At 38.6% G+C, this 71,908-nt stretch overlaps 5 protein-coding genes and 1 long non-coding RNA gene across 11 annotated transcripts in view; 2 read left to right on the top strand and 4 right to left on the bottom strand.

Moving 5' to 3' along the window:
- Positions 1–221, bottom strand: part of LOC113292615 — a 3,992-nt gene extending 3,771 nt beyond the window's left edge. For 3 of the 4 annotated variants that reach the window (XR_003331805.1, XR_003331803.1, XR_003331804.1), the window contains exon 1: positions 1–221. This exon is cut by the window's left edge and continues 518 nt beyond it. Coding sequence is in view for 1 of the 4 variants with exons in the window: in XM_026541495.1 (XP_026397280.1) it covers positions 48–88 (41 nt within the window). In the remaining 3 variants the exon portion in view is untranslated. The other variant, XM_026541495.1, reaches the window with a different exon arrangement.
- Positions 222–27,230: 27,009 nt separating this feature from the next.
- On the top strand, positions 27,231–30,305 carry LOC113296685 (GTP cyclohydrolase 1-like). The gene is made up of 2 exons (XM_026544997.1): positions 27,231–27,959; positions 28,731–30,305. The coding sequence occupies exons 1-2, from the start codon at positions 27,746–27,748 to the stop codon at positions 29,945–29,947; spliced, it is 1,431 nt and encodes a 476-aa protein (XP_026400782.1). The 5' UTR covers positions 27,231–27,745; the 3' UTR covers positions 29,948–30,305.
- Positions 30,306–30,839: 534 nt separating this feature from the next.
- LOC113296683 lies at positions 30,840–34,934 on the bottom strand. Its single transcript, XM_026544994.1, has 9 exons — positions 34,606–34,934; positions 34,444–34,516; positions 34,177–34,359; positions 33,429–33,610; positions 33,148–33,322; positions 32,837–33,042; positions 31,908–32,033; positions 31,710–31,801; positions 30,840–31,344 (listed from the first exon to the last, which is right to left on the bottom strand). The coding sequence occupies exons 1-9, from the start codon at positions 34,679–34,681 to the stop codon at positions 31,132–31,134; spliced, it is 1,326 nt and encodes a 441-aa protein (XP_026400779.1). The 5' UTR covers positions 34,682–34,934; the 3' UTR covers positions 30,840–31,131.
- Positions 34,935–35,233: 299 nt separating this feature from the next.
- LOC113296684 lies at positions 35,234–36,955 on the bottom strand. Of its 2 annotated transcripts, none has more exons than XM_026544995.1 (2): positions 36,778–36,955; positions 35,234–36,660 (listed from the first exon to the last, which is right to left on the bottom strand). In XM_026544995.1, the coding sequence occupies exon 2, from the start codon at positions 36,579–36,581 to the stop codon at positions 35,388–35,390; it is 1,194 nt and encodes a 397-aa protein (XP_026400780.1). In that variant the 5' UTR covers positions 36,582–36,660; positions 36,778–36,955; the 3' UTR covers positions 35,234–35,387. The 2 variants fall into 2 exon arrangements, with proteins under 2 accessions (XP_026400780.1, XP_026400781.1); XM_026544996.1 differs by having other exon boundaries at positions 35,234–36,220.
- Positions 36,956–38,758: 1,803 nt separating this feature from the next.
- On the top strand, positions 38,759–42,638 carry LOC113293391. The gene is made up of 4 exons (XR_003332273.1): positions 38,759–38,803; positions 38,921–39,132; positions 41,346–41,486; positions 42,099–42,638. It is a non-coding gene; the product is annotated as an uncharacterized LOC113293391 (long non-coding RNA).
- A 7,389-nt stretch (positions 42,639–50,027) lies between these two features.
- Positions 50,028–56,376, bottom strand: LOC113296682 (myb-like protein X). 2 transcript variants are annotated; one of them, XM_026544991.1, is made up of 4 exons: positions 56,099–56,374; positions 55,053–55,888; positions 51,941–52,982; positions 50,028–51,616 (listed from the first exon to the last, which is right to left on the bottom strand). In XM_026544991.1, the coding sequence occupies exons 2-4, from the start codon at positions 55,128–55,130 to the stop codon at positions 51,024–51,026; spliced, it is 1,713 nt and encodes a 570-aa protein (XP_026400776.1). In that variant the 5' UTR covers positions 55,131–55,888; positions 56,099–56,374; the 3' UTR covers positions 50,028–51,023. The 2 variants fall into 2 exon arrangements, with proteins under 2 accessions (XP_026400776.1, XP_026400778.1); XM_026544993.1 differs by having other exon boundaries at positions 50,028–51,541; positions 55,053–56,376.
- Between the last annotated feature and the right edge of the window lie 15,532 nt (positions 56,377–71,908).

The following is a 71,908-nucleotide window of genomic DNA, read 5'->3' as shown; positions in this document are numbered from 1 at the left end:
CAGTATTGGATACAGAGCAAATGCCAAAGAGAGAAAGGAGAGAACACCTCGTAATTGTGCGAGCTGAGGAACCGATGTGGTTTTCCATTCAGCTCAGACACTATATATTGGGAAGTCATTAAAGCCGAAGTTAAGCGTTTTAATTCAACGTCCCAAATAAAATCGATAATAGGGAGATGAGAGGATTAATCATTTACGGGGTTTTCCGTTTCAGTCTTTGAGAGGAATGTTCTTCTGGGTTTGAGATTCAGGCATTCAGCCGTTGCGGAATAGAAAAAATGAAATAGGAAGAAAATCAATAGTGTGGGGGACTGCTAGCCATTGGATTAACCAAATCAGGTACGGTATTTTAGGAGGGGAGGGAAGATCACGGCCGGTAGTTAGAAATTCCAATGCATCCCAGCCGTCCCTGACACACCAAACACTACTGTTGTATAAAGACTGATTTTATTATTTTTATGTTATTTTAGGTTGTATGCATGCGAGAAACTCGCAATTACAAATAAAGCACGGCGAAAAGGCAACAAATGAGGCAATATGTGAATGGGGCTCGAATTATATTTTTTACCTGGTCACAATTTTAAAGTGGCATGGACTGGCTGGTGAAACAAAGAAACCATTTGATGAGGCGTAGTACAAGTCAAACGAGTCGCACTTCCATTCAGTGCTTGGTGTTTAAGTGCGAACTAAAAAGACTCTAAAATAAAGAAGATTAACCCACAACTCTCTAAATTAACGAAAACAGAAAAACACTAAACCCACCTTGGTCCAAATCTAAAAGTAAATAATAATAATAAAAAAAACGAGACGAATCCATCATTGTCCAAAGGTAAAGATAAGTTAGTTTATTTCTTATGACATAACTTAAAGGCAATTCCTATGGCAATGTTCAAATGAAAATCTTTGTTGAGCCAGGTGGATGATCAAATAGGATTGTGTACAATAGAAAAGAAGTGGACGGTTGACCGTTAAGCGTCCGGACGAACTTCCAACGCTGGCGCTTCTGGCAGAAACGCGAGCGAGCGCAGCAGAGCCGCTGGCGTTTGAATCAAGACCGCCAACGACATTTTTAAACAGTCACCGAAACGACTAGTTTCTACCTCCATAAATACGACTCAAGTTTGATCTCACAAATTCACAACAATCTTTCATCCGATCAATCTTTTCTTAATTTCAATTGCTTTCAATTTTCAACCATGAATTCTGATTTTGATTCTTTTGAGGAAGATATGGAGATGGATGAAATGTTGTATGAAGAAGAGGAAGAAATGTGTATGGATTTTTTGCGTCAAATGGATGAAGATGCAAATCAAGATAGAAGAAGGCGAAATTTTATGTTGCAATTACAAACCGGGATCATACCAAAGCCTTTAGAGCCATATGAAGTTGCGACTAGAAGATGGACGTGGCGAGATCGACATTTTTACCATGAAAAGATGATGCACGATTATTTTAATCATGGTTGTGTCTATTCCGATGAGTATTTTCAGAGATAATTCTGCATGGGCCGCAACTTGACGCGAATGATTATTGTCGAGCTTTGTCAGGTACAACATTTATTTAATTATCACTATGATGCACGACATGTACGAGGCTTTAGTCCCGAACAAAAGGTCAATACGGCCCGTATACTATGTTACAGGGGGGATTCCACGGATGATTACATCCGTATTGGGAAACAACCGCCTTTAGGTATCTCAAATTGTTTTGGGAAACAATTCTCGAGAATTTTGGTCCAACCTTTTTAAGAAAGTCTACTCAGGAAGATGTTCAAAGAATAACTGCAAAAAACACCGAGAGGGGTTTTCCAGGAATGCTAGGTAGTCTTGACTGTATGCAGTGGACGTGGCATGCGCGTCCGGTTTAATGGGCAGGCCAATAAGGGTCATTATCCAAAACCAAATGTAATTTTCGAAGCTTCAGCTACTTATAATTGTTGGTTTTGGCATGCCTTTTTTTAACTTCCGGGATCAAATAACGATCTCAACGTTTTATATAAGTCACGACTGCTGAAATTGCGTGAAAACGATGACACAACCCATCGGCATCACGTCTATTGGTGTTACCGGTTTCTTCACAAAAATTTTGTAAAATCTTATCATATAAAGTTTTTTTTCTTGATAAATACCATTGATTTCATCTAATGTATATAATACATAATTTCTACAAAGTGACCTCGTCTTCATCCATCGTATACTTGACACCACGAATTCTTATGTTTCTTGGTTGTGATTGTGGTGTGTTTTGTTGTGTTTCTTGTTGTGATTGTGGTTGTGTTTGTTGTTGTAATCGTTGTTGTGAGGATGCCATATTTGTTAGAAATGAAATTTATAGAGATGAGATTTTTTCTGGTAGATCGAGTTGATATGAATAGTTTTGTTTGAAAAAAAATAAATTAGAGATGGTATGAAATTGTGTAATTTTGAGGTAGTGATGAAGAAGGCGTGAATTTTAAGTTTGGAGATGAACTGAATTTATAGGAAAACAAAAAGGAACAACAACCGTCGGATGGAAGGAGCCGTTGGCGCTTTTAGGAAAAACGCGGCGCGTTTAGCAAAAACGCTGGCGTTTGAAGCAACAATGGGCGATGGAAAAACACGCGTCAGCGTTTTTATCTCACGCGCCAGCGTTGATGCCAAACTCGCACGGTCTTACATCGCGCGCGCACTACATGTTCCATCTCACTCAACAAACCAATAAATTTGTTGGTTTGTACATACATTTTTCATGTTTGTTGAGTTCGTAATGGAATGAAGATCAACGAATCCTTATTTCGGTGAGTCCACAGGCATAAACCAAACTTTCTCGCGGGAGTACCAATATTTCTAATCATTGGTCGGTCTCTCTTTAAACTACAAGTCAAATTACTGACAGCATAATATACTCATCTCGGCTATTGCGATCAATTTTTTCAAACTGTACGTGTGACCATGCCATTTAGCCCATATTCATCATTTTATACCATTCTAATGCATTATGAAATATACATTACTTGTAACTACTTGGGGATTAAGCTCATGTTCGTGGATGAACAACAGGTTCTTTTTCTTCGAGAAGAGTGTGCTCGACCAATATGTATACTAATTCAACTAATAACATTGTACTCTGCCAGATTGTGTTTAAGCTAGTAATGGAACCGAATAATTTCCTTAAATGCGTATGTTGAGTCTGCGGACATTACTTTATGTGACTGAAGCTTCATTTCCGATGTTTAAGGGGTGCGAGTGCATTTGGAAAATCCAAATTAAAGTAATAAACATTTTTTTATTTATATTTTTGGTAGAAGATATCATAAATAAACCTAGCAGCAGCGCATCTGTATAAATGATCACATAGCTTAAAGCGCCCACAGTTATGGCTATATAATAGTTTTCAACTAACGTAAGACGTGAAATTGGAAATTTGTGATCGTTTTTCGCATTCGGCTAAAGTTTGCTGGATCTTTAGAGATTCGCATTCACGTACACCAATGAAGTACAGCAGGTTCCTCCGAAGATCTAGACAATTCCTGCAAATTAAAGTCAGATCTTCGAATATCCTATCGCGATATACTTCAAGTTTACCAAAAACAAGCAAATAGTTGAGCCAATGCTCTCGCACCCTACGCATATTTCAGACTGGCGGTTAGAGCTAGCACTATAGTGCCCTCCATCCCATCTCTATCCCTCAAATATAGGAAAAAGATAGCACAAGGAAGACAACCTCACTATGGTGCTCTTTATTCCCTTCCCTACACGATATGGAAACTCAGTAGCCGTATGAATGGTGTCATACGGCTACTCAGTTGCCGTATTTTTTTCCCAATTTTTTTCCCAATAAGAATATATTTGTTTAGGTAAAAAAAATATTTTAGAGTGAAAAACAATATATAATAGGTGAAAAGGAGATATAATAGGTAAAAAAAGAGCTTTATATAAAAAAAAGAGTGAAAAATGAAAGTTTTAGGGTAAAACTTTAAAAACCAGATACGGAAACTCAGTAGCCGTGTAAAATGCTATGAGTAACCGTAAAATGTAAAAAAATACAACTGAGTAGCAGTGTGATTTCCCTTCCCTACAACGCGGATCAGATGTGATCCTCCATGTAGAGAAAGTGAGGGATATCCCTACTCATGTAGGGATATGGGAGACCATAGTGGATGGTTTTTGAGATTTTTCCCTACATATGAGGGATAGGGAAGGGATGAGGCCAAATAGAGGTGTAAATTGAGTTGTGCCAGCACGAGCACAGCCCAGCCCAGCACGCTAAAATATGAGCGCAGCCCAGCCCATCCCAGCACGTGTTTTAGCCCAGCACGGCCCAGCACGTTAGTTTCGTGGACTGTGCTGGGTTAGCCTAATCGGCACTGTAGCACAGCACGCGGCACGGATAAACACGTGGCCCAGCCCAGCACAACACGTTAAGAAAGCACGTCATAGCATGCACATATACACCATATAACAAGGCATAATACATCACATTTTGTGTATATTTCACAAAAGAGTCTCTATTCTAGCTAATTTTTGACATTTTGTGCTGACTTATTTTTATAACAACACATGTAATACCTTAATATTTGGAAAATATATTTCAATATCGTTGTTATAATGTCGTTACCTATATTTGACTAGAACATTAATTTACATGACAATGATCCAATTTTATATTTGATGGGCTATTTTTTTTATTGAATAAACTTGTTAATTTTTGGGCTATTTCTTTTTATTGAATAAACTTGTTAATTTTACTTGAAATAATTTCAAATGATATGTTGTCTATTTAAACTCTCGTAATAATGTCCGACTTAATGTATCCATTAAGTGATTTCAAATTGTTTATAACACGTGTGCCAGCACGGCACAGCACAGCACGTTTATTCGTGGGTTGTGATGTGCCTAGATTTTGACTAGTGAAGCACAGCACGGCACAACACGTTTAAATCGTTGGCACAGCACATCACGGCACATGACACGTGAAGCACGCAACTTCATGTGTCGGGCTGTGACGGACCGGCACGTTTTACACCTCTAAGGCCAACCAAAATGCTAGCTCTTAGAACCTACTCTTCCTTCCATCTTGTGAACACGTAAATCACGAAGGCATCTATATGTTCACAAACAATATTCAAACTCTAGGTACCAACTCGTGCTGATAATACAATGGCATTGATTCCTTGGCTCAAAACCTTCGGGTTTATCATAGCCTCATCTAAGAACACTGCGAGTGGCGTTTACGCAAGGGGAGATAAAGAAAACGAAGCATAAAAGTAAAACTCATGAAGCGTTAGACAAAAATAAAGTGCTGAAGTGTAAATGAGACCGGGATTTACGTGGTTCAGCACTAAGGCCTACATCCACGGGGTTGTTGTTTCACTATGTACTTGATGATTACAAAGATAGTCGAGTGACTTTGTAGTTTACATAGGTCTGTCTATTGTAAAGGACTAACTTACACTTACAATCTTTTTTATCTCTCCTTCTCCCCCAGTTTTTCCGATCCCTTTACTCTTGGTGGAGAGGGGGTATTTATAGGGTTAGAGTGTGGGACCCATCTCTGAGGACCGTTGGAGCCTTATCTTCTTGTGTTCTGTGTCCATCCCGCGGGGGTCTTCGTTTATTACTTCATCACGCAGAGTCGTCTTCGTTCGTTCCACGGGTTGATCGACACGTATGTTGCTCAGAGTGTTTAATGCGGGTAGTTGAGGTGCCTGCTCGTGTCAGGCAAGTGTCTTCTGCCCCTGTTACATCCGTGTCAGTTCATTTTCTCTCCACCGTTGATCTTGGCTTCTTTTGGGGATGAGATAAAGTAACTCTTCGGGAGTTATCTGGTGCTCCGCAGTACATCGTGATACCGGTACATCTTTTTAACTTCTGCCCTTAGATTTGTTTGGGAAAAGATCCAACGTCGGCGGGATGAGTATCTTAGCTGTGGGCACATGTCATCATGCTTTGATGACTTTGTTCCTATATACACGTGTTTGATGATGAAATATGTGCACACAATTTGCCCCTTTTCTTCGGGCTTGAGTGTTTAGTGGGAGCATTGAAGAAAACAGTCGTTACATATTCTTCCTCTCTCCTAATAACTTCTCCTAGAGACTTGGGCATGTTTCGTGTTCGTGCATTAACTGCTCATTTAATGGGCACGTTTCCCATTCCTCCCTTAGCTTCCTTCTCTTTCTTTCGAGTATATTAAGGAAGGGAGAAAAATTAATTTCATTCTCTGTCATTCTTTGTTCTTCAGCCATTAAATTCTGTCTTTCTTTGTTCTTCAGTCATTCAATTCTCTGTCTTAGCATTTATCACGCTCCCTTCATTGTTTCTAGTTTGTTTCGTTATCTGTCAGTCTTCATTCTTTGTTCTTCGACCATTAAATCCTCTGTCTTAGCATTAATCACGCTCCCTTCTTCATTGTTACTGGTTTGTTGTCCTCTTCCTGCTGCTGTTTGTGGTGGTAAGGTTTCTTTTCTTTGTTCCTTTTGTTTTAAGCTGTGTCGGTTGTAAGTTTGTTGCTGTTGATCGTTTTGTAGCCTCCCATTTTTTCTGCTGTCGTCCTTGTTTGTGATGAAGAACCCTTTTCTAATGCTTGTATGCTAGTTTGCCCCTGTTCTTCGTCGGAAATCAAGGAGGCCATTGTTTTACGTGTATTGATGGATTTTTGAGTTTGGGGTTTTTAGGGTTTCTGTGCTATGTTGAGATGGACTTCCAATTTTGTGGTTTTTGATCTTTGGTAATGACCTTGTGTTTGTTTCTAACTTGTTTATGTCGTATCTCTTCGCAGCCATGTCTGACCGTCCGCGTCCTCCTCATCAAACTGCGGGTTCTAGTCTACCGAGATCTCCTCCGCGCAGAGAGTCTCAAATGGATCCCCGTGGTATAGAGTTTCTTCTTCAGGGGCGAAGGCCTCTCCTCCTAGGAAAGATGGTCCTTCAAAAAATCCTTCCGGGTCTCGAAACGCTGCCGAGCGTGCGGTTTCTCGTCCTCGTGATGACGTTAGGTGTACGCAGACACCTCCTCGTGGTTGCTTTTGATGTTCCTCCGCTGCGTTCAGTAGTGCCTGTGCAGTACCCTCTACCCGCCTCCAGTACTTCCTCCAAAGGGAAAATACCAAAGGTTGTGTCCCAAGGACTGAATCGTCTAAAAATCCTTCTTTGAAAAGACGAGCTTCCGAGCTTTTGTTGGTTCGTCTGACCCCGCGGAACAGGATGAGGCTGCCCCGGTGATACGCAGTGTTCCGGTCAGCAAGAAGAAAGTGACGTTCAAGCATATTGACCTTGAAGTTTTCAAGAAAAGCATGAGCTTCAAGCCTTCGAGGTTCGTTTCTATGCCCCTGAAGATGATATTACTTATGAGCTCCTCTCGAAGTATCAGTTTGACGAGTTCCATCTGTTGACTACGGTTGGAGCTTTCGAGGCGGGTCTTATGCTGCCGTTATACAAGTCTGGCGACTCCTTCTATTACGATGTGCTTGCTGGTCGTGAAGGCTCTTCTACCAATACTCACAGCCGTTCCGTGTCGCAATTATCGGGGAATTATCTCCGTGCACTGAAGGAGTGTTATCTGCGGAGTAAGGGCAGACGACGATGACCTGTTACGTTCCAAATCCCGCGGAGAGGGAATGGTACACTCCTGAAAACTTCAACAACTCTTTTGGCGATTACGTCAATAGTAGGAATCGTAACCGTGGAGTGTAGCCTTCGGAATCTTGCTGCTCCTCGGGTGAGATTCGTCTGTTAAGTGAGGTCAGCGATGCCAAACTGAAGTATGTTCCGGGCACCGAGGGGTCTAGTCAGCGGAAACTTTTTCCGGCCCGTGAGAGGATCAAGCGTGACCATGACTACGAGTGGCACGCTACTGTGATCGAAGTCGTTGGTCCTTGGGCGTACGGTTGGATTCCCGGTCCACGCGGTTGGCGTCCTTCTGGGAGTAGCAGCCACGTGAATCTCCTCCGGCTCGTTATGGAGATTTCTGTCCCTGGCGTTTAAACTTCGCAGGTATGAACTTTCCTTATGCCCTCGACGTCGTTGAAGGAGACGAGGAGGAAGGTTCTGGTGCATACTTCCACCGAAGAGTGCCACTACTGCTAAGGTATGGTTATATCAGTTTCTGGCCGCGCTTGGTCGAAAAGTAACTCTGTGGAAAGTAACTGTTCGGAAGTAACTCTGTGGAACATGTGTTGGTTTGCAGGTTTCGAAGAAGAAAAAGATTGGGCCGAAGCAGTCTTCTACATTGTGATGGGTGAGGCTGAGGTTCATGAAGTTACCAGTCCGGTAAACGAAGAGTTTGCCGAGGATGAGATTTCTGATGGGGAAGAACGTACTGATACTTCCCCCCTAATGTTGAGGATATTGGTGCGGGTTTTGAAGGGGATGGAGGAAATAATGCCGCGGTAGCTGATGGCGGTGTTCTCGCAGATATGTCAGTCCTGCTGGTGATGCTGCGGGAACTCTCCCCACCATGTCTCAAGAATTCTCGTTTGACCGGGTTTATTCCGCAGGGGATCTCCTTGACGATGCTCTTGATTTTCCTGAAGACTTCTCTCTACTTTCCCCAATGATGATTGGGATGTGCTCGGGGTCTGGTAAGGACGACGCTGCTGCACAGGACGGGGCGGGTGATCACGATGTGCGTGTTGATGCCGAAACTTGTGTTGATGAGGCAATATCAGCCAAGGGAAGTCCGTGGTTGATTCGCCTTCTGAGGATTTCCCTCACTCGCTGACTTTTGAGGGTGAGGACGCCATAATGGATTGGCTTAAAAAAGGGTTTGCTATTTGTCCCTCATCCTGCCCCTGTGATTGCTGGTGAAAAGGATTCCGATGCTTATACCCGTCGGATGATGGAATCTCGTCCAAGGCGCGGGTATCCGAGATGTGGGGAAAATTTTAGTGTTCCCGAAGCTCCCTTGTACCGGAGCCTCCTACTTCTGTCGAGGATATGATGGCCATAGCTGACGGTTACCAGTATGGTTTTCCTCAGCAGCGTGTCTTGGAGGTAAGTCTTCGTTCATATCTCTTCGTGACGATTGAATCCTTCGGTGTAATAATGTTTGCCGTTTTTATGTGTAGATGATGAGGAGTGAGCATTGTAACCATGTTCTGTATCAATTCTTCAAGGCGAAATCTTTGAAGCTGGAGGCTAAGCTTCGTCACAGAGAAAAGGAAAACTATCTGCGGCTGAGGTAGAAATAGAAGAACTGAAGAGGAGCCTTAAAGAGAAAGAAAGCTGGGTGAAGCGGAGGCTGGGCTTCGTTCAGAGCTTACTGTCGTCGTGCTGAGTTAGAGCAAACTCGCGGCCAAGTTTCAGCTTTCACAGGTTTGATTCTTTTTCTTTTACCCTCGCAGTGCGTCGTAATTCCTCTATTCCTTAGTTGTTCTGTCTGAGTCTCCCCACCCTATCTCCAGTGGGTGGCGTCCCCGAGTTGATATGGCTTCGAAACGAAAGGGCACGGCAAAAATCTCGTATCAAGAGCTGGTCGAGAAAATTAAGAGTGAAGCCAAAAAGTGGGACGCGCGGGCTGAGGTATGGCGCTAAAGGCATGTTCAAATGGTTGATATGCAGAATCAGTATAACCATGACCGTACTTTGTTCAATGGTACGCTGCTGTGGACAAGTGAGAATCTGCGGGAATCTCGTGAGAGATCTTCGTTGTTGGAGTCTAGGATACATCTTCTGGAAGAGGAACTACAAAAGGCTCGCTCCCTTCCTTTTCCGGGAGTTGATGAGAGCATGCTGAGTCTTACCAGAGAACGGGACGATGCCCGAGCCGAGGTTTGGTCTCTAAGCAAGGCCCTTGCTGCGTCTCGCGCTGAAATAGCGCGTTTGGTTGAGTCTGAGAGAAATCTTGAAGTATGTATGTACAGACTTGGCAAAGGTGTATCAGAGATAAACAACGAGGTCAACCATCTTCGTCACATGGATTCGATGAAGCAGGTAGAACTAGATTCCAGTCAATTTATTCTCACCAACCTTCAGCTAGATTATAATAAATTATCCGTGGAATATGACCATCTTGATGAAGCGCGAGATGCGGTTGTTAATGAGTATGAAGAGGCTTCGGCTTGTGTCGAAGGTATAACTCTATTTCATAGAGTGTGATTTGTCTTTACTGTGCTAACTCCCTTGTGTTGTCTTTTTCAGAGCTAGAGGGACAACTCCGCGTTGCAAATGAAAAGTTTGAAAAGGCTCAATCTTCCTTAACGCAGCAGGAAGAACAGACTAATCATTTTAAGAGTTTGGCGGCGTCCCGCGAAGAGGCCGTTGGTGCAGCTTCTAAAGAAGTGAATCGTCTGTCTTTGTTGTTATCCCAAGCCCAACAGCGGACGACAGTTATTATGCATAAGGCTCGGTGTCAATTGGCTGAGGAGACAAACAAGATGCTGGAGAAGATTGATCTTGGCCTTAAGACCGAGCATGGCCTTGTGAAAAGATATCCACGTCGTCCAGTGCCTACTTCCCTTCCTGGCTCTTCGGGACCCTCATCTGGTGGGAGCGTCCCTTAAACTCTTCGGAACAATCCTACTGATGTGGTGGCCTCTTCTAAGTAGAGACCGCAGCATCATTATCCTTCCGTTGAGATTCCTTGTAAATTTTTGGTGTAAAGAGAATATTTTTGGTGTGTATTCCTTGTAAATTTTGGATGTGTATATTTACAATCCATGGCCTTGTCGCCTTTTGTAACCAACCTTTATAAAATGGATCATTTTTTTTGATATACCTGCAATATCAGTTTGTTGTTTTATTTTAGTCATTGTGATGAAAGACTCTAAAAATAAAAGAGGATTTTAAGTGTTTGGGTGCGATCCCGAAGGGAGGTACCTTCGTGATCGGCTTGAGACCTGTCACCCCGCTGGCGAACCCTTGGCCAGAGGATTCCCAGACGGTGGGGGCCGAGGCAACGTTCTAGGATATGGGGTTAAAAAATTTACATACACCCATTCCGTCGACCCGTTGCCTTAAGATTGGTTGGGTATCTCTTTCTGCTGGGTGCCTTCCCCCTGGTCTTACACTTATGGACACTGATGGGGGAGCCCTGAGAGATTGTAGATTAACTACTTTCCCCAATATTGTCGATAGGGGTGGATTTGTTCTTCCTTATTTTGAAAGCATCGAAGAGCATGTCTATGTTTTTCCCTTGTAATTGCTTACCATTATCGGATACGATTTCTGCTGGTATGCCGAACCTGCAGATGATGTTCTGGAATATGAAAGTAAACACATCCACGTCTCTGATCCTGGCTAAGGCTTTAGATTCCACCCATTTACTGAAGTAGTCAGTGGCTACTATCAAAAATCGCCTTTTCCCTGATCCTTCGATGAAAGGCCCGACGATATCTATGCCCCATTTTGCGAATGGCCACGGGCTATCTACAGAATTTAACATTGTTGCTGGCGCGTGTATCTTTTTGGCGAAACGCTGACATTCTTCGCATCGTCGGGACATTCTTGCGGCATCCTGTATCATCGTGGGCCAATAATATCCTTGCGTTTTGGCTTTGTCGGATAGTGATCTCATACCGCTATGATTCCCTGCGTCCCCATAATGGATGTCATTTAGAATTCGGTGCCCCTCTTTTCGAGATAAGCAACGTAGTAATGGTCCGAGGAAGGATTTCTTGTACAGAACCCCATCCCGAAGATCATATCTTCCTACTTTGGAGAGTATTTTCCTAGCCTGTTTATGGTCCGCGGGTAAACTTCCCTTTTCGAGAAACGCATGGATCACCGTTCTCCAATCATCTTCGTTGCTGAAGTCTTCGTCTTGATTTGCTCTTGACAGGATATCTTCTTCGTCAAAATCGTTATGGATGTCCTCTCCTACCTGGTCTTCGGTATTTTCTTCCACTGTATCTTGATTGGTAGCGAATGAGAATTGAGGTGTAATCGAAGGATCGTATACCCTTGTTATTTTAATAGCTTCGATGTTTTCGTCCTTCAGCATGGATGATATATATGCAAGGGCATCTGCGTGCCTAAGATCCCCTCTGCACAAGTGCCGGAACTTGATGTTCGGAATTTGTGACGCCAATGTTTGGACCAAGGCCATGTAAGCTGAGAGGGTGTCAGCGTACACGTTTTACTCGAGCCCTATTTGACGTATGACAAGCTGTGAATCACTTGTCAGTCTTACGTCGGCTACTCCAATCTCTATTATTATTCGGAGGGCATGTACGACTGCCTCGTATTCGACGATGTTGTTGGTATGCTCTTTGAATTCTAACCTGAGTGCCTGTACAATCCTTTCTCCGGTTGGGGTGGTGATGACAATGCCTATTCCTGCTCCTTCCTTATTTTTGGAACCGTCGACGAAGACTTCCCATTGTCTTTGACTCGAGGGTTCGAGGATATCCATTGGATCCTTGCTTTCTTCCTCGGCTTCTGGTATTCCCTTAATCTCATCGTCGTTGTCCAGGGGAAGGTCTGCTAAGAAATCCGCCAAAACTTGGGATTTTCGAGAATGTTGAATTTCATGAATGATGTTGAATTGGTCCAGGTGGGTGTTCCACTTGGATATTCTGCCCACTTTTCCCGTGCTTTTGAGGACTGCTTCCAGTGGTGCTTTGCATGGGACCCAGACGAAGTGAGTTAGGAAGTAGGTTCTCAGCTTTTGAGTATCCCATACCAATGCTAAGATAAGCTGTTCGATCTTTGTGTAGTTCCTTTCCGCAGAATTGAGGGTCTTACTGACGTAATAGATAGGTTGTTCTATCTTCGTATTGGTTTTGACCAACACTGCGCTGACTGCGTCTTCGGTTGCTGCTATGTATAATGCCAAAACCTCATCAGGATCCGGCTTCTGCAGGATCAGAATCGAAGCTAGGTGTTCTTTGATTTTTTGGAAGGCTTCTTTGCATTCTGCGGTCCATTCAAACTTGCTCCCTTTTTTGAGAATATTGAAGAAATGTCTGCATTTGTCCGAAGATCGGGCAATAATTCTGCCCAAGGATGCTATGGACCCATTGAGCTTCTGAACTTCTTTTAAATTCTTTGGGGATGGCATTTCTACTATGGCCTGAATCTTCACTGGGTCTACCTCTATGCCCCTTTTTGTTACCAAATACCCGAGGAATTTCCCTGAGGTGACACCGAAAGTACATTTCCCTGGATTTACTTTCATGCGGTGTTTCCTCATTGCTTCGAAGATGTCTCTCAGATCCTTGTGGTGATCTTTGCGCAACTTGCTTTTGACGAGCATATCGTCAACGTAGACTTCTAAGGTGCTTTTGATCCATGGCCTGAAAATAGCATCGACCATTCTTTGGTATGTTACCCCTGCGTTTCGAAGTCCGAAAGGAATTCTAGTGTAGCAATAAAGACCATGTGGTGTGTAGAATGCTGTGTGTGGCTGATCCTCTTCTGCCAGGGCCACTTGGTTGTAGCCAGAATGTCCATCCATGAATGACAGTTCTTCATATCCTTCTACTGCTTCTACCAGCTGGTCTATGCTTGGCAATAGAATAGCTATCCTATGGACATACTTTGTTGAGGTTAGTAAAATCGATGCATATCCTAACCCCCCCCCCCCCCCCATTTTTCTTAGGAACGACGACCATATTGGAGATCCACGTAGGGTACTTGACCTCCTCGATGAAACCTGCGTCTAGTAGTTTTCGAAGTTCTTTTTCCACTGCCTTATGATATTCCGGCGCGACTTTTCTTATTTTCTGTCTGAAAGGTGGCGTGCCTGGTTTGATGCGCAGCTCATGTTGGATTATTTTTGGGTCAATCCCATGCATATCTCCTAATTTCCAGGCGAATACATCTGCGTATTCTTTAAGTAACTTGGTCAGGGAATCTTCTCTCTTTTCGTCCATTATGGTCCCTACTTTGATCATCTTCGGGTTTTCCTCCGTTCCTATGTTGATTTATTTTACGGGCTCTACTGGCGTGAAAATCGGCTTCGGATCCCCGAGGACTGGGGCGTGTCTTTAATTGCTACTTGGTATGTTTCTGTCCAGCGTTGGCTGCTGAAGTACTTGTCTCTGTGTTCCGGACATTATCATCTTTGGTCAAATCCCTTCCTGTAGTTTCCTTAAGGAACTGGTCTATGGCCTTCTCTTTCGCAGCTTCTTTATTTTTAAGTCTTCGGGTTTTGTGTTGCTTTTCTTGTTCGTTGTTGATGCGATCCTGAGTGGCTTGGCACTCTCTTGCAGAGACCCGATCTCCCTTGATTTCCATTACTCCCTCAGGTGTAGGGAATCTGAGATATTGGTAGTACGTTGCCGCCACTCCCTTGAGTTTATGTAACCATTTTCGTCCAATGATGGCATTGTAGGGGGACGGAGCGTCCACTACGCTGAACCGTGTTTCTACTTTCATGGGTCCGGCGTCAACCTGCAACACGATGTCTCCCAAGGGATTCGTGGGTGCTCCATTAAATCCGTAGATGGTATAATAAGAGGTTATTAGCTTTTCTTCATGGAGCTTCATTCGTTTGAATGCATCGTAGAATAGAACGTTCACTGAGCTTCCCCCGTCTATGAGGATCTTTTTAAGGTTACATCCAGCCACGTGTAGTGTGAGGACCAAGGGGTCGTTATGGTCTTCCATATCTTCGTCGATATCTTCAGCATCGAAGATAATAGGTGAGTCCATCCACTTTTCATGTTCGTCCACCTCTATCCCATCGATCTTATACAATTCGCATCGGTCCTCGAACTGCTTCCGTAACCTCTTTCCTATCTGTGCTGTAAGTGAGGGCCCTGCGGTTTCAGAACACGAGATGGTGTTGATTGTGCGGTTCCCTGCTGGAAGTTGGACTGGCTTGGTTCGTTTAGATCTATCCTCTATGACATCCTTTCGTATGTAATGTTTGAGCTCGCCCGCATCAATCAATTTCTGGATCATTATTTTGAGTTTTTTACATTTTTCGGTCTCGTGCCCGTTGAAACAGTGGTATTCACAATAATCTTTGGATTTCTCGGTTCTTGGGGGTTGTTTTCCCTTAGACCATGGCCATTCCAGATTTTCCCTTCCTTTGACCTCTCGCAGGATCCGAGCATAGCTAGCATTGAGCTTTGTGTAAACTTGATCTTCGAACTTCCGATCGTCTTTTCGCCTTTCGTCCCTTCGTTCTTTCCTATCTTCGTGAGGTCGTTCCACCGAGCAATTCCTTTTGGTTCCAGTGGTTTGTTCTGCGGAATTTGTACGGTGAGTTCTATGTGGGTACGCCCTCGGGTTTTCATGCTGGATTTCTTCAAGACGAGCGTGTTTTTCAATAATTATTCGAAGATCCCCCTCTGTCTTAGGCACGCTTCCATGAATCTCAACAAAGAGTGGACTCATTCGGTCTAATCCCCACTTGTAGCAGTTGATACTTACCACCGGGTCCACACTTCCTATGGCTTGGCAGACCTTGTGCCATCTGTTGGTGTATTCCCTCGTGGTTTCCTTATAGCCGATTGCCAGTGAAAAGAGCTTATCCATTCCAGTATTAACATCCTTGTTGTACATGTAAGTTCTTAATAACTTTTCTGCTAGTTGGTCGTATGAGTGGATGGAGTTTGGCGGCAGATTATCAAACCAAGACAATTCCGATCCTTCTTATTAACATCCTTGTTGTACATATACACCATATAACAAGGCATAATACATCACATTTTGTGTATATTTCACAAAAGAGTCTCTATTCTAGCTAATTTTTGACATTTTGTGCTGACTTATTTTTATAACAACACATGTAATACCTTAATATTTGGAAAATATATTTCAATATCGTTGTTATAATGTCGTTACCTATATTTGACTAGAACATTAATTTACATGACAATGATCCAATTTTATATTTGATGGGCTATTTTTTTTATTGAATAAACTTGTTAATTTTTGGGCTATTTCTTTTTATTGAATAAACTTGTTAATTTTACTTGAAATAATTTCAAATGATATGTTGTCTATTTAAACTCTCGTAATAATGTCCGACTTAATGTATCCATTAAGTGATTTCAAATTGTTTATAACACGTGTGCCAGCACGGCACAGCACAGCACGTTTATTCGTGGGTTGTGATGTGCCTAGATTTTGACTAGTGAAGCACAGCACGGCACAACACGTTTAAATCGTTGGCACAGCACATCACGGCACATGACACGTGAAGCACGCAACTTCATGTGTCGGGCTGTGACGGACCGGCACGTTTTACACCTCTAAGGCCAACCAAAATGCTAGCTCTTAGAACCTACTCTTCCTTCCATCTTGTGAACACATAAATCACGAAGGCATCTATATGTTCACAAACAATATTCAAACTCTAGGTACCAACTCGTGCTGATAATACAATGGCATTGATTCCTTGGCTCAAAACCTTCGGGTTTATCATAGCCTCATCTAAGAACACTGTGAATGGCGTTTACGCAAGGGGAGATAAAGAAAACGAAGCATAAAAGTAAAACTCATGAAGCGTTAGACAAAAATAAAGTGCTGAAGTGTAAATGAGACCGGGATTTACGTGGTTCAGCACTAAGGCCTACATCCACGGGGTTGTTGTTTCACTATGTACTTGATGATTACAAAGATAGTCGAGTGACTTTGTAGTTTACATAGGTCTGTCTATTGTAAAGGACTAACTTACACTTACAATCTTTTCTCTCTCTCCTTCTCCCCCAGTTTTTCCGATCCCTTTACTCTTGGTGGAGAGGGGGTATTTATAGGGTTAGAGTGTGGGACCCATCTTTGAGGACCGTTGGAGCCTTATCTTCTTGTGTTCTTTGTCCATCCCGCGGGGGTCTTCGTTTATTACTTCATCACGTAGAGTCGTCTTCGTTCGTTCCACGGGTTGATCGACACGTATGTTTCTCAGAGTGTTTAATGCGGGTAGTTGAGGTGCCTGCTCGTGTCAGGCAAGTGTCTTCTGCCCCTGTTACATCCGTGTCATTTCATTTTCTCTCCACCGTTGATCTTGGCTTCTTTTGGGGATGAGATAAAGTAACTCTTCGGGAGTTATCTAGTGCTCCGCAGTACATCGTGATACCGGTACATCTTTTTAACTTCTGCCCTTAGATTTGTTTGGGCAGAGATCCAACGTCGGCGGGATGAGTATCTTAGCTGTGGGCACATGTCATCATGCTTTGATGACTTTGTCCGCATGCTCTCCACGTATGTTCCTATATACACGTGTTTGATGATGAAATATGTCCATCCCGCGGGGGTCTTCGTTTGTTACTTCATCACGCAGAGTCGTCTTCGTTCGTTCCACGGGTTGATCGACACGTATGTTGCTCAGAGTGTTTAATGCGGGTAGTTGAGGTGCCTGCTCGTGTCAGGCAAGTGTCTTCTGCCCCTGTTACATCCGTGTCAGTTCATTTTCTCTCCACCGTTGATCTTGGCTTCTTTTGGGGATGAGATAAAGTAACTCTTCGGGAGTTATCTGGTGCTCCGCAGTACATCGTGATACCGGTACATCTTTTTAACTTCTGCCCTTAGATTTGTTTGGGCAAAAATCCAACATCGGCGGGATGAGTATCTTAGTTGTGGGCACATGTCATCATGCTTTGATGACTTTGTCCGCATGCTCTCCACGTATGTTCCTATATACACGTGTTTGATGATGAAATATGTACATCTTGTATCCCTAGTCCCTGGGAGAGGGATGACAGTTTTCATATTTTTGTTGTTTTACTTTTCCTTTGTTTTTGCATACTCGAATAGAAGAAAACATGCAGATAAGAACCACGAAACCAGCTGGTTATGAATTTTAAACTGTATCACGTAGATCATAACAAATTGGCAATAAAAATAATAAATTTGCTCAGCCCACGCAATATTATAGAAATGTGGAGGACCATACCAAATACAGTATGAATTAATTGTTTAATTTTCTTATCGGTGAGACAAATATGGATCTAGTAGTCATTCTATGTATATAAAGAGCCCGTCCGGACCTTGTTTCGATCCCATACTATCACCAAATTACTCCTCTTTCAGCTTCTTAATTTCTTAAATTTTTGAATATACTCCTCTCGTGAGACCCAATATTCTTTTTCTCCATGGGAAATGTGGATGAAATGAGTTTCAGTGAGGAATATCTAGAAGAGAATAAAGGAAACGTTGCTAATACGAACGTAGAAGAAGAACCAGAGAATATAAGCGCCATTAAAGCATCTGTGAAGGTGTTACTGGAAGGATTAGGAGAAGATTATAACAGAGAAGGTCTTATTAAGACTCCTCTTCGGGTTGCTAAAGCTCTCTTAGATAGCACCAGAGGTATACACTCTATGAACTCATATAACTACTTTAGTTTTGCTATTTCTATGAATTTCCCATTGATCATCAGTCTGCAATATCCGAGTAGTCGGACAGAGAGCCAACATTAATCATTTATATATGAGAGTTTTGCATGACTGCTGTTAATGATGCAATAAATGACTATATTTAGAAGAAGAAAAAAGTGGTTGATTAGTAACAAAACGCAAATTTTGTGGACTCACTAGGCTATTTTGCAAGGCCATTTCTCTAGGATTTTTTCTTATAAATTAAAATCATTTCTCTTATTTATTTTTTTTGAAACATGCATTTTCATAAAAAGAGAATTAAATTATAATTTCACGTGAAAATATGCAACGCTGCTAATAGGGGTACCATTCTGCTTGGGGTGTACCAATATGCATGTAAGACAGAAAAACATTTGTTTTTGGATTGGTACACCCCAAATAAAATGGTACCTCTATTAGCAGTCTTGAAAATATGGTACCCATGAAGTCACAGGGAGTAGTTTGACTAATTAAGGCCGGTTATATTTACCATCCATCTGCCGCATGATTTGAATTAAGGCCAATTATATCGTGATACAAATGATCTTGAAAAAAAATTTAGCCAACAGGCATCGGTGCTATCTGTTAAAATTCATGGAAACAAACTTTGTCTTTACCATTAACCATATACACAATTACACAGGTATGTTAGGTTTTGTGCGAACGATTAAACATTTCTTGCTCGCGTCAAAATCATCAAGTGACATAGTTTTCATTAGAATATGGAAGTGTGTATAGTATACTAACAATCCCGTAGACTAGCCCGCCAAGGAAACCAGTATGTTAATTGGCTGTACGTTGAAGTAGACAATCGTGGACTCGTGGGTATCCAAGTCTTGTTAATTTGGGTAGGAGAACATCTTAATCAGGATATACGTACTCTACTAACTAAATGATATACTAACTTAGTAACATCTTATTCAACGTACTCTACCTCTTAGTCGTCTTGACCCCAATGAGGAAATGATATACTAACTTAGTAACATATTTGGGAAAAGCTATCTAAAAACTAAAATAGGATATTCGGGAAAGGGACTGAAAAGGCGGCCCATTGAAAATTTGAAATGGGAAAGCAAAGGCTAAGAACAAAAGAGATTTATACTATAGTATATTTTTACAACAAAAATCAGTAAACAAAATCTAGTTGCTGTTTTGCACTTTATATTAAAAGGTTGGTGGTAATCAACCAACAACTTGACCTTGGTTGCAAGTTGAATATTTGGAATCCCTTTTTCCTTTACGTTTCTCACTTTTGTAATGGTTGACTGACTGAACTTGGTGTTTTTGACGTCTGTGATTGTAAGAATTTGATTGGTGCGGACAATTGTTATCAAGGATTTTAGCACTTGGCTATGACAAGATGCTTGTCGATTAACATGGGACATAAACGATTTGACTTTGGTCAACTAAAAATGACTAACTTAGTAAAATTGTCCTCCTCGAATGAACTCCATGATTAAACTAATTTAAAGGAAGACAAGAATCTCGTGGGAAGAGATCAATCGGTACTTTCAAAAATATTTCAAGCTTTTTAGTCTTTTTTTTGTTTATCCTTCTTCATTTTTAATATTAAAAATATTCAAAACCAAAAAAATCATTTAGATTTTGGCTACTATCGGAAAAGAAACCATTTATAGCTTTTGAATGTTGTAGGCAAACTCAAGTTATGGAGCTTTCTTTATAGGTTATCAAAGTAAGAATAAACTACAATTTTCACTTAGAGAAGATTAATTTTTAAAGTGAAAACTTGGATTCGGTTCTGCTGCAGAATGTCGCCTAAATTTTTGCAATTTTTTTTTTTTTTTTGTTAGATTTTGGATTGTAAACTTGTTATTGGCCAACATATGTTAAAAATTTGCTTCTACAACAATAAAATTAGTAACATTTAGTTGTCATAAAACATTTAATAATGATTACAACTGCAAAACTATTTGTGACAAAATGCTTTCGAGACATTTATTAATGTCACAAACTGATTATTAACAAAAGAAAGAAACAATAGTTGCCCCCAACAATTTGGGGCTCTAAGCAGTCGCCTACTCCCAGATTGCCTCCCGCCAAGGCTAAGATTTATGGTGTGCTAATGTAGCAGTTAGATTGGCAATCCACGTCAGCTAGGACAACCACCTAAGTCTTATGGGTGTGCTAATCTAACAGCTAGATTAGTAGTCCACGTCAGCTGGGACCACCGTTCAGCGCTTTAAATTTCAGACGTCAGATCAAAAACAAATCGCCAAGGGCTGAACCATTCCGCGAAAAGGTGGTTTTCCCAGCACTGAATGTATTACGGTTCAATACCAAAGTAACGTGAAGATTGTATGCACAGAATGAAAGTGTTGTGAAGATGATATGCACACGAAGTATAAACAAGCAAATAACAAGAAAATTAATAAACTTTTAGGTTTTAGTTCGATGTCTGAATGATTACAGAGCTTGAGTATTTATAACTCTAGTGACTTCTTAAACAAACTATCAATAATTAAGGCAACTAATGACTGCCAATTAATAGAACTAACTAATTAAGGAAACTAGGTACTAAACAGGGTAATGCATAATAAAGGAATTAAGTGAACTGCAAGGTTGGTGTCCTAACATCCCACCACGCCTGAAAAATGGCTTGTCCTCAAGCCTTAAATTCTGGAAATCGAGCAAGAAGATCATCAGCATATTCCCAAGTTGCCTCCTCAATGGAATGGTCTTTTCATTTAACAAGCCATTTAATGCTAGCAGCATTGTTCCTCTTATACATCTTGCTCTTTTAAAACTGTATCAGGTTCCCATTCAACACCATCCACAGTAGTTGGTAGATGATTATTTACCTCAGTTGATGATCCAAGTTTCAGTTTCAACTGGGAACATGAAATACTGGATGAATCCTGCTAGTATCTGGTAACTCCAAACGATAAGCAATTGTTCCAATCTTCTCAATAACACGGAATGGTCCACAGAATCTTGGATAAAGCTTTGTATAGGTTTGATTAAGTACTGTGGTTTGACGATATGGTTGTAATCTCAGAAAAACCAAATCACCCACTGTAAATGAACGTTCAGTTCTGTGAGCATCAGCAAATACCTTCATTCTAGCCTGAGCATCATGTAAATTAGCTTTGAGGATGCGCAAGATTTGATCTCGAGCTTGTAATTTTTCATCCACAGTGTACACAGTTGTAGAACCATGAATATAAGTCGAAATTGTTGGTGGAATTCGACCATAAAGTGCTTGGTAAGGAGTCATTTTTATCGAGGAATGGTAGGTAGTATTACACCACCATTCTGCCCATGGTAACCAATTAGTCCAATCTTTGGGCTTAGCTCCAGCAAAACAGCGCAAGTAACATTCCAAGGTCTTATTTGTGATTTCAGTCTGTCCATCTGATTCAGGATGATACGCTGAACTACGGAAAAGCTGGGTGTCTTGTAGAGAGAAAAAAGCTTCCCAAACATTACTTATAAAAATAGGATCTCGATCACTAACTATTGACTTCGGCATGCCATGTAAACGGACAATCTCACGTACAAAAATGCCAGCAATCTTAGCAGCAGTGTAGGGGTGAGACAAAGCTATAAAGTGTGCATATTTGGTCAGTCGATCAATGACCACTAAAATAGAACTTTTGCGATTGGAAACAGGAAATCCATCCACAAAATCCATAGAAATATCCATCCAAACATCAGTAGGAATTGATAATGGTTGTAAAAGCCCAGGAGGTGCAATTGCTTCAGACTTGTTGCGCTGACAAGTATCACATTGCTGAATAAATTCTTTGATAGAAGATTTCATACCTTTCCAGTAAAAATTGAGTTGTAAGCGCTTGTATGTTCGTAGAAATCCTGAATGACCGCCCATTGGAGAAGAATGAAACTCACTCAGTAATTTAGAACACCAATTTGAAGTAGGTACTACCACAATATGATTTTTGTAACGTAGAATTCCAGCATTTTAAGAATAATGAGCTTTGTAGGCTGCATTGTTCTTTAAATCATCAATAAGAGTGCTTAAATTAGCATCTTCATGGCGCTCTTTGACAATTTCATCAATTCCATAAAATATATGAGTAGAAATAGCCAATAATTGAGAATTAGCTATATGTGACAATGCATCAGCAGCTTGATTTGTTGTACCACTTCTATAGAGAATCTCATAATCATAACCAAGCAATTTAGACAACCATTTTTGTTGTTCTATTGAAGATAACCGTTGTTCAAGGAAGTACTTGAGACTCCTATGGTCTGTATAAATTTTGAAATGTCGACCAAGCAGATAATTACGCCACTTCTGAAGTGCAGATACTATAGCAAGCATTTCTTTGTCATAAATTGATAAGTTAAGGTTTTTACCTGACAGTGGTTTACTGAAAAAGGCAATAGGCCTTTGTTCTTGCATCAATACAGCTCCTAAACCATTACCAGAAGCATCACATTCTAAGTAAAATACTTTGGTAAAATCTGGCAAAGCTAACACCGGAGTAGTTGTGAGAGCCAATTTTAACATCTCAAATGCCTTTGTAGCAGTATCATTCCATATAAATGCATTGTGTTTCAACAATTGAGTTAAAGGGGCACTTATCTTCCATAGTTTTTGACAAACTTGCGATAATATCCAGCCAAACCCAAAAATCCACGAAAATCTTTAATAGTATTTGGAATTGGCCAATTCTGAATAATAGATATTTTATCATTGTCAACTGCAACTCCTTTAGCTGAAACCACATGTCCAAGATATCCAATAGATGACTTAGCAAACTCACACTTTGAATCCTTAAGAAATAACTGATGCGATCTTAATACCTCAAATACTATCTTCAAGTGCTCAACATGTTCAGATACATATTTGTTGTATATTAATATGTCATCAAAGAATACTAGAACAAACTTTCAAAGGTATGGACGAAATATATCATTCATCAAACTTTGGAATGTTGCAGGAGCGTTTGATAACCAAAATGGCATGACCAAAAACTCGTAAAGGCCATCATGTGTTCTAAAAGATGATTTATGTATGTCAGAAGCATATAATCGAAGTTGGTTATAAGCAGAACGCATGTCACCTTTCGAGAAAATTGTTGCACCAGATAACTCATCAAGTAATTCATCCACTACTGGAATAGGAAATCGATCCTTTATGGTAACTTTGTTGAGTGCTTTGTAGTCAACACACATACGCCAACTACCATCCTTTTTGCGTACTAGCAAAATTGGAGATGAGAAAGAACTAGTGCTATGCCGAATAAAACCAGCAGCTTTAAGCTCAGAAACAATTTTCTCAATCTCTTATTTTTGAAAATGTGGTATCAATAAGGGCGCACATTAACTGGAGGAGTATTAGGTAATAAAGTAATACGATGATCATGGAATCGTGTTGGAGGCAGAGATGATGGAGAACCAAATATATTAGCAAATTGTGTCAATAGTTCAGAAATTGCAGTTGGTACCTTATGAGTAGGTGAAGTTGTTGAAGTAGAAACTGGAGATAATTGTAGAATAACTCCATGTTGTTCTTTAAGAAGCAACATCTCCACATAAGAACCATCCAAAAGCATTACTGAAGATGAATTATCTCCAACCAATAAATAATCTTTGTCAGAAGTATGAAATTTCATATGTAGTTTCTTGAAATCCCAAAGAATAACACCCAAAGATTGTAACCATTGAACTCCAAGAATAACATCATACCCACTCACATCTAAGAGAAAGAAATCAGTGGTACCCTGGTAATCTTGTAGTTTAATTGGAACAGCAGTACAAGAGCCTTGAGTAGTAAGAAAACCACCGTTACCCACCATAACCTTCATAGAATTAGGTTGAATTTAAGAAGAATAACCACATCTTCTATCTATTGTTGGATGAAGAAAATTGTGAGTTGAACCAGAATCTATCAGAAAAGTGATGGACTGACCTTTAACATGTCCAAGAATTCTCATTGTTTTAGGAGTAGGAGAACCAACAAGTGCATGCAAAGAAATAGTTGGTGAAGTTTCAGGTTGATCATAATCGGAGATAGGTTCATGGTCTTCAAAATTTTGCTCACTGTTCACAGAATTGGTTATCTCCACAATTGTACCACATGAATCAATTTCAAGACAGAATAATCTAGACTTTTCACATAAGTGTCCAGGTGAAAACATCTTATCACAGTTAAAACAAAGTCCTTTGGATTTTCTATCTTTAATCTCTTCCAAGCTTTAATCTAGTAGCACCAGGAGGAATAGTAGGTGTCTTAAGTTGAGGTGTAGAAGAGTTAGTAGATTTTCTAAACTGTGCAAATCTACTTGATTTAGAAGAAGAAGCTGCAAGCATTATTTCTTCTTGTTTAATGGCTTTCCGAAAAGTCTCAGATAAAGTTGTTGTCTCAAAAGTATACACAACAGCAGCAATATCAGGTTTCAAAGCATTAATAAAAAGATCAATGAGATATGGTTTTGGTATATCAGTAACAAAATTTAATATGCTTTTGAATTCAGTAATCAATTCACGAACCGTACCTTTCTGAGATAATTTAGTTAAAGCCATTCGAGGATTAACAAACTTGTCATCAACAAATCTTGCACGAACAGCTGTACAAAATTCTGGCCATGAAGGATTTCCAATTCTATCCTTAACCCATCAATACCAGGAATTGGCTTCTCCCTTACAATTTGCAGTAGCAACAGGAATCTTAAGTGCTTCAGCTGTATGATACAGGCTAAAGTATTGGTCAGCTTGAAAGATCCAGCCAGCAGGATCCTTACCTTCAAAAAAAGGAAATTTCATATTCAAGGAGGGTGCTCGAATTTCCGCAACACCAGTGTTACCATTACCAGCAATACTACCATTCTGGCCATTACCAATAATATCAGTGAATCCAGGTGGATGAGAATTAAGAGGAAAACGTGCCAGAAGAAGAGATGTCATGTTTCTATTCATGGTTTCAGCAAGCACAGCCATGCCTTGCTTATTAGTTTGCATTAACGTAGCCATATTCTTCTTATTAGTTTCCAGTAACACAGCCATATTGGTGTTATTGGAGTTTTGTAATTTTGTAAGCAAAGACTTCATTGTAGCAGCGGAACTCTTCTCTTGATCTTCATAAGCTTCAGCCATTGCTTCCATGAAATCATTAACTTTTGTTGTTAACTTTTCAACATGCTCAGAAAGACCATTAACTTCTTGAGTGATTGTCATCTTAAAAAAAAAATTGCTTGAATTTGAATGAAAATCTAACCTGCTCTGATGACAGATATTAGGGTTCAATACCAAAGTAACGTGAAGATTGTATGCACAGAATGAAAGTGGTGTGAAGATGATATTCACACGAAGTATAAACAAGCAAATAACAAGAAAATTAATAAACTTTTAGGTTTTAGTTCGATGCCTGAATGATTACAGAGCTTGAGTATTTATAACTCTAGTGACTTCTTAAACAAACTATCAATAATTAAGGCAACTAATTACTGCCAATTAATAGAACTTCTAGAACTAACTAATTAAGGAAACTAGGTACTAAACAGGGTAATGCATAATAAAGGAATTAAGTGAACTGCAAGGTTGGTGTCCTAACAGAATGATTCAGCGTAACTATCTAGTTGCTAGTTCACCTGCGAGCAACTGGTAGGAGAGAGAACTAGTGTTAACAAATAGGCAACACTCTTTTTTTTAATTGCAACACATTTCTGCTAATCTAGCAGCTCAATCTAGCCCATAAGACTTAGCCTAAGTGTTACAATTCAAAAAAAAAATGTTGTCTATTTGTTAACACTAGTTCTATTTCCTAGCATTTGCTCGCAAAAATTACCTTTTCGCGAAATGGTTCAGGCATCTAGATTTATTTTTTGATCTGACAGCTGAGATTAGTTGCACTGAACCATTCAGCGCTGGGTTGTTTAATTCTGCGACTAGCATGCTAGATTAGCACTGCCATAATACTTAAAAGGTTGTCATAACTGATGTGGACTGCTAATCTAGCTGCTAAATTAGCACACCATAGGATTAAGCCTAAGACCGCCCTGATCTGGATGTATAATAGGGGATGGGACAGCTTATGGTAAGGATAGGTATGCCTATTTTTATTTTTTGACAATATGAGCTCCAAATCCCATTTTTGTCCCATCTTTAGATTTTTTGCCTACTCCTCCTACTCTGATAGCTAGATATGTAACTCATCCCCTAATGGATACTTGCTTGCAAAATATCACTGATTAGGAACGGGCACTTTATCGGCGTCAAACTGTTTTATTCAACTAATATTATAATTGGTAATCGCCAATCCGGATGCCATTTCAGAAGTTATCTTTTAATTTCTACAAGTAAAAAAGTCATAGATTTTAGCGTTTAGATACCAGAAGCAGAAGTCGGAAGTAAAATGCTTCACAAAAAGTTGACTTCTCTGCTTCTCGAAGTCATTCTGAAATGTTATTGACAAACTGACATTTGATTTGTCAACTTCCAAAAGTCGAAAAGCAGCTTCTGTATGTACATCCAAACACCCTGTAAGAATTAGAAATAATTTTTTCGACTTGTAGAAATAAAAACATAAAAATTAAGTTCGAGTATAAAATTTTAGAACGACTTCTAGAAACAAAAACATCAACTATTTGCGAAACAAGATTTTTATGCTTCTGTCATCCAAAGACGTTGCATATTTACTTACGAAGCAAGTTGTTTTTAACTTTTGGAATTGATTCACCTTAAAAATGATTTAGTGATAGTCAAAAATCACCAAACCATAATTTTACCCACTATCATTCAATGGTCTTGCGCATGATGATAGACATCACAAAGGTTGTGTACATAAGAAGAATCAATCAACATGGTGGTCCCAAAATGAAATCTAAAGATTTGCAAGGGAAGTAATATGTGCACATACATAGCAAAAAGTACACCGAGTTGACCAAACCGGATCTAGCCCGCTAAACGTACAGAAAAGCAATCTCCACGGTCCGGTCCCCCCACCCACAACCAACAACATGATTCTTTCAGAAAAATAAGGAACCAAAAAACCAGTCCACACAATTCAAGAGGAATACATAATAGCCTTACGTCCCCATCCTCCTTTGTTCGTCCATCCAAATCCAATCTCACTTCTTTCTCTCTCTCTTATGCCTGAGAAGAAGAAGAGGATTTGAGAGCCGTCGTCTGCACTAATAACATCAGCTACTGTTCATCTTTTATCCTCCTCATCATCATCCATCTTGGCGGTTGCCACCTTGATCCAATCTAGAAAGGGCTTCATCCGCTCTCTGTTTCTCTCCTCCATCTGAAAACCACCCAAATCTTTCACTTTTTTCCCTCCCTTTTTCGGGTTATTACATTCAGAATCTGAATCTAGGATTATTTCAAACCTGGGTTTTAAATTATTTCTTTCGGTTTCTTATATTCTTTATTAATTTGTTATTTTGCCAACCAATTTTGTTTTTTTCATTTTCAATACCCCATACTCTCAAATCTTTTTAAGTAATATTTTTTTCTTTCGATTTTTAGAAGTGGGTTTGGATTTTTGGAAGCTTTTTTTGATTAATTGAGAGCGGGGATTTGGTGTCTGTCAATGGGCGCCTTAGATGAAGGGCATTTTAATGGAGATTTGAAAGAAAATGGAGTGAAAATTAATAAATGTTTTAAGGAAGAAGAATCAGAGAGTATCAGAAACATTAAAGAAGCTGTCAAAGTTCTTTTACAAGGATTAGGAGAAGATTTCAATAGAGAAGGTCTTAGAAAAACTCCACTCCGTGTTGCTAAAGCACTTACAGAAGGAACCAGAGGTCTGCTGCCATATATTATACTCAAATCTGTAGATAAAAACATACATTTATATAGATCTCACACTGTTGTAGCTTGTCTGGTTGGTGGTGGTAGATATGTTTGGGCACTTTACATTTCTAGAGTTATGAATTGCATTAACTATAACCAATCCAAATTTCATTTTGTTTAATGTCAAAAGAATTTTTCATTGTATTAGCGGATGTTGGTTAAGTCAATTAGGTAGGTACCTTGATATGTTTAGTTTGTATATAACTATGAGAGTATGTTGTACTCAATTAGGTGCCAAGTAGCTTAAGAGGTTTAAGAAACATGTTAAAAGAGTAAAGTTTTGGTTTTAGATTCTTAATCTTGATTTGTCGATAGTAATCTGCAAATGACCTTGCAAAAGGGGAGGCGTTTTTACATCTTTTAGGCAATTGTATGACACAAGTCATTGAACTCTGAACATCTGTTATCTTTTCGAGTCGGCTAGGTTAGGCTAAATTTACATAAAATTTAAGCCAATTATTGCTACATTTTAAATGTTTATTGCTCCTTTATCGGGTCTATAGCCAACTAAGTAGTTGGATGAGAAGTGGGAGCACAGTAAGTTCTTGACACAGGACAGTTATAAGTTAAGGTTTCACATAGAGTTTGAAATACATTACAGAAGATGCCTCGTAATTTGCTGCTTGTCTCAAATCTGATCTTAAACTGTTGAGTTCATTGAAACTGGACCGATGATAATACTCATGTGCTGACATCTTTTCATTTGATGTTTTTTTCTCCAGGTTACAAGCAAAACGTGAAGGACATCGTCCAAGGTGCTTTGTTTCCTGAAGCTGGTTTAGACAAGGCAGTTGGCCTTGCTGGAGGTGCAGGCGGGCTCGTTGTTGTTCGAGACCTCAACCTATTTTCGATCTGTGAATCTTGTTTACTACCTTTCCAAGTTAAGTGTCATGTCGGATATGTTCCCTCTGAAGAACGAGTAGTGGGACTAAGTAAACTCTCTAGGGTTGCTGATGTTTTCGCGAAAAGGCTACAAAGTCCACAGCGATTAGCAGATGAAGTATGTTCAGGTTTGCAAAACGGAATCAGACCAGATGGTGTCGCGGTTGTCCTCCAGTGTTGGCACATCCATTCACCTGAAGCTGAGCTGAATAGTGCAATCCCTAATTCCAATTCTTCTAAACATGACATGGAAGGATGGGAGAAAATTTTGGTCAGTTCTAGTTCAGGAATTCTTGGGGACCAAAACGGAGATTTTTGGGTTGATTTTGTCTCTCTTCTGAAGTTTAGAGGGGTAGATGTTGAAAAGGCTCGTAGCCAACCCTCCATCAACCGTAATTGGTGTCCATATAGACCTCTTGATGTCGTCTGCAATGGTCATTCCACTCCAAGAAATCCTTTAACTCACAGGGTATCGTGCAAAACAGAATCTCCGCTTCCAGCCATGCAAAATGCAGTATCCATGATGATTCAGTCTCTTGGTGAAGACCCATCAAGGAAAGAACTTACAGGAACCCCCCACCGGTTTGTGCAGTGGCTGATGAACTATAAGAAATGTGATCTGCAAATGAATATGAAGATGAATGGCTTTGGTTCTATTCATGTTCAAGATGAATTTCGGTCTGAATTAAACATCCAGCTGCAATCTTTATGTGAACATCACCTTTTACCATTTCACGGTGTGGTTCATGTAGGATACTTCCATTCAAAAGGAGCCGAACCCATTAAGAGGTCAGTGTTGCAGTCAATAGTACATTTCTTTGGCTGTAAACTTCAAGTGCAAGAAAGGTTATCAAGGCAGATAGCAGAAACAGTTTCTTCAATTTTAGGTGGTGACGTAATGGTGGTTGTGGAAGCAAACCACATTTGTATGATATCTAGAGGGATTGAAAAAGTGGGAAGTAGTACAGCAACGATAGCTGCACTAGGTCGATTTTCAAATGACCCGAAAGCAAAAGCTACATTTCTCAACTCTATTTCAAATGCGACTGCTGCATGAGGAAAATGAGGAGTTCTATGATCCAACTCCCTTATAAATTTCCCAATACCTGTTTTCCCCCAGTTACCCCTTTTTTGTATTTCACTTTTTGGAAATCTCTTTTCTATGATCTTTTTTCTTTTTTCATATTGTCTTTGGTGTTTGCAAATGTGTGACATGGCCTGAATAAAGAAGTCCTAAACAGGATCTTAAAGGCAGCAACGGAGGGTATCTGGGTTCAGCTGTAACATTCAATAACAAAACAGAAGATAATGAGATTCTGGGTGTTAGAACTTTTTTCTTTTCTTCCTCTTGGATTTTCTAGTACACTGTAAACTGAACTCCATTGGAAGAAATGAAATAGAAGTTTTCAGTTCCATATCTGCTTCCGCTTTTATCAGAACGGTTTTCAGTCGCTGTTTTTACCTTTTTTTTTCAACCAGTGGTGCTGCCAGTTATGAATTTTATGAAAATGATCTATGCTAATTGTAAGACTGCCTGTGCTTTCTCAACAAGGTATACATCAAGCCTGCAACTACCCGGAACATTGTTGCATTAGTCATTGTCTAGCAGAACAAGGGAGGTCAGGCAATGCTGTTTTGCAGAATTATCATGCTTCAATAATTAGTGTGGACACTATCAGTTTTCTCCCCTTTGCCTTCATTGTAAGGCAGTTGCTGAACGAAAAACTCAAAAAGAAAATTTACTTTTCATCACTAGCACATAATAGGACTGCAGTTCCTGTATTTTCTAGTAATTTGTCCTGTGAACCTCTCCGACTAAATTCTCACTACCAGATGCCTGGTCTCAACAGACCAACTTAAATTTGTGTTTGTGGTCTCATACACAAATTTGGGTCATGTTTTTTCAACACTACTCTCAAAAGGAACGAATTAAAGTAACATCGAAGATATAAGTACAACCAAGCAGTATTTATAACGTAAGCCAAATCCTTGCAGGTATTATGTAACACAACGATCACAAAAAGACCAACAAGCGTTCACTTGGAGCTATATAGAATTTTATTTACACACTTGTTTTTTCTTTATTTCTTTTTTGTTATTCTGATGGACATATAAACAGAAGTTGCAGGACATAACTAAGAAACTACTTACTTACATAAACATACAATTGGAGAAGATGCTAAAGAGGCTGCACACTAGAGAAGAGTAGTCAACCTAAAGACTGTAAAGGCTATTCTAACCTTACCAAAGGTGCCTCATTGTATGCCAGTTTCTGTGAGTTTCTCTTTTAAACATCCAGTAACGCATCGCCTTCAAAAAATCTGAGCTATGACTGGAATAGTGCTCTGCATTCCGAACTATTTTGTCCTTTGATAGAATGATAACTTTCCATTTATAGAATAAACAGATGCACAACATACATATCATGATGATAAATATAAATATTCCGGGAACCTGCGTTCATGGAGTTAACAATGTTAGGTATGAAAGTACAGAAAAATTCAACAATTATAAACACTCACTTGCAGGATGCTAATTTATCACGCGCTTAGAATGTTTATCTCCCATTTCTTTTTAGATGAATAGAGTGAAGATTTACGATTTTGAAAGGCTACATTAACTAATCACTTTTGACATCTGTTCATTTTACTCAAAAATATGCTATTGCAGACACAAAAGCTGACATGAGAAAGATACACTTCCCCGAATCCCATGGTACTAATATATGGACAAAGTAGATAACAGTCGGCACAATAATTACTAATTCATACTTGAAACACATCTACCAAAACTTTGTGCATTAGAGAAACAGGTTTCACCTTGAGTTTATGAGGAAGATTTCTATCAGCACGCTCAAGGGAATATCTTAACATGTCTGCTATTGTTAATTCAGTAGATGGGTCACAGTTATCTGCAAACAAGATAAAGAACAAGGTATCTTCAAGCTCTCAAGGTTGCCCACTGTCAGAATAGCATTGTCCTGTGAAAGAAACAAAGTGAATAGTTTGAGGAATAACCTGGGATGTCGAAAATTTGTGTATCTGGTGGAATGCCAAGCAACTCTCCCAGATGCAAACGTACACGAGCACGGTTAGAATGTGACATAAAATCTCCATGTGTGATCACGACAACAGGTTTATCATCTGCAAATGTGAAGCAACATGCTATAATATGAGCCTATTGATAGAATGTATTCATTAAAACTTGATGAATCTTTCCTCTCAAATGCCATACTGTGAAATTTTTGGAAACACAAAATACAACAGCAATGGTGAATTGGACAAGTTCACAATTTGGAATCTCCATGGGATATGAATTTCAAATCTAGTGATTATTTATTTCTGATACTCTCTTTGATACATCTCCAAAAAATCCACACCTCAATTCATCTTCATGCTAGCCTGAGGAAACATTAATATGTTCAACATACTGACTTTAAATGAGGTGGTGGACTGGAAGGTTCATCTCTCATAATTCTTCAGGGACGTAAAAATATATCTCTTGCTTCATAGGCCAGCATAGAGATTCTGTGAAGGGCAAGTAGTAAGAACAATCCCCACAAATACCCTAGCGGTCCAGGAATCTAATACCAGATAAGTCATAGTTAACAGATGAGACACTCAACTGGCGTACCTCATTTTCATCAGATTATAACAATTTGGCTTGTTTTAGAAGATGGTTATCCACCCTAAGCAGCATTCTTGCTAATGTATAACCTTTCAGACTTCATCAATCTAGGGCTAAATGATGCCATCAAAATGAGAACAGGTTCTGTGAGATCTACAGAAAGAATTCCTACAGAGAGGTATCCCAACTAGAGCAATCCTAAATGCAATTAACAAGTCAAAGATATTAAGGAAATCCACACAATCGTAAAGCAGCTATACGGATATATTCTACTCTAAGAACAATGAGGAAATTTCAAAAGATGACGAAGAGATAAAACCTTTAAATGACAAATAAGGGCTGCTAAAAGTCTTTGCAACCATGTATGTGCACTTCTTGTTGTCTTCATCTTCCATGGATTTCAGAACTGAAAGTCCATTGACAACAAAAATAAAAAAGCCAACCCTCCTCCTCACTCCATAAAACCAGCCTAAACCACGTGCTTTGTGGTTCAATTTCTCCTTCACACTTGAAGCATCTGAATCCCTGTTTTATCAATTTGCCAAACGAAAGAAATAATAATAATAATATCACTAGGAAAAATAAAAAACAGGAACCTTCATCTTAAAAGGTGAAGGTTGGGACAATAACCTGATAACTAGTTGGCCATGATGAACACCATTGATCATCCAATTTTTAAACATTTCAGAATTGTCACGTGAATCTTCTGATAAACTCCTTGTGTCGTACAAGCAAAAAGAAGTTGAACCTCTGGGTACCATGTATTCATGAAGAAAATAGGTCCCGTCTCCAGCTGATGAATTATCTGCACAAGTTAAAGATAGCAGCTAATGTTTCACAACCCATCAACTTAGACAAACAAAGGTTATACTTGTCAAACTAATAAATACAGAAGAAAGAACATGTCTCACATGATACTTGAGCCCTCTCCGATGTAAACTTGTTCTCCCCAATGGCTCTTGAAATTCTATTCACAAGGCTACTCTTTCCAGATCCTTCTGGGCCAATTAACACGAGGGTCGTTGTCTTTGGTATATCATAATCACTCACATCCATACCAGCAACCTCTTCAATCCAAGCTCCAGGCTTATAGCTGCATGGATTCATTAGAACATCCAAGAAAAGGATTCATTACCACATCCAAAAAGACGACTACTTTAGACTCTTTCGAAAAACACTTCTCAGATCTAAGATTCTTAAGTAACTGCACGTGCCCAAATGATGACCATCTTTTCATAGAGTTTCAATTTCATGCAACCCATTTACTCTTCGAAACAATTTTCTTCAATAAGTCAAGTTGTTATAATCGGAAGTACATAGAACACAAATCACTTCTAAGCTAGAAAAATGAACTTACTAAGCCGAGACACGCATGTAATAAGAATATGACCGGAATCTGATCTGGATTGCATCATGCACCAATTCAATGTGAAATTGAAGCGGGGCTTCAATTTGGGATTCAAATAGATGACAATTGCGATATATTTTCCCTTAAGAAGCCAAAAATGACCATACTTTTACACAAATGGTACCTTAGCAATGCCAAAAGAGCTTCTCTAACTTAAAACATCATAGGAACCATTAAGTTCTACAGACAAAGAACTCAAATCAAGTGTAAATACCATAGTAAGCTTATCAAAAATTAGTGAATCACAATACCTAATTATCATGTCTTTGGCTTCTTTCAAACCTCCAATTTGGTCTTCCAAATTATTGTAATTCTCCATGATTTGTTGGTAAGCTTTGAATCTTCTCATCTTTAGAATCTCAGAATCATAAGAACCAGAAGAACCCAAACAGAAATCCAGTCCATCCACTTCCTTAACACCCATGATATCATCACTAAATTATCCAAAACCCAACATCAAAATCATCAAAATTAGTAGAATTACAGAAAGGGGAGCTGAAAAAGACATGTCATTTTACCTTTGGGTATTGTTATTTGGTGATGAGAATTGAAGTAGGTCATCCAAGTTATGATCCAACAATACTTCTTCTTCTGCAAATGAAAACAAATGGGGTTATCAATGTTTTTTTCTAGAAAAGAACAAAAAATCAAGAGAGAGAGAGAGAGAGTCAAAGAGATACCTTGAAGAAGAGAGAAAGAAGAGGAGGAGGTAGAAGAAGAAGAAGAAGCCTCACTACAATCTCCACCACCGCCCATGATTCAATCCAAGTTCAGGTACTAGTTTTCCAGTGAGAGTTAGGATCGAGGAAAACACACTTATTGAAGAAGATGCTGGATGAAGCTTTTTACGTGGTGCGTTTACTAATTCATTATTTGGATTCTATCAACACGTAAGTTCTATTTTTATCTTATCATGACCGGTTGGTGCTTTGTGCCCCCACCATACGAAAGTGGCCAAGGAAAGGGGATCTCAGTATATCCGCAACAAGATGAAATTGTGCAAGCCATTATATGCGCGAGCCTGTTGGCAACTAGAAGCAAAAGTCATTCTCAGGTTTTTCAACCTAGCCTTTTGTACTTTAATGGATGAATGAAAGTAAGAAATTTCTACATAAAAAAAAAAAAAAAAAAAACATGATAAGCTCATAAATGGAGAAGCTTCATTGGTATGACTAGTTTTCAATTGCTTAGCTATATGATAAGCCTGTATAGATGAACATTGTGCAGAGCCTTTTCCCAAAATGCAGAAAGCTAACTACTGTTATGTGCCCTCCCAAAAGAAGTTTGTCCCACTGACTCTGATCTTTCTGTTAGTTCTTCAACCTGTAAAGATAACGTACTCGAGAGTACTTAATTCTTGGGTATACCAGTCTTGCAAAATCAGCGGCCACACTTGTTCGCCTGAACTTACCGTTCAGTGTTTCAAGTAGACTCGGTTAAACTAAAACAAGAAATCACTAATTTATCTATTCACGGCAGAAGAAGCTTTGTCCATGGTAATCATCCACAAGCAGGTTGATCTTGATTCATCAGTTAACTTCAATATGACGCGGCAGAAGTACACCCAGTTGGTGATTCTAACCATACTCTTTTTTTTCATCGCAGTAGCCATGTTCACTGAATTACCTGAATCCGCCATCTGTTGCTGTAAGGGTCTTGAAGTAAGATCCTTTGTTGTGCTCGTCTCAGTACGTGGACGCTTGATACCTACTCCTTCCTTTGTCAGAACATTTTGACATGGGTGAGGTATAGTCCATGTGTGTCCTTTACTTTCAATTGTTCTAACTTCATATCCTCCAAAGTACGTTTGCAACCGTATGCGACTGTAGTGGCGATGCTCGATGTTGTTGAAGTCTTCGTCAGGCAAAGCTGGTTGCCACTCATCGACATCTCTATAACCAAGATTAGGAGTACATGGTACTCCGACAATGTAAGCTAAGGTTACATCCTCAAAATTGAAATTTTCCCCAAAAGGAAACCATGCACATACTTCGTCATAGTTGTGCCAGTCTAATAACCAGAAAGGTCTACCAGTTGCTTCAGTTGATAGAACAGACATGTGCCACCCAGTTTTCTTCCTCTGCATTGCAGACAAAATGCCGTAGAAAAACTCTGCGTTGAGAATGAAGCCATTAATAGCAAACGGGTTTTCAAGATTGTCGATCTTAGAATTGTCGGCAATAACTGGAATAAATATTGAACTATCCATTGTACCAACGATGCGTGTAGGTCTTATGGAAGCATTTACTTCTCTCAAGAAGGCATCATACACAGTTGAGTAACGAGTCGTCTTTCCTACAATTGATTCCAAAAATGGTGTTGGCGGAGTGAGATTACAGGCATCTCTAATGGAAATGTACAAGTCGACAAACCAATGAGAAATGTAGACTCTGGCAAGGGTTTCTGATGCTGCAGTCACGACAGTAGAATGCGGATAAAACACATCATGGATATCTCTAAAGACCCGCCATTGTGAGAGGAATTGTTTCCCATAAATTCCAACAAGACTATTGAAAATCTCTTGAGTGTTTAGAGATATGAGCCTCCTACGCTTGACACTGGTATAAAACTTGGGGCAAATTTTGTTGTTCTGTATGAGATAATATGTTGCTTTTTCCAAACTATGCGTAGGACTTTCAGTTGTATGGTCGGTCATTGTAAAATTGTAATAGTAACTCTCCAGCAGTTGATTATCTACTTGTGGCTCTTAAACGAAAACCCTAATTTTCCCCAATCTAGCAAATAACAGACGCTCAATTATAATTTCAAAGTTCAGGTTTTCCAAACCCTAGCAATCAACAAACCAAAAGAGCGGTGCCAAAAGAGTACGGAAGAATGAAGACGACTCATACCTTGTTTCCATCTCGTGACCTTTTGGACTCTCCTCCACACCAACGAGATTCGCACTTTGAACTTCAAAGTTTGAAGACAGAATGGAATCAGTATTCTGGACTGGACGGAAAAGAACTTGTTGGTGCCTAAATCGGAGTTCAGTGGTCAACGGACCGTATAAGAGCATGTTTGGCTCAAGGAAAAGTAATGTTACTCGGCTCATCTCTCATAACATGTTCGGAATCATCGGATAGAACAGGAGTTGTTCTTTTTAGAAAGATTTTTTTGGGGACCATGGTTTTTTTTGGGACCATGATTTTATTTTGGGTAAAGACATTAGAAGTAAATCTAGGTCATCTCTTATCTAGATATTTATATTAATACCTAAATTATCTTCCTGATTAATTTTGGGTGATGATTAGCTAGTGTTAATAATAGTTAGTGTAATGATTAGTGAGATGATTAAGTTAAAGATAATTAGTGAGATTAAAAAATCAGATGAGTTTTTTTTTTTAAAGAAGTAGAATTATTGAGAGAGTAAAGTTAGAGAAGATGAAGAAGGAAAACATGAAAAACGATGGATTTTACCAACCACAACCGGAGGAAGGGTATTTGGGTACCCAGGTATGCTTCAAACTTAGATAATGTTGGTTGAATTGCTCCAAACTTTCAAAAAATGATTTTTTTTATGTAAATTTGGGCCAGTTCGGTTAACCATATGTCAACAACATGTAACCGAACACATCTGAAAGTGTAGTTCGGTTACCATATGTCAAGAACATGTAACCGAACACACCTGAAAGTGTAGTTCGATTACGTTTCCAAACACGCAGGTTACCGAACTCGCTCGTTAATGGAGGTTTTGGTCGTACAATGCAATGTTCGGTTACCTAGGATAAAATGGTAGGTAACCGAACTTTGAACTTGACAATTTATTTGAGTACATCTTGTGTGTTCGGTTAGTTCGCAAACTTCAAGGCAACCAAGTTCCCAACCGAACTTCAGGTTAAAAGTAACCCAGTGTTAGAAGTTCGGTTGGTTCGCAAACTTCAACATATTTTGCGAATCAACCGAACTGGGCTTATAGGTAGAGTTCGGTTACAAAGAAAACTTAATAATTTTGCGAACGAACCGAACTTATGGACTTGTATTGTTCTAATACAAGGAGTTCGGTTAAAAATATTTCTTTGCGAATCAACCGAACTTTGAGTTCGGTTAAGAAAAAAATAATTTGTGATAACCGAACTTTTTACTGAAAAAAAACTCCATTAAACCTCTCTGCAACTTCCATTTTCAACTCATTTTGATGATTAGTTCTCATTTATTCAACCAAAAACGAATGACAAGTAATGGGTTTGTGAGAATATCTTTGTTAATGTTTTAAATTAAGCTATATATATAGTGGTGGTGGTAATCGGAGGTGGTGGTGGTAATCGGTGGTTGTTGGTGGTGATAATTGGAGGTAGTGGTGGTGGTAATCGGCGATGGTGGGCGGTGGTGGTAATCGGTGGTTGGTGGTGGTGGTAATCGGCGGTGGTGGGTGGTGGTGATGGTGGTAATCGGTGGTTGGTGGTGGTGGTGGTAATCGGCGGTGGTGGGAGGTGGTGGTGAGAGGAGGTGGTGATTATATATATATAGAGAGAGAGAGGTGGTTATTGTGTTGGTTTTAAATTAAATTAGGTTAAGGGTAGGTTAGTCATTTCAATGTTCTAGGACACCCGTTATAACTATAGGGAAGGTGGCCTAATAAGACCATGGTCCCTAAAAAATCATTCTTTTTTTAAATAGAAATTATAGTTTAATCCCAAATTGAATGGGCTTTGGACAATCTAGTCCTGCTCCCTCAAGCCTAGTACTAAGAAATCCAAATTTGTCCAATCTCGAACGGGTCAATCCTTTTATGAACGATTCGGTCCAAAACAACTTTTTTTGGTGACAAAAATACCCGTCAGGTCATTCTTCATCTTCTCTGGATTTTTTTTTTGTGGCGATGAAGAAGATTTCTTCGATTATCTTCTTCTTCATCTCGATTTCTCTACTTGTCAGGTTCGGGTTTTATTTTCTGTTTACTTTAATTTATCCATATCCATTATCATCTCGATCTAAACTCACAAAATCAGATTTCAAAACTTCAATCTAGGGTTTTCATTTTTGATTTTGTAGATATGGATTGAGAAGGAGAAGACGTTGGCGATGATGAAACCAGGTGGTGTTTCTGGCAGCTACACACAAACGGTAAAGAAGATGATTCGGGACTCCAATTTCAGTATTCTCCGGGGGACGACTGTTCAATTAGATGAAGAAATTGCAGCTCACTTTTATGCTGAACATTCTAAACGAAGATTCTTCAACAACCTTATCAAATACATGACAAGGTAATTACTTACTAGATCATAACAAGGACACATAATTTTTGTATCTTCATTTTATTTTTGCTCATAAGATGTTTGATTATTCACTTTACTGAGATTGAATTGCTTACAAATACTGAGACACTAAGAAAGTATCCACATGTATTGTTTTGGAAATAGGTTAAAAATTGCAGAAGGTTTTTGTTAATTTTAGACTTCTTTGATTACGTTCGGCTAGAAACTTTGTGATTGTAGTTTGTCATGCAATAAGGTGAGCCGAGTGAATTGTAGCCCCCGTTGATGTGAATTCAACTAGAGTTGGACGTACTTTTAATTTACAGGATGTGAATCAGATATTGGATTGTTTCAACAGTCGCAGCATATTTTGAGCTTTAAGTATGTGGAGCCTGTTATTAAGGGCTAAAACAATTAATCATTTGCGGACTAAGTCACTAATCTAACCAAAATGACTATGAATAGGTTGAAAACTGTCCTAGTTGGTACCGACATAGAATGTTAGAAATGAGAATTTTATAGGTATAATTATACAAATTGGAATATGTATTGTTTTGGTTAAGTTCTCTTATTGAATGAATCCTAATTTAAATTTAAATCATGAAGGAAGTCCAAGATTACTATTTTCTGTTAAGAAAATTACTGGAAAGGTTATTTTGTTTAGCATAACTTGGTTAGTACTAAATGTTGGTCGATTGAATCTTGTTTTTCCCACAAGGCATCATTATGTCTTTTTATTAATACACATTAATCAGTTATAGTGATAGCTTGATGTGGCATCACAAACTTCATGGATTTTTACCTCATTTAGATAATAATATATATTGGGTTTAAAGGATTTATATCTACTGTCTCAATCAATCTTTTAGGGATTGAGTTTGACCAAAGGCATGTATTGTTATTCGCGTGAAGCCATATAATTGTGCCGAACTAACCAACAGTTTAAGTGACATTTGAGTTGATGTTTAGAATCTTCTGATATCGAGTTTCTTTCATATTTATCTCTGATGCAAAAAAAAAAAAAATGTTGGTGAGATCCACTACAGGTTCCATTTTTGAATCAAGCTTGAGTGGATGGTCCAAATATTTTATATAGCCTAAAGCTTGTAAGAGTAGAGACTTATCAAATGTTATAGAGGCCACTAGTCCGAGTTCTTATCTGGCTCACTACAATCTACTGATACTTTAAACACTTGCTTTATTAGTTTGTGCACAATTTGTTTTTAAATTATTAATGTGTACATATTTGTACACATGTTGATTATTTAGGTGTACATAGTTGTACACATGTTATTTATTTTGAAGTCTAAGAAATTAGGGAAAGCACTAATATGTTGTACACATGTTATCTTTACGTACCTATCTCTTTTTGTTCTTCTCTTACCGAAAAAGTTGTAGGCCTATCTTTCTCGTGCGTTCTTCTCTCACTGAAAAAATTGTAGGCCTATCTTTCTCATGCACAAATTCAAGAGTTTCTTCACTTGGATAAACAAATTATGCTACTATATAGTGTACCTTTATTAGTCTATTTAAAGACTGTATATTAATGATCTCCAACTGTACACACTTGTCTAGATCGCTAGGCTATTACACATGACTCATCCTTGTGTGCATGTATCTAACAGTTGACTTAATTTTCGTATTATCAATCTCCCATCTAATTTTTTTTTAAGCCTATCTTGCATTTCTGCATATTTCTACAGATGATTTGTTATAAGTTGCGCAGACAAAATAAATGGGAAGACTTGGATGAAACTAAAAGTAAATAGAAGCTTCGAAATGTAGATTTAACTAGCTCTTAATGAAGTTGTCATGGTTGTGGTGTTTGTGAACTTTCCATTTTCACAATGTCTCCATGTAGTCGAAAAATTTCGTTAAATCATATTCCCGTTCATTTAGCACCTCGGCCGGCATACGAGATTTTATTTAGGTCACTATCTGTGGACTTGTTAAATTTATCCTTCTGGCTATGGATATTGTCTATGTTAGTTGTTACTGAGTATAGGCACCCATGAAACTAGGGTGTACAAACTAGTGCACATGTGAATAACTAAGGTGTACATAATTGTACACATGTTGGTTCTTAATGTGTACATAATTGTACACCTATTGTATGTGTTTCTCTCTGTCTATATGTGTTTTTTATGTTTTACATATACTTAGTTTTTGTTCGATTGTAGATGTATTGTTGATAATTTGTGATTGTGTTCTCTTTGTTTCAGGATCCTTTTGTTATTGGAGAGAAAGTCTCAGCCGTTAATTTGAGTTTGGCGCCAAAGTTTTACCACCTTGAGGTTGCTCTTGAACATTTTAAGAGCTGGAGTGTTCCAGAGAATTTGTCTCATGTCAGAAACTACATGAAGGTTTGCAAAAAGCTTGTTATTCTTAATCACACATAGTTTATTCCCATAATTAGTTTTGTTTGCATAAACATACTTGAAGAACTGCTAAAAGCTTGTTGTTCTTAAATACACATACCAAATGCCCCTCATACTTTTTGTTTGTATATCGAAGAATTGTCTTTTATCAATTAGCAGTCTAGTTGTTCCGATTCAACCAATTAAGTTCTCCATGTTTGTGGTTTCATTTTTATTTTTGTTTACACGTGTTCATTTTGAAGTCTAAGAAAAGGGAAATCAGTAATGTCTACATAGTTGTACACACATGTTATGTTATTTAGGTGCGCATAGTTGTCCAAATATTGATTAGTTACGTGTGCATAGTTTTCCAAATATTGATTATTTAGGTGTAAATAGTTGTACACTTGTAGGACAATATTTTATATATACAAACCAAAAATTAGGGAAAACACTAGTTGTACAAGTGTTGGATTTTCTATAGGTGTGTACAAAGTTGTACACTATTGTGTTATCTCAGCAATATGTGCATATTTTGTGGTATAAATGTTGGATTTTTTTACCGCAAAACATCAAAATTTACTGGATCTCTTTCTTATACTTTTATGGTAACTGCAGGGCCTTGTGTCATCTTTTTGACCCTATGAAATTCAGGAGCAAATATGACTTTTCCGAGAAGTATAAGAACCTCATATCTCTTACTGAACTTAAGATATATCTCTTTTGTTGCTTGTATGGGTTCATTTTTCCATCTGATTCTTATTCCTTCAAATCTATCTGATCTCCTCTTAGTTTATGTTGGTCGATAATGTTCTTGGATATGGACTTGTACACATGGGTATACATGTTTTTGGTACATATGTACACATGTTATTTTCTATTGTGTGCATGTTAATTCATTTTTTTAGGGACTCGTAAGTTCAAAATGGTAGAGTGCCCAAGCTTATCACAAGGTTGCAGGTTGATGGTTCAAATTCATTTGAGTTTCCATGTTATGTTTATTTAATATGGATAGTGTTATTGGTGCTTAGATGGACGATTCAAGCTGTATGTGGTGTACAAATTGATGTACCGTGTCTTGTCTTTGTGTTTTCTGGATTTTTGTAAATGTGTATGTTTGTACACCAATGTAAACTAAGATTTTCTGAAAAATGAGAATGATATAGTCATATGGGTACTCTTTTTGTAGTTGTCGGAAAGAGCTTTCCAAATATATAAAGTTTGCGAATTTTGGACAAACGATTTGAAAGATAAATTGTTTTTAATTTTTTTTTTATATTATTTAAAATTGTTGACATCATCATGAATCACTTTGGATTAAACTGCAAATATTTGGACTAAATTGTAAACCAGAAGATTATTAGTGTACTTTCCATAAAAAATGACTAATTTGTACCTAGTTGAATGGGTTAGGACTAACTAGTATATTTGGATGGGATTTTGGACTAAACCGTATTTTCCCCTTTTTTTAATTCTATCAAACGAAAAGTTGGTTACAAAACTTTTGAATAATTTCTAAAAGTAAAATAGTTAAATTGTTTTTGTTTCTAATGTGTGGGATTGATTTTTTTTGTTCTAGTTTCCAAATACCCTTTTAAACAAGTAACTTGGTAGAGCATCTCCAAGAGAAGGTGCAAAAAATCCTATGTGGATTTTTAATTTAGTCCTTTTATTTATGGGGTCTACACATAGAGTAAATATAGGACCTCATATCTAAAATATCATCTCCAACAGTGAGATATTCAACCATTGGAATTAAAAGAAAATTAGTTAAAAACATGACGTGGAGGTGCAACTGGAGTGTAAATAACACTTTCTTGAACACCTTCGTATTTAATAATTGGTCCCTCCTAACTTGTAGGTCCCTACTGTTGGAGATGAATTTATGCCAAACGGGGGTCTAAAATCCTATGTGTCACTAAAAATAAATAAATCTACCCTCTGTTGGAGATGCTCTTATAGAGGCTAAAAACACTATTAGAGGGGCCTATATAATAGGACAAAAAGGGTCATTAGATGGTAATTTCTGTAGTGATCTACACTACAATAGGCTAAATTAGGGTTCAATCTTACAGGATCTACGTTGTAGAGATTGGAAAATAAAAACCTCAGAGAGGCAGCAGAGATAAAACTCAAAATAAAATCTTCACTGTCTAGTTTAGGGTTACAGGAAAGAATAAAAGAGAAACGAGTGGTCTGGTCAACACGAGCCAGACACACGTACAAGGTGTTCAACTAAAGACATTCAACAACAATGATAAGAACACCCTACAGTGTAGCTAATTCGTACAAGGGGGTTATGACAATGCCCACCCCTACAGCGTATCCTTGTCCTCAAGGAGGAACTTAGGAAAAAAGATCTGATGAAAGATGTGTCTTCCCAAGTAGCATCCCCATCAGCAGTGCGGGACCATTGGACCTGCACCTGTGGAACATGTTGGCGCCCTTTGATAAGAACACGAGAATTCAAAACTTTGACAGGCTTGACTTTGAATAAACCTTCCTTGTCCAGAGTGGGAACCACTGTCTGTGGAAGAAGCCCTTGGCCAAGTTTCTTCTTTAATTGTGATACGTGGAAAACCGGGTGAATCCGAGAAGAAGCAGGTAATTCAAGTCGATAAGCAACAGTTCCAACTCTTTCTAATACCCTGCAAGGACCAAAAGGCTGCTAGCTTGAGATTATTGCGGAGCTGAACAGATGTTTGTCTATATGGTTGAAGACGTAAATATACGCAATCACCAACTACAAATGATCTCTCGACCCTGCCCTTGTCAGCTTGCTGTTTCATTCGATGTTGAGCAGTAAGAAGATTCTGGCGCAACACCTCTGTCATAATAGCTAGATGATGTAGATAATCCTCTACCAAGGGATTGTTAATGGCCCCAGCAGCGTGTAGTCCAAATTGTGGTGGAGGATAACCGTAAAGAGCCTGCAAGGGTGTTAGCTTTAAGCTGGTGTGCTAAGAAGTATTAAACCACCATTCAGCAAGAGATAACCATGAGACCCACTTGACTGGTCTGTAGATACACATGCAATGCAGATAGGATTCTAAACAAGCATTTACACGTTCCGTTTGGTCGTCCGTCTGCGGGTGATAAGCCTTGCTCAAATGTAGGGAAGTACCACTGCTTGGAAGAATGCCTGCCAAAACCCACTTAAAAATATCGTATCTCTATCGGAAACAATAGTTTCAGGGATGCCATGTAATTTAAGGATGGTGTTGATAAAGACCTTGGCTACTGTTTGAGTTGTGTAATGGTGACTCAATGCAATAAAGTGGGAATATTTCGTGAATCGGTCAACAATTACCAGAATGACGTCTCTGCCCTCAGACTTAGGCAAACCAGAGATGAAATCCATGCTGAGATGCTTCCACGCTTGATCAGGTACGGGTAATGGTTGTAGCAAACCAACAGGTAGCTGATGTTCCACCTTATGTTGTTGGCAGATGTGGCACTTGCGGACAAATTCCATCAAGTCTTTCTTCAAGCCAGGCCAGTGGAAAAAAGATTTAGCCCTTTGATAACTGGCTTGTATCCCAGAGTGACCTCCAATGGCTGAGGAATGAACAACTCCAAGAATTTTTTGTCGAACTGTAACAGTGGTACCAATATATATCCTACCCTGCAACTTCAGAACATCGTTAGTGTAAGTATAACCCACAACATTTAGGGGAGAAACAATAAGCTTTGGAATCCAATCTAAGGCGATTGGGTCAGCTTCATAGCTATTAAGCCATTTGCGATGAGCTGCAGATAGCGAAGAACAACTAACACGGGATAAAGCATCATCTACACGATTCTCTGAGCCTTTCTTGTAGTACAAGGTGTAGTCATATTCCAAAATCTTGATGAGCTATTTCTGCTGGAGTAAAGTGTGCAACTTCTGCTCCATGAAGAACTTGAGGCTTTGATGGTCTGTAAAAATCTTAAAATTGGAACCCAATAAGTAAGCTCTCCATTTTGTGACTGCAAGAACAATGGCCAACAACTCCTTTTCGTAAGTGGACAGGGTCGTATATCTGATGCCCAATCCTTTGTTGTGGAAAGCAATAGGTATACCATCTTGCATTAACACTTCCCCAACACCCGTATCACTGGCATATGTTTCCACCGTAAACTCCTTACTGAAATCTAGTAACACCAACACATGAGTAGAAGTGACTATTTTTTTGAGTAGCTCAAAAGCTGATTCTGCAACCGCATTCCAGGTGAAATTGCCTTTTTTAAGCAATGTTGTAAGTGGTTGATAAATAAGCCCATAGTCCTTGACAAATTTACGGTAATAACATGTCAGCCCTAGAAACCCACGGAGACCCTTAATGGTAGTTGGTCTAGGCCAGTTCACCATACATTCGATTTTGGCTGGGTCAGCTGTGACACCCTTGTTGCTGATTACATGACCTAGGTACTCTATTTGAGGTTGGCCAAAAGAACATTTACTACGCTTAACAAACAAAGAATGACTGTGTAGGATAGAGAGTGTAATATGAAGATGCTGACAATTTGAAGCCATGTCTTTACTATAGATAAGTATGTCTTCGAAGAAAACTAGGATAAATTTTCGAAGGTATGGGCGAAAAATATCATTCATGAGTGATTGAAAAGTCGCAGGGGAATTAATGAGCCTAAAGGGCATCACTCGAAACTCATAATGGTCGTGATGCGTACGAAATGCAGTCTTAGAAATGTCATCTAGGTAGACCCTAATCTGGTGATACCCAGCAAGAAGATCTAGTTTGGTGAATATAGTAGCACCAGATAACTCATCAAGTAACTCATCGATAACTTGTATAGGGTACTTATCTTTAATTGTGATCGCATTTAGCTTACGATAGTCGACGCAGAATCTCCACCCTCCGTCTTTCTTCTTGACTAAGATGACTGGTGATGCAAAAGGGCTACGGCTGAGCTGTATGACCTCTGCTTGTAACATTTCTTGGACTAGGTTCTCAATCACCTCTTTCTGCAGATACGGTACTCTGTAAGCGCGCATATTTGAGGACGTAGCATTGGGAAGTAAGTTGATGTGGTGATCATGAGCTCTCTCAGGCGGCAGTGTTGTAGGTGTTTTAATCATGGTAGGGAACTGCTCTAGTACTCCAGCAATTGGCGCCTCGATGACCTCTGAAGAAGTAGTGGCATTTAGAGAAAAAAACTGACCAATGAGACCATGCGTGCCTTTTTGAAGTAATCTTTTCAGCATGGAGCCTGACGTTTGAGACAAAAAAGCTTCTTCTTGTTGGCCTGTTAACTCGATCTCCTTACCTTGGTACTGAAATTTAATGATCAGTTTCTTGAAATCAAAGACCATAGGACTCAGTTCACGCATCCAGTCCACACCAAGCACCATATCATAACCCCCCAACTCTAGGATGTGCAAGTCATAGGAGAATGTATGACCCTGCATACTCCAATTGAACGCAGGACATTTTGCCTGACTAAGAAATTTGTTACCATCGGCGACTGCCACTTGTAGGGGTTGCGTAGAACTGATCAAACTTCCACTCTGATGTGCGACTTTTGGGTCCAAAAAGCTATGGGTACTTCCACTGTCTACTAAGATGGTAAGTTCTTGTTTCTTGACCAACCCTTTGATTTTAATGGTTGTATGTGAAATTGATCCAGCCAGGGCATGCACCGATATCTCCATTTCTTCCTCCATTTCCACAATAGTTGGACTAGATTCTTCTTTTGCCTCTACAGACTGAGATCCATCCTCATCATCTGCCACAATCATATACAATTGTTGTTTATTTCATTTATGACCTCTTGTGTATGCTTCATCGCAGTCATAACGCAATCCTTTCTCCCTCTTTGCGCATCGTAAATGAGTTTCTTCACAGAGTGTAGTTTAGGACTTGTTGTTAGACTGGTAACAATTGGGGTAGTGACTAAGGGAGTAAGATTAGGAGGTTTGTTGGAGATGGGTAGTGGCTTCCCCCCATAGAAAAATTTGCTTGAATTTCTTGGCTGAGCTTTAGCTGCTTTCTCCATGATACACTCCTTCCTTTTATATAGGAAAATAGTTTGTTGTAAGGTACTAGGGGTAAACATTTGTACTACCATTCTGATATCCTCTTTAATCCCACTAATAAAACTATGAATGAAGTAATCTTCAGTCAGTGGAGGGTTCTTTGCTAACATTAGAGCTTTCAACTCTTCAAATTTTTCTTGATATTCCAAAACTGAATGTGTTTGATCTAGTTTATTGAATTCTCCTACAACATTATCATGGCCTAATTCTTGAAACCTAGTGCAGACATCAATAATGAAATCCTCCCAATACAAAATACCCTTACCTATTTGGTAGTCTTGGAACCAAACATCTGCTTTTCCATCCAAGTACATGGTTGCCATGTGCACCTTTTGTTCATCATTCATTGGGTGTAGAAAGAAGTATTTCTTATATTTTCTGATCCAAGCTCTAGGGTTAGTGCCATCAAAACGTGGAAAATCCACCTTAGGTCTGTAATTGGAAAACTGACCTTTCCCCATCTGAGTAGTTTGAATGATCCGATGATGATGAACCGGTTGATAACTCTGGAAGTGGTTACTAGACGAAGGATCTGGTACTTCTCCATCTTCCCATGAAGGATGCATTTCACCGCCTTGATTATACCCCTGAGAAAAAACTGGTTTATCGAAAAGCAATTGAAACTTCTTGTCTATAGAAGATTGAAAATGTTGAAATTGATTTGCAATATCAGTTTTCATTGTCTGCACATCTCCTTTCACATATTGAAGTGATTGAACTTCCTCACACAATTCCTGTAAATCAAGACTCAATTGCTTAGTAGTGTCATCCAACAGCTTCAATCTAGTGTCGTCGGCCATTTTACGTGCCAAGGAAAGACCTAATCTGATACCACTTGTAGTGATCTACACTACAATAGGCTAAATTAGGGTTCAATCCTACAGGATCTACGTTGTAGAGATTGGAAAATAAAAACCTCAGAGAGGCAGCAGAGATAAAACTCAAAATAAAATCTTCACTGTCTAGTTTAGGGTTACAAGAAAGAATAAAAGAGAAACGAGTGGTCTGGTCAACACGAGCCAGACACACGTACAAGGTGTTCAACTAAAGACATTCAACAACAATGATAAGGGCTACAGTGTAGCTAATTCATACAAGGGGGTTATGACAATTTCAAAAGCCCTTTATCAAAAAATTTTTTGATAATGATTAATTGACCCTTACATAGTTTAGTGTTGATCATCTAATTAAAATTAACTAATGATGATTATCAAGTTTCAATTATATTTTATTCTAAAACAAAAAAAAATCAGATTAGTTTTAGAGTTTAAAAAAATAAAAGTTTTATATTTGTGAAACCCTAAGTTTTGATTGAAGAAATTAACCAACAAAGTGAAGAGCTAGTGGCTGAAAATGACCAAGTATACCTCTAAATTAGTTCCAATTAGCTTTTTGTTGCTCAAAATTATCTAAAGTACGTAAAAAAAAATCAAAACTTTTACATTTTCAGAGATACTTACAGTTGGAATTGTTCATGTAACCAACCGTCATTAGTAGTTATGGTTCGTAATTGATGAACTACCAACCGTAACTGGTTAAATTTAGAAAAAACCCAATTGTAAAACCAGTTACGATTGGTAGACAAATCTTCGAGATGAACCGTAACTAATTTATGACTGTTAAGTCGTTTAGTTTTTCCAACCGTAACATACTATGTGCATGGTTGTAGTTATTGCACTAGTTACGGTTGGTATGTTGAAAATCGAGACCAACCGTAATTATTTACGTTTTGTAAGTTGAGGATCGAAACCAACCGTAACTAAAACTACGGTTGGTATATAAACTTAATGTTTGAACCGTAAACATCTATTTGAAAATAAAGTTTTGAGCCACAGAAAAATTTAATACAAACCGTAACTACAAGCCATAGAAATTTTTGGAGACATGCAGGAAGAGTTACGGTTCCAAGAAAGATATGCTTGTTTAAGTTAAAGATATACTTGTGATGGCAAGTTGACAAGTGATTATGAAGGTCAATGCTTTGCGTTTTGATGATAAATACAATCCTGCTTTGGAGTTGCACCACTGTTAGATTTTGTTTCAAAATTCAATTCAAATATAAAGGCTACTACTGGACCTTGGAAATGATTTGGAGTCTGCCTCTTTACCCATTCAGATGATTATATACTCAAAACTCCTGTCTAGTAAAAATACCATCAACTACTGATACAACCCAGTTACAAACATAATGCTGCCGAACCTAAAGTTCAGGTGGAAACTTGAGCTTTGAAAAACTGACTTGCGATATCTTTTTCATTACAGGCCTAAGGGTCCAGCTATAGGTATCATGGTACACCTGATTTTAGTTTATTCTCAGTCTGTCGGGATAACATCCCGGTAAAATTCCACCTGGTAATCTATGCTCCCCTGACACTCCAAAGAGTTCATGTGAAAATTTACAAGGGGAATTGGAAACTTCACAATGCTTAAATGCATGGCAGATACCATATTACCTAGCTCAATTGGATGTCAAACAGAAAGAATTGTACAACACCTCACTTACCCTTAAATTTTGCTACAAAAAAGAGTCGGATTGTTTATCTTTCCTTCAAATGCTTAAATTTTTCAATACAATTTTCCTTTCCTTGTCAATGGGAAGGTATTTACATCTTTACAACATGTCAATTCACTCGAACATACAGCTAACAAACAACAGTTATCAGAAGTGATGAGATTAATTCGATGTATTAGTAATCTATGTCAACAATGAACACAGTATTTAGAATCAACAATACATAATTCTGCAGCAGATTATGTCAGTAAGAATGGAGAAAGAATAAAAAACGAGGTACACTAAAAAGACCAAAACTGATCAAAGACAAAGGCATAATTGAATGAGAGTGCCACGTTACTTTTTTTTTGGGTTTCCTTTTCACTCTATTGTAGCTTATGTTTTTCTGATTAACGATTCATATGATACAAATCAAAATTGTGTCGGTAGTGTAGCAAGGACCACTCGAGTTTTTCTGAAAATCTAAACTTAAAGAGATCTTAGAAAAGCTTCTACATAAAAGAGAAATATGAAAACTTCGCCACCAGCTTTAGGCATCCCCTTTTCAATCATGTTTCCCCCGTTCTTTCAACTTTGCTCTAGGGACTTGATTTTGTAGTATGTAACATTTATCCTTCCAGGGATCACTTCGAGAGTGTTCACAATTGGTTACTACTTACACAGATCGGGAAGCAAAAGCCCGCTCCCTAATCCAAGTTGACCCTACTTTCCAGACAATTTGTGTGCGACAGATATGATGACGATGATTCCATATAAAAGCAAATTTCATGACAAATGTCACGAAACAATACTTATTGCAATAGAAGGTCGATGGAATTCATACCTGATAACTGAAAAGAACACGGAATATGACAAGAGAATGCAGCGGGAGAAACTAACCATCCCGACACCCTGATGTTGCTTTACCTGCTCAAAAGGTAGGTACTGGGTCCCTCTTACCACAACACCGAGAATGGTGAAGATAACTGTATTGCCACTATTCTTTGAACATCAATCAGTAAGGAATGACGTACGGTAAAGCACAGACATCAGCAGACTCTATTCGTACAGCTTCTGCCCACACTTGCGGTCTCTCCTCAACCCCAAAAGATTCATCACGGGGCTTCTTTAATTGAGTGTTTTCACCAAACAGCCAATCCTGGTCATCAAAATCAGACCATTCTTCCATTTTAGGAATCGTAAGAATCTGGCTTAAATACTTGGCGTCTGGATGTGGCGGTTTTGTAGATGCTACACCATTCTCACTAGCGTGTGAACTGACAAGTGAGGACTTTGTGGAATTAATAGAAGTTGGTTGTGCTTCTGTTAAACCATTAACCTTGTGTTCCTTAACCTTGTGTTCCTTAACCTTGTGTTCCTTACTGTCCACCTTAAGGTGATTGCCTGGCCCCTGCTTAATTTCAGGAGCACCCTGGGTAGCAATTTGGGAAGGCTCCAACTTCCGTCCATTCTCCACGGTTGGGTGAACGGGAAGCACAGGTTTCAGCAACTTATTAGGCCGACTTTCATTTTCTGGAAGTCCATTCTCCACGAATGGGTGAACGGGAAGCACAGGTTTCAGCAACTTATTAGGCCGACTTTCATTTTCTGTAAGAAAATTCAAAACAAATGCAGCATAAAAGCTCCAGTAAACTAATAAGAAGCTAACAGAGCATACATTATATATAAAAAGGCATCATATATGCTGCAATAACAATGTTAACCCATACCAAAAACATCAGGAACTAACATACATTTCCAATTTGTGAGCTCAAAATGCAGGTTAAGGAAAAGGGATAGATAAAAATACTGCATCATAGATGTACTGCGGCACTTGGCTTCATCGAGCACAAGAAGCTCAAGTTGTCACCCACTGAATGACGCCTAGGATGCCCCAGTGCATCTATGGTACAGTAAAAGCAAAAGACTCACCATGTAAAAACCCATTTGCCTCTGGCTCCTTCCTTTTCCTGGAACTGCCCTCCATACTAGCACCATTATTGATGTCTTTTGGCAATGGCAGGGGTTTTAGGGTATCAATAATATCTTTGCCACTACCTATTATTTTATCCTGTTTGTTATTTAATGAACCGCCTTTATCCTTCGCTTTCTCCCTCTCTTTAGTTTTTTCTTTCTCTTTATCCCTGTCTTTGTCCTTTCCTTTGCTTTTCTTCTCCCGCTTTTTATGTTTATCATCAGAACCCTTGCTCTTACTCTTTTCTTTCACTTTCTCAGCATCCTTGTCTATCAATCTGGCCACTCCTTCGATTTTCTTTTCATCAGTTCCAGTGGTGAAGTTTTGGACAACTGGATTTCCAATAACTGCATTTCCAGTAACTGCCTTCCCATCAAAGTTCCTCTGTCCAATACCCTTTCTATCATGGCCCTTATCAACATTGCTATCTTTCCCCGTTCCTTTTTGGTCCAACCTGGAGAAACTTTGGACCGTTGCACCACCAGTCCATCCTTCCACATCTGTTTTTCTTTGCACATCTGGTTGCTTATTAAAAACTTTCTTGTCCGCTTCACCTCTTCTCTCAAAATCCTTCTCCGCCACTCTGCTAATTCCTTCAATACGCCACTTATCGTTCCCATTGAAAGTCTCAACCATGTGGTTTCCTGTCCGCCTCTCTTCATCACCAATGCCCCTGTCCAAAACATCTGCAGATTTTGGATTCTTAATCTCCCACGTCTGCTGGAAGTTTTCAACTGGCCTCCCTCCAATGTGACCCTCGGGTATCCCTTCAGGTTTCTTCTCAGCCAAGATCTTGCTTTTATCTTTATCTCCATCCTTATCCTTCTTCTTGTCCTTGTCCTTGTCCTTGTGCTTGTCCTTGTCCTTCCGATCTTTCTTTTCTTTATGTTTATCCTTGCTTCTCTCTTTATCCTTCTTTTCTTTACCTTCTCTTTTTTTGTCCTTGTCTTTGTCCTTGTCCTTCTTGTCTTTCTTGTGCTTTTTCTCTTTGTGCTTCTCCTGTACAGCATTAACAGTTAGAAAAAGCTAGCCGAAAATCACAAATTGCTCCATATGAATGATATACCACTGTATGCAATGAAACTAGGTTGACAGTATTATACTACAAGCATAGACATAAGAAAGCATGCTTCAGAAAGACTTAGGACGCAATGGTAAGCCAAGTCAAATGAATCCACACAACAAATTCATAAATTAAGAATCATGCGTTATTTCATTACTGTTGATCACTTCAAAAATAAATGAAACATTAACTTGATTCTAAACACAGAAGTTTTCCAACATGTGAAAGAACTCACACGTAGCAATCCCCATGTAACAAAAACATGAAACCAGACTATCCGATTATATTACTTAATGAGAACAGCAGTCATCTCTGATAATCCAATATTTGCTACATGGTTATGCACACATGACAACTATAAAATCAATGTAATAATACTGTAATCGTGACATTTTTCTATTTGAGGTAGTAAAACTAAAATAGAGAAGATCAGAGAGATAGGCAAGAGAGGAAGAGACCTTATTCATTAGATATATAAGTTATATGTAACCAGGGTTTACCTCATAGCTTATATATAGAGGCTTAAACCTATGTAACATATCTAATAAACAAGATCTCCTCCTCTCTTGCCATGTATTGTATAGATTGCACATAATATTATTGCAAATCATGAAAAATCTGCCCAGAACATTGAATGATGTGGCATACAAGAGAATTTCAAGCCTTTTAATCAGACTGCTTGACCTTGGTAAATCAAGAAATTCTACTGATTTTCCTTTGATGCAAATTCTTATTCTTATACATTCCAATACATAAGTACTAGCAGTTATATCTACTGTATGGACTAGACTATATCTGCAAACACCATTCACATGCCACAGATGATCCTCTCCTCACAACAGTGTCAGAAACACTGGATGAACAAATATGAAAAGATGATCCTTATCGCAGTAAAGTGCAAATAAGACATCTTCTTGATGGAATACTGTAGTCAATTACAAGAAAGAATTGAAAACGACTCATGTTACAGTGGATTGGTGATATCATCCTAGAATTTCATTATCATCATGGGCTTAAGAAATTAGGAAAGAAGAAGACTAAAAAAATAAGAGGAATGATGTGCACCAATCCAGTGACCAAAAAAGATCCATATGTTTCAATGGTTAATATGTGGAATCACCTCCATGCCCTCATAGCTTATATATCCGAGATTTCCTGTGTGACCTACTAATTATGCAGCGACAGTCGCAATATAAACTGTAAAAGCAGAATGTACTGTAAAATTATCACATTAAGAACAAACAATCCAACAATGAAGCATGAAAACATCGAAATCAGTTCGATAACAGTTCGCTATTAGAAATAATTTGCAGCTCTCAGGAAGTTATTAAGAAATCCTACAAAATCTCATGCCTGAAGAAGCAAAATCTCAAGTAAATACTTGTAGGTATAGCCTTTACAGATATGACATGACTAGTTGCAGAAACGATTTTGTAACATCATTTATGTGAGTTGAAGGTGTTTCACTTTGCTACTTGGGCTGCTTTTAAATTTCAAAACAGCTAAAATCAATCTTGAATTCTAAATGACAGCAAAACAGATACAGTAAGCCATTATCTACTCAATGACCGTTTAATTGTTACCATTATATTATGTGACGATCATTTCATACATTCAGACCCCAAATTATGTCTATCCCTATGAGGAGCTAATATTGTAACTAAGATGACTTGCATAAGCATTCAATGTCCAAAACTCAATCAAGGGAAAACACTCAAGAAACTTCACTCGTTGCAACTCCAACAAATCAACATCCTAGTAAGGAGGACTATCCAAGCAATCAAGACATGTACACATAGTCTAATTAACAAAACAACATAATCAGTAAGGTCACTTAAGTCATGAATCATCCACAAATCATCTTAATTGATTTGGGAATTAAGTGGTATAGAGTAGTCAGTAATTAAGATTTTAAGTACCCCGGACTAACCAAGGGATCATGATAAATAAGCAACAGCATAAGCATTAAAACAGGCAAAGATATCAAATGGGAAATTGAAGTACACCTTTGTTAGTAATTCTACATCGTCAGGTCTAGTCTTCTTCTCATATCCTGGTGGAGGAAATGGAAAGCAGCGAGACATTGCAGGTTATCCAGGAATCAACACTCTTTGGGCTTCCCTTGACGACCAAATAATCTTCACCTAGGTTTAGTACCAATAAGATACAGAACCGCCAACGTTGCTCTTGTCCATGCACCATGTCCCCGCACTCATTTCCAATTTCAATAAGACTCTCAATTTTGTCTTACTTATTATACTGAATCACAGACACAGAAGTAAACTCAGAATTTTCAACGAATTCGACTACCGAACTCACAGACCGAGACAAATCAAATCTATCTACTCTAAGAATGAAAACTACACTAAACTTAAGTCAATCCAAACGGTTTCTTAAGCGACGAAGACGAGCCACTAGTAAACTCTGATCTTGTAGGTCGATATAGGAATATCACCAATGTCATGGGCATTTCCAGATTCGTAGAAAATCACTGTAAAAACTCAATTCTGAATCGACCAAAACTTCACTGAATTTTAAAGTGCAATCTTCTTCCATGACCAAAAGGGTAAAATCTTTACCATCTCCTTCTAACTCTCTTATTAACAAGATTCAAAGTCTGAAAACATACCCCAAACTCAAAATCCAAAACTGGTACAAAGATCCCAACTTTTAGAACCCAAAACCCAATCCCGATCTTGAATACAGTAGTCTGAAGAATAACAACAATACTTATCAATAATCATCCAATTGAGTTCCTTATTCAATACCCCGATTTTGACCCAAACAGTTCATAAAACAACAAGTTGGATACAGCTAGATGATCCAGCCAGCCCCCCAAACCCTAAAAAATTCCCAAAAATAAAATAAGAAAAACACAATCAAGCTAAAACTCACACCACTGTCTACCAAAACCCTAACTAAAAAAACCCAATGAAATTAACACTAAACCTCGATTGAATCACGTCAAATGGTGCAAAAAAAAAACACGAATTTTTTTTAATCAATTTTAAATTTTTTTGTGAAGACCTTCAGAATGAATCACCCCCACTACCTCTATAATCAAAAAAATCTCTGTGTTTGGGTTTTCTAATGTTGTTGTTCTTCTTCGGACCCCTTTTTGATTGATATATATGGGTTCGGAAGTTATACGCAGTGATGAAGAATTCTCTCTATCTCTCTGTTCTCTCTCTTCTGCAGCTTGTCAAAAACGCCCCTGAGAAGGGAAGAGAAGACTCCAAGGGTAATGGCCTTTGGGTATTTATAGAGAGACTGAGATTGAAAAAGGGGGATGGGATGCTCGAATTTGTTTATTCAGAAGAGGAGAGAAGAAGCCCTAGAAACTGAAAGCACATGCGTGGAGAATTGAGTTTGGCCATCTCAATATACTTTCCATACTCCACGTGTTAGTGTGTAAATGTACATTTGTAGTGATCGGACCGTTCACTTGTTTGATTGTGGTTTGTGGGATATGACTCATACATGTGATGTGAAGTTATGCATGAGATTATGAGATAAAATTTGTAATAGAACGGATATTTGTGGTTGTTTTTGGTATTTGAGATTTTATCGAGAGATGAGATTCTAAATAAGTTTGTTGTGATACTATAGTGATAGTTAACTACTTAATTAATCATATGAAAATGTTGAATAAGCACTCTTTAGAAGAATATGGTACAATTGATTTTCGGCTGAATCTGATTTTGTTAGTAAGTTATTCAAATTTTAGAGATGGTATCTTGATGAAGTAAGTGTTGATTAACAGAAATCAATTTGTATCAAATTCAGTTTAGATTACTAAATTTAAATACTATTACAAATCTGAGTCTGGCTCTTTCAAGAAATTAGTTGGCACACGGGAAACAAGTTGTTTGCCAATCCCTCTCTGAAGGGCCACCCCTATCCTATGGAAAAGAAAATTTCCAACTCTAACATTGGCGTCATGACTAGCCGAGAAATTACGTAATCTCGTAAGAAAGTCGATAGTCTCACCCCAAGCCCACCGAGAGTGGTAAAGGCTAAAGTTCCAAAACCGAACCCTTGAGCATTACACTTTTCCAGATACTTCTTACGTTTGCGCGAGACAGCTTTGTCAATGATTGACCGGGTACAAAGGAATGAACTTCATTCCCTGTGAAAGGTGAAACGACCGTGACATCGAAGCAAACATCACGGCCGTTATCCCAATTTAAAACCAAAACATCCGCCGGTTTTAAACTGGTGCCATTGTCTGAAAGAAAACCAAGGTCCACTTCTTTCCTTGCCGGAACACCCACTCGATAACATATATCAGCAAAAGTATCACGAATAAGGTCGTGCCTGAACTTCAGACCAAGGTCATTTTTGCAATGCACAACATGGTCTCCAAATTTGTCCATCACGGCCGAGCAACTTGGGCAAATCCCATCCTCTTCAAAAAAAAAGAATTCCCAACCTATATTTGAGAATTGCACTGAAGTGTCGTGGATCAATCTTCTGGCCCAAGCCTTCAATGGGGACCGCCAACAAATAGTCTTGAGAATGTTGTACCCGATTACACTGCCATAGAACCTTATCACGCTCTGTCATGGGGAAGCTGGTAGGCACCGATTTAACCACGGTATCAAAGTAAATAGTTGCGAGGGAACTCATATAGTGGACGGGTGCAACTTCTTCTAAACCGGGAAGAGGTAAGGTGGCACTACACGTTGTGTTAAAGTCATGTAAGGCAGTAGTAAAACAAGAACCAACAGGATCAATACCTGAATGACGCAAAATGGATCTCTGCAAGGCAAAAGTCTGAAGGCAGGAGGCAAGGTAACAGTAATTGCGGGTATCAGACATAGAGTAAGTACCCAACCCACCATATTTAAGGGGAAGAGTAACAAATCTATGTTGAAGCAACCCATATCCAAGGCCACCACCCGTGATTAAGCGTCGTAAATCTAAAAGAGATGGGCATCAAAAGTCTCTGATGCCGAATACATATAGCCCGGCAAAGTAGTTCTCAAAGTGAAGTACAGTCTGGAGACTCATGTGCAATTCCTAAGCAGCAACAATTCGCATTGGGGGTCCTCTAACTTGCTTACCGCTTCCATCAAGCTGACATTTTTTTGAACCCTGACATGAACCATGTCCATGCAATAGTCTGAATTAGCGCTCACTGGCCCTCCCAATAGTTTAACACCGTTAGATGGTCTACTAATGTGAGAAGGAAACAACTCAAGGCTCCTACTATCTGGAGAAGGCCAATAAAGCTCGGTCTTACCGATATTCATGTGAATCCCCAGCCCCACCCCTTACTCTTGAATGATCTTAAAAGACTTAGCAACCTGCAGTGTGTCACCAATGATGGTTCCATCATCTAGGTACCAAGCTTGCAGCTCCAAAGAACATTGTTCCGCTATTTTCTTTACCAAGGGGTGTAAGGTAAGCGCAAATAAGAGTGGCCCCAACGGATCTCCCTGCTGAACCCCTTGAGCAAAAGAAAGAACATTATCCAAGTAGTATAGTCGAGCCGGTTCTGCATAAAAAAACTCAACCCAACGAGAGATTGAAGGGCATTGAGACCTAACCTCTTTAAGCATTGATGTACAGTTCACAAGGTTAAAAGCGTTTGAAAAATCAACCAACAACATGGACATAAAATTTTATTCACCTTTAGCTTCAACCAAGCGATTAACATCATGCAAGATGGCTTCACTGCCCCCAGAAACACACACCCCAAATTGGTAATCAGAAAGATAAGAGTTCATGATCTTACCATTATGTGTAGCGGCAACCTTGAAAACAAGTCTTCGCCAAATAGTGCCTACTGCTATAGGCATTAGACCCCCCCCCCCCCTCCCGACTTCATAAATTCAAGTGGTGTGAGATGAGCACTAGAGACGTAAATCCCTAAAGCATGAGGGCATTTACCAGCCAACAATAAATTCACCACATCTGTAAGCACAGTGATCTGTTCTTCCGAAACTGCGGCAGATGCACCACTTAACAAGTCAAGCAAATGTTGCGCCCTGAGTCCATCGCGGCCGCACGAAGTTCCTTTCGGAAAACTCTTCAGTATGCCAAGCACTAGTTCTTTGGAAACTACGAAAGCCCCCTGCCCAACAGGTTCAGAAGGAATTAGGGGGGAGCGGCATATGGGTGCTTGCTTCTGAGTTCAGCAAGGGTGCCAGCATTCGATGGAGCAACCCCATTGGAAGTAAGGGTACAAATTGCTGCAGTATACAACCTATTCCTCAGTTTGTTGCGACACAATTTCAGATTCGTTGCTTCCTGGTTCTCTTGAATTTTCTTCTTCCTCTTACGCATAAGTCTCTGAAAAGCCTCATCCTCAGCCAGGACCCTATCGATAAGCATTTCACATCCATTTGGTTCACACCATTGTGATAATGCTACGTCTATAGCCTCAATCTGATGCTTCTTCCGAAAGTTAGCTTTCTCTTCAACTCCATCCGCAGGCAGGTAGGCGTTGAGAGTACAAATTGGAAAAAGTAACAGACGGATCCAAGAAGAGAGGTCGTCAGGGTTCGCAACGACTTTCTACAACACAGTTTTGAAGGTTCTGGAGGAAATGCAGCTTGCACTTGACTGGGATGCTGGATACCGTACGAATTTGTCACTGGGATGCTGGATACCGTACGAATTTGTCTCTGCAGAACTGAGTCCAAAAGTTCTAGGCTAAGTGTTGGAAGTAAGCAGTCTGAAGGACTTGCATCAGCAATGTCAGAAACCCTAGTCTTTGGAGCACCGAGTCCCGAAATAAGGAAGTTAGCTCCAGCGCCATTATCAGGTGCCTTCGTTACATCCCCTGAATGCAGTCTACAAGATCGACTCCATGCATGTAAGTGCATAAACTTAGCGCATAACCACATTCGCAGCTGTGTAAGAACAACTTCCCATTTGCACAGAACTTCGGCGCTAGTGTTGATTCGATCACGACACAGGTCTTTATCCACCTTATCAAAGTGTTTGTTGCCTAGATGAGTGATTAATCCGGGTTTGCTATAACCCTTCTTCTTGTTGCAACCATCGAAACCTTGAAAGGGACAAATGATATCACACTGTGTAACACTCTGTGAATCGCTCCTTGCGGTCTGACTTGAAGAAACAATACTCAATCTCGGCATTGCAGAAACCCTAGGCATGGTAGGAAACCCTAAGTCGTGAAAGGCTGTCAAAAGATACTGTAGAAGATGAATAGGGTATCAAATGAAAGCTAGCGAATAGGAGACCAGGAAGGAAGGAGAAGCAATAAGTAGAGATTATGGAGAACAGGATTAAACAAGAGAAATCCGTAATCCCCCAGAAGCTCATTCAAATCGCCTCCATCCCCCCCCTCCCCCAAAAAAGCCGGTTCCCCAGAAGCTCATTCAAATAATATTTTAGTTCTAGTTTTTAATAATCTCTCTTTTTGATTTTTATAATCTATCTGGTTGTTGATTGTTATCGACCGTCTATCTGCAGATCAAGATTTATGTTATGAGAAAAGTAAAACAAGTTGGGTCAAATTAGGTATTTAGCAGTCAACTTTTAGGTCCATGTATCATTCTTTAAAAAAAATTTAATGAATGGATATCACAGTTCGAAATCGATCAAAATTAGAGAAAAATTATCCAAATAAATTTTGTAAATCGTTATACTTCGGTTTAGAATTTTTATAAAAAAGAAAAGGAGTAATGACTTTTCACCTGCAAAAATATCAAAATAGTGGTATATAAAGAACCAAGAAAATGGGTGGATTCGAGGACGGGCTTACCATGGCCCAAGCTCCTCCCAATCCCAAAAATCTTTTGGTTTTACTACTTATTAAAGGTTGGGCTCATGAAGCTATCAATTTAGGCCCAATACAAAAAAAATCAAGCTGAAAACGCGGGGTACAACAACCACACCCTACTATTTCGTTCGGCAATATGTATGGACTAAACTCCAATATAATTCTGAGAGCACCAAGTTACTGAGTCTCAATCAGTATATATATTAAAGAGTTTTATCTCTTTCTCAACACAATCAGTAAATCATACAGATAAAAATTCTTGAACCTGATTGTTACGAGAATAACTCGGATGGTACCAAAGACCAATGGTCGAGTGTCAATCAAGTCATATCCAACAAACAAGGTCGGATTTATCAACTGTGATTGAACTACGTACAACATGTTATATTTCAATTATATAAAAAACATAATGCGAAAAAGAAATAGCACAGACACCACAGATTTTGTTAACGAGGAAACCGCAAATGCAGAAAAACTCCGGGACCTAGTCCAGACTTGAACACCACACTGTATTAAGCCGCTACAGACTCCAGCCTACGAAAAGTTAACTTCGGACTGGAATGTAATTGAGCCCTAACCAAGTCTCACACCGATTAAGGTACGGTCGCATTCCTTACGCCTCTTGAATCTCGCAAGACCCTGCGCACTGGATTCCCTTAGATGATATCACTCACAACTAAGAGTTGCTACGACCCAAAGTCAAAGATTTATAAACAAATATGTCTCCCACAATCAAGTCTATTATGGTTGTTGTTTCCGTCTTAAGATAAAGATCAATGTGAACAGGAAACTCAACTAATAATCCGATCTTATACACGAACAACAACCTAGAAATATTAGTAACCTCACAATAACTTAACTGATTATTAACAAAAGAAGTTATTGCGGAATCACAAGAGTTTGAGACGAAGAAACTGTTGTGATTACTTTTTATATCTTACCTATAGGAGATAAATCACGAGAAAATCTTAGATAAGACTAAACTCGATACGATAGAAAAAATAAGATCAGGATACACAACTACAGAGAAAATAGTTGGACCTGGCTTCACGAATCCCAAATGAAGTCTTCAAGACGTTAACCCTAATAATGGTTTTCAGAAGAACTATAAACCTAGGTTAACGGAGAATCGACTCTAGCTTGCAACTAGGACACACGAGAGTGTCAGGATTAGGTTTCCCAGATGCTAGAGTTCTCCCTTATATAGTCTTTTAAATCACGGATGCTTACAATCAAAGCTAAGTTGGCTAAGTAACAAAGCAATTGATACTCACCGTTAGATAAAATCCTGATTTAAGATTCATGCTAGGTCTTCTTAGAAAATAAGCAATCAATCTCCACTGTTATAAGGTACTAGCTTGATACACACAAATGAAATATATCTATCCGTTGACATGGTTAGAGTGACATAATCTTGACATTTTTGTGTCATTTTTTCTACTAAACCCAACCGGTAATGAATTCGAAGCTAATTTTTTGGTGACATGTTCTTCTTATAGGTCTCTACATTCCAACCAAAAATTAGAGTATTCCGAGATGTATAAGACCACCATCTACTATTTTGAATATCAGCCGTTGAAGATTAACGGTTGAAATTAAAATTTATGGATGGTGAAGTTTCGTATTTCGGAATACTCTCATTTTTGGTAGGAATGTAGAGTTTTATATGAAGAACATGTGACCAAAATCTTAGCTTCAAATTCATCGTTATATAGATTTTCTAGAAAAAATGACGCTAAAATGTTATGATAATGTCAACCTAACCATGTCACCGGATCCTTGCCCTATTTAGATATGGGTGAACCGTACCTAAATGTGTATAAAAAGTTGGCCGAATAACAGTTAACCGAAGTTATCCATATGAACACAGTTAGCTTAGCCATATTTATCTAACACTTCTAGATCAGATATGATAATCAATAAACCATGATAGATAATCAAATGAATCTAAATGCGTTTTAAGAGAGTTGTTCAAATGTTCACTATCTCATAGAAATATCCATGAACAATTTGAAATATATTCGGTTTGGTCTGTAATTGTACAAAGTACTTATATAAGAACCAATTCATGAACATAATGCCACGGTTTGCAAAGAAAGTTCGCATACCTTGATTCATTAAAGTTCCTGGGACTTTAGTTCACAAACTGAGTTCGTAAATGAACCTGAGTTCATGATTATGAGTTGTCATACTTACTGATTTTAGAACTTAACCACAGTGTTCGCAAACTGAATGCGATTCACATTTCCGGACTTGCCTAGTCTTGTCGTTTGTAAATACTGTTCGCAAACCACAGTTCCAACCTATCACATGTATACCCGTTCGAAAACGCAGTTCACAAACAAGAGTTCCAGACCTGAACTAGTACTTCACAGTTCGCATACTAGGTACGCATACTGTGTTGTATCCAGACATTGGTAATAGTTCTAAAACTCTCATTCAATCATTGAAACATACTTGGAAGACAACAATGGTAATCTTACACATACCATTAGCTTCAAGTAATTTTCAAGTGATTAATTGATCAATACGAAACTTCTCAAGTTTACATCAAATGATTGTCTCACACAAATCATGTAAGATGTTCAAGGTAATTTTCATATGATCATCTTGACTTAATATTTAGTTTCCAACAAATAAATTGTTTATAACTAAACCTGTCAAGTACATGATGAAGCTTACTAAGCTTTAAACTTGTATTTCGAGAAATATATAAACGAGATAAACTCGGCTCGAAATATCAAATATGTATAACACAAAGTCTATATAGATATACGACTTAGTCCATTAGAATATAAAATTGAATAAACTTTTGAGTGATAGATAAGCTTTAGTCTCCACATACCTTTTATGGACGAAGTTCCTCCAAGCTCTCCAGTAGATCTTCTTCTTCAATTGGTGAACACCGTGAAGTCTAAAGCTCAACTACACACTTCTATCCTAATCCAAGACATAACTATAAATAGACTAGAAATCAAGTATATAGTTTTGATCAACTAAACTCGACAAACAAGCTTGAGATAGCAATGCTTGCGAGTTCGACCAAGCAGTGCTCTAACAATCTCCCCTTTTGTAAATTTTAGTGACAAAACTATCAATACATATGGATTACATAATAAATAAGCTTTGTAGCTTCTGATCCATCATGCTTGATTTCCTTGGCTCTTCAACTTCCTTGAATTCTTCGTTACTTCAAGTTCTCCATCGATTCTGAACGTGTTCAACTCAGCATCATTGTTGTTGAAGATCCGTAGCAATAACAATACGAAACCAAATGTTCTCAATCATTGTTGTTCAGTGTCATAGTATTATTATATAGAATCAAAGTCCAATTGCATCATAAATTTGAAATAATACTACAGTGAGATGTATCACTCCCCCTTAGTCAATACTTCCATCTTAGAATGAAATCCACTCCCCCTTACATAATGATCCGTAAACCATATGTATGTAGTGTGAACTACTAAATAATTCTCCCCCTTTTTGTCAACATAAATTGGCAAAGGTACGAAAACTATGGCATCATAATAAATTCACAAAAGATAATTCATGAAAAAAGAAACATATCAACATTCTTTCGATGATTTAACATGGTCGAAACTTAGTGTATTCATCAAGGAGTTTATTAAGATACAAGTTAACCCCTTCAAATTTTACAACCGCTCTCCACACAAAGATATGGCAATTAAGAACAAGTTCATTTAAGAACTCTCCCCCATTTGATGTTGAAAAGCGGGGGTCTAACAACACCACCCTATATTTTGATTAGCAATCTGTATGGACTAACTCCGAAATACTTTACTAGAGAATCAACTAGACAGTCAGACTCAATCTAGATAAAAGTATCTCAAGGAGTTAATATCTCTCTCTTGATTTGATTTTTACTCAAGATAAAAACAATAGCGAGTCTTTATCAAATACAAGGAATAACTTGGACGGTACCAAAGACCAATGTCCAAGGATCAATCAACAACCAAAGGTTGGATTTCCAATTGATGATCACGAACGTACAACCTGTATTATTTCAATTATATAAAATATAATGCGGAAAAGAAATAACACAGACACCAGAAATTTTGTTAACGAGGAAACCGCAAATGCAGAAAAACCCCGGGACCTAGTCCAGATTGAATACACACTGTATTAAGCCGCTACAGACACTAGACTACTCCAAGCTAACTTCGGACTGGACTATAGGTGAACCCCAATCAGTCTCCCACCGATCCAAGGTACAATTGTACTCCTACGCCTCTGATCCCAGCAGGATACTGCGCACTTGATTCCCTTAGCTGATCTCACCCACAACCAAGAGTTGATGCAATCCAAAATCACAGACTTGATAATAAACAGATCTGTCTCACACAGAAAAGTCTATCAAAGGATAAATCTGCATCCCACAGATAAACCCTAGGTTTTGTTCCGTCTTTTGATATAAAATCAAGGTGAACAGGAACCAATTGATAATCCGGTCTTATATTCCCGAAGAACAGCCTAGATTAATCAACCACCTCTCTACAATCCTTCCTGACTACACAAGAGGATTGTCGAGGAACCACAAACAGTGAGACGAAGATGTTTGTGACTTCTTTATCTTGCCTATCGGAGAACTCTCACGAGCTCAAGTCAATCAATCGATTGTACTCGTACGATAGAAGATGCAAGATCAGATCACACAACTACGATAAAATAGTATCGGTCTGGCTTCACAACCCCAATGAAGTCTTTAAGTCGTTAACCTGATTTTAGAGAAGAAAATCAAAGGTTAATGGAGATCGACTCTAGCGGGCGTACTAGTAGCACACAGACGTGTGGGGATTAGTATTGCACAATACTAGATGTCTCCTTTATATAGCCTAGAAATCAGGGTTTTGCCTTAGGTACAAAGCAATCCATATTCACCGTTAGATGAAAACCTGATTTAGATTCAAGCTAATATTTCTCAACCGTTAGATCGAGAACTTAGCTTGTCACACACACTTGGGTAGACGTTTACTGGGTTCGTGAAAACCATGCCCAAACGTGTACGTGTATGTTGGTTCAACATAGTAACCCAAAAAGGTCAACCATATGAGCATTTCATATTAACCTTGTCCTTCTTCACCATAACTAGTCCAATTGACTCAAATGAACTAGGTAAAGAGTTGTTCAATTGCTATGAGATCTTATGTAACTACACAAGACAATATTGAAACAAAGATGATTCGATTCGATTGAATCGGCTCATGAACTTTATAGCCACGGTTTGCATAAAGCATTCTTTAGTAATTTAATATTTCATGTTCAGAGCACATCTTTAGATCATAACCTCTTAAGTTCACAAACTAGTTCGCGGACTTAAGTTAATCGGTTGAGTTTTCCAAACTCAGCAGAAATTCTCGGAAAGAGAACTTCCGCCAGTTCGCGGACTTAGCACACAAACGAGTTTTGGAAAATCCAGCAGAAATTCTCGGTTGAGAACTTCCGACAGTTCGCGGACTTGGCAAGCCAATTCCACAATCCTCCCGATTTCTCTTGATCAACAAAGTTCGAAAACTTCGGTTCAAGGAATACATGGTTATGTAATCTAAACTCTCATTTCAATCATTGAGACATTCTCAGAGGACGCTATGTAGCCGTTATTCACAGACCGATTCACGTCAGAGCAATTCTCAAAGTGATTGAAACTTTTCATGACTTTCGTCACTAGGTGAAGATGAACTTGATCAAAGTGAAATATTTTACCAACACACGATTTCGAGATAAAAGATAAGCAATGAATGCTCAGCTCGAAATGTCAAATGTGTATGATCTAGTTTATATAGCATACGACCTTTGTCTCATAAGAATTAGGAGATAGAATAGATAGACTTTTGAGTGATAGTTAAGTTCAAGTCTCCACATACCTTTTTTTTGATGAAGTTCCACGGTTCCTTGCATAGATCTTCGTCGTTGTATGATGAATCGCCATGAAGTCCTTGAGCTCAACTACACTTTTCTATCCTAGTCCGAGACTTAGGTATGTAGGCTAGAAATCAAGACTCATAGTTTTGATCACTAACATTGACAAACATGCTTGAGATAGGAACACATGCGAGGTCGACCGAGCTATGCTCTAATAATCTCCCCCTTTGTCAATTTTAGTGACAAAACTATTAATACATATGCAATACAAAAAGATAAACTTTAGTGGCTCCTATTCCATAGTCTAATCTTCAACGTTCCCTGAAATCTTCTTCCTTCCAAGTACTCCAATGATCCCAAAGGTTGTAAGTTTAGCACCACCGTTGTTGAAGATCCGTAGCTATAACAATGAGAGAAATCGAGATTCTCGATCATTATTATACAGTGTCATAGTATCATTATGTAACATCAAAGTCCCATTGAATCACGACTTTAACAACAATACTATGGTGATATGTATCACTCCCCCTAGTCAATACTCCATCTCGATCATGGAAACCACTCCCCCTTACACAATGATCCGAAAACCATATGTATTTGTAGTGTGAACTACATTATTTCTCCCCCTTTTTGTCAATAAAATTGGCAAAGGTACAAGAACGGGATCATAATGAAATTTCCACAAGAGACATTTCATAGACTAAAAGAAAAATACATACCAACTTAATTTAGATGCAATCATAAAGCCGAAGCTAAATGCATTCATCAAGGAGTTTTAAGATACAAGATAACCCCTATAAAATTCCACAGCCGCAGACCCCGCAAGATATTACCATTAAGCACAAGTTCAAAAGAACTCTCCCCCATTTGATGTCATTCCCGAAAGAACAACAAGAGCAACCTTAATTTCGAAAGAAAAGAAGGATTTTTTAATTGGACACCAAAAACCATAAGAATGATTTTCTATATCCAAAGCTCAACCAAATTAATCACAAGTAAACCCATGATTAATTCAATTGAAAACGCAACTAAATCAAACCACAAAAGTGATCAATTTAATTGAAAGTGCTCAACATAAGTAAACTTACGGAGCTACGACTAAGGTAATCATATGAAGATGACTAACTTAATCGTTCACATACTCAACATAAGGAAAACCTTACGGAATATGTGACTACATTAACCAATAGAACACGATTAGTATAGCCGTTCATATACTCAACACAAGAATTTGTGGAATATATGGAAACTCAACTAGATTAATTACAAGAAAACCTATAATTAATCTAACTGGAATACAAACAACCAAACTAATCACTGAAGTAATCAATTTAATTATTTTGGGCTCAACATAAGAGAACTTATGGAACCCCGACTAAGTTCATCATAGAATATGACAACCTTAACCGTACATGTACTCGACATAAGAAAGAAAACAGAGTAAAACAATAACCAAACTGGTTGATTAATTTAGTTCCTAATGCTCGACATATAGCATCTTATGGAACAACCAACAAGCCAATAAGAATAATCGACTTAGCTGTATCGTGCTCAACATAAGACACTCAATGGAGCCTTCACGGTAAAACATAACAAGATGGATCAATGAAGATCAATACCATGGATAACATACAAGGATCTATTCTATCTTCCATCATAACGATATAATAGACTTTATCCTTGTCAAACAAAATATATCATCCTATTTTCCATTAAATACATGATTCCATAGGCATAACTTTTGTATATGTCAAAAGTCCATTCGTCCTTTCATCAATACGAATAACGATTCATAAACGACTTTACTTTTGACCACAATATGGGATCTTCAAGTTCACGGACGCAAACAATACATATCCCATAAAAATATTGCAATATCACAAACCATTAAAATACTGCAATAAACATCATCCTCCAAATATTTTTAGAATTTAAAAATCAATAAACCTAAGAAACATGAAGATGAAAAAGTTGGATATATCTATGGGTAATCACAATAATGGCTATTCTAAACTCTAGTAATCCTTCTCAAAAACAAGAATAAATTCTCATAAGAAGTTTCCTAGGCATCCAGACAAACTCGTAATGCACATATACGATGATTTGTCCTTAGAGGGTAGAATCAATCTTTTCCGCCTGGATTTACACCAAGAATAGCTACCAAAGGCGTATAAAAAGATTTTCACAAAGAAGAACATACAAAGTCACGAACGACCATGCACCATAGTTCACAAAGGATGATTGTGAACATTCAAGAATCCCATAACAATGCGTACTAATTTCCATTCTTGAACTTCCTTCTTTGTGATTCACTAACAACATTCTAGTAAAAGCTACAAATTAGCTTAGAAGAGTATTACTCCAAGAATCCAAGTGCCCAAGTCCAAGAGAAGTTGAACAAGTGCGACGAAATGGAGCAAAACACTCAAAAACAAGAGACAGGACAAATACCAATCTTAACTCATCCAAAATCAATAATTCTTATCTCTATTTTGAAAAGAATTCAAAGAGGAAGATAATGCAAAAAGAATGAGTTAATTTCGTGTTTGGACGAAGAAGTTACGGCCAAGACAAGTTTACCGAATATCGACGTCAAGTATGCATATGGGTTTGCAAACGAATTTTCATGACAAAAAAATTTTGCAGACTGGGTTTGCGAACTTAACCCCTGGATTTTGATTTTAAATGATGGTATGCATCCCTGGAATGTGTACCATGAAGTCCAAACATCCCGAACAACTATTTTCAAACCTAAACATATAAGAACCTTAAACACGGATCAAGTTAGGTATAAATGAACGATAAGCAAGGTACATGGATCATAATAAGTACTTAAGCAAGTAAAAACACAAATATTGCTCAAGTTTATAGACATACCTTTTTATAAGAATTCAATCGAATTCTACAACCTTACTGAACACAATCTGTGTGCCCCAGTTCTCGTGCTTCCTTTACCGTAACAGGGCATTCCTTGGTGAGGATGCACTTTGAACACAAACAAGTTGTGCTGATATGAACATTGTCTTGCTCACCATGGCACCAAGAGAAAGTTTATTTCCAGCAACTCTTACATCTTGTAGTGTTGAGAAACACCCAAGGAACTGTTTTTATAAGTCTATCAAAGAACTTCAAGAGAACCCAAAAGGATTTTTGTTTCTGATTTCTTATTTTCCAACTTATAAAAAACAGTTTCTGCAGATAGTTTTTAGTACTGCGAGGGGAAACTCTTTTGATAAACAGAGAAATCCTAGCTTCTTCATAAAAGAAGGCAGTACTACTATCTTGATATGAAGTATCAGGAATTGAGCAACGAATCAATTCATGCTTTGAGGTGATACACTCAGGTGACTGAGATTTAAACTCTTCTTGTAATTCGTTTAGTTTGTTACAACTAATTGGATTACGCAGAGGAGGAGCATTGCTCTCACTGATTAGTAAATCAATATCAACCTCAACATAAATATTATTCATCATAACTTGATTTAGCATGTCAAGAGATTCTTGCTCTTTCTGGAGGTATAACTCAACATCAAGAGATAAGCTCTCAAGCTTCTTTTCAATCCCTGAAAACACTTCAAGGGATTTTAAACCTGGTGGAGGTTTAGATAGAATTTCTTCTACAGATTTAACTAAATCATTCATGGAAGAGAATTCTGAAATCCCTGGATCTGGTGGTGCATTTCTTGAGATAGCACTACTGTCCATAGAGTCAGATCGCTTACAAACACAGACTTATAAGGTCTTTAATGTGTTTGCCTGCTCTGATACCAATTGAAAAAGCGGGGGTCTAACAACACCACCCAATATTTCAATTAGTAATCTGTATGGACTAACTCCGAAATACTTTACTAGAGAATCAACTACGCAGTCAGACTCAATCTAGATAAAAGTATCTCAAGGAGTTAATATCTCTCTCTTGATTTGATTTTTACTCAAGCTAAAAACAATAGCGAGTCTTTATCAAATACAAGGAATTACTTGGACGGTACCAAAGACCAATGTCCAAGGATCAATCAATATCAATCAACAACCAAAGGTTGGATTTCCAATTGATGATCACGAACGCACAACCTGTATTATTTCAATTATATAAAATATAATGCGGAAAAGAAATAACACAGACACCAGAAATTTTGTTAACGAGGAAACCGCAAATGCAGAAAAACCCCGGGACCTAGTCCAGATTGAATACACACTGTATTAAGCCGCTACAGACACTAGACTACTCCAAGCTAACTTCGGACTGGACTATAGGTGAACCCCAATCAGTCTCCCACCGATCCAAGGTACAATTGTACTCCTACGCCTCTGATCCCAGCAGGATACTGCGCACTTGATTCCCTTAGCTGATCTCACCCACAACCAAGAGTTGATGCAATCCAAAATCACAGACTTGATAATAAACAGATCTGTCTCACACAGAAAAGTCTATCAAAGGATAAATCTGCATCCCACAGATAAACCCTAGGTTTTGTTCCGTCTTTTGATATAAAATCAAGGTGAACAGGAACCAATTGATAATCCGGTCTTATATTCCCGAAGAACAGCCTAGATTAATCAACCACCTCTCTACAATCCTTCCTGACTACACAAGAGGATTGTCGAGGAACCACAAACAGTGAGACGAAGATGTTTGTGACTTCTTTATCTTGCCTATCGGAGAACTCTCACGAGCTCAAGTCAATCAATCGATTGTACTCGTACGATAAAAGATGCAAGATCAGATCATACAACTACGATAAATTAGTATCGGTATGGCTTCACAATCCCAATGAAGTCTTTAAGTCGTTAACCTGATTTTAGAGAAGAAAATCAAAGATTAATGGAGAACGACTCTAGCGGGCGCACAAGTAGCACATAAACGTGTGGGGATTAGTTTTGCACAATGCTAAATACCTCCTTTATATAGCCTTCAAATCAGGGTTTTGCCTTAGGTACAAAGCAATCCATATTCACCGTTAGATGAAAACCTGATTTAGATTCAAACTAATATTTCTCAACCGTTAGATCGAAAACTTAGCTTGTCACACACACTTGGGTAGACGTTTACTGGGTTCGTGAAAACCATGCCCAAACGTGTACGTGTATGTTGGTTCAACATAGTAACCCAAAAAGGTCAACCATATGAGCATTTCATATTGACCTTGTTCTTCTTCACCATAACTAGTTCAAATGACTCAAATGAACTAGTTAAAGAGTTGTTCAATTGCTATGAGATCTTATGTA

The sequence above is a fragment of the Papaver somniferum genome, chromosome 7, assembly GCF_003573695.1.
Source record: "Papaver somniferum cultivar HN1 chromosome 7, ASM357369v1, whole genome shotgun sequence".
Lineage (NCBI taxonomy): Eukaryota > Viridiplantae > Streptophyta > Magnoliopsida > Ranunculales > Papaveraceae > Papaver > Papaver somniferum.
The sequence above is the reverse complement of the archived record's forward strand: the minus strand, read 5'-3'. Positions and strand labels throughout refer to the sequence as shown.

Excerpts from the sequence above, each read along its gene's own strand:
- LOC113296685 (XM_026544997.1), top strand. The coding sequence starts at position 27,746 with ATGGGCGCCTTAGATGAAGGGCATTTTAATGGAGATTTGAAAGAAAAT. Across the intron at positions 27,960-28,730 it reads ACTTACAGAAGGAACCAGAG|GTTACAAGCAAAACGTGAAG; the intron begins GTCTGCTGCCAT and ends TTTTTTCTCCAG.
- LOC113296683 (XM_026544994.1), bottom strand. The coding sequence starts at position 34,681 with ATGGGCGGTGGTGGAGATTGTAGTGAGGCTTCTTCTTCTTCTTCTACC. Across the intron at positions 34,517-34,605 it reads TTCTTTCTCTCTTCTTCAAG|AAGAAGAAGTATTGTTGGAT; the intron begins GTATCTCTTTGA and ends TTTCATTTGCAG. Across the intron at positions 31,802-31,907 it reads ACAAATTTTCGACATCCCAG|ATAACTGTGACCCATCTACT; the intron begins GTTATTCCTCAA and ends TCTTGTTTGCAG.
- LOC113296684 (XM_026544995.1), bottom strand. The coding sequence starts at position 36,581 with ATGACCGACCATACAACTGAAAGTCCTACGCATAGTTTGGAAAAAGCA.
- LOC113296682 (XM_026544991.1), bottom strand. The coding sequence starts at position 55,130 with ATGTCTCGCTGCTTTCCATTTCCTCCACCAGGATATGAGAAGAAGACT. Across the intron at positions 52,983-55,052 it reads ATGTAGAATTACTAACAAAG|GAGAAGCACAAAGAGAAAAA; the intron begins GTGTACTTCAAT and ends AATGCTGTACAG. Across the intron at positions 51,617-51,940 it reads GGCAAATGGGTTTTTACATG|AAAATGAAAGTCGGCCTAAT; the intron begins GTGAGTCTTTTG and ends ATTTTCTTACAG.